The sequence below is a fragment of the Rhinolophus hipposideros genome, assembly GCF_964194185.1.
Source record: "Rhinolophus hipposideros genome assembly, chromosome: 19".
Lineage (NCBI taxonomy): Eukaryota > Metazoa > Chordata > Mammalia > Chiroptera > Rhinolophidae > Rhinolophus > Rhinolophus hipposideros.
In genome coordinates, this window is record NC_138065.1 from 49860020 (window position 1) to 49932108 (window position 72089).

Here is a 72089-nt window from a genome sequence, read left to right on the forward strand (position 1 = left end):
CCCTCCATCGGCGGTGGGTACTTGGCAGCCTTTTTGTAAAATGGGATTCTGTCCTTGCTTATAAGCACATCCTCAGCTATGGTTGCCTGACCAGGTGGACCCGATCAGAATCCCTCCCTTCCATTAGAATCCAGTAGGAGTTCAAGGTTAGGCCCCAGCTACGGAGGGGCCAGAGAAGGTCATCGAGTAAAGAAAGCCACCATGCAGAGGAGAGCAGAAACCAGAGAAGCATGGAAATTCAGGTCTTGGGCGACTTCATAAAGCATGATTACATTTCTGTCTCGGTCTCCAGTCCTGCCCACTCCTTTTCCCAGCACCTGTGTTTTATTTTCAGGGAGAGCTGGGCTACAATGACTTGCTCTCTATTACCTACATCCCAAGGAAACCTATCTAATGCAGAAGGAAGGCTTTGTAAGAAAGAGGACGGGTTGGTCTCCATTTAACAAAGAACGCGAAAAAGAATAGAAATGCTAGTGTAGCAGGATAATATTTTGATGTATTAACAAATGTGTTTTTCCCCCGTGATTTCCTGTTACCCTTGACCCTCCTCCCCCATCTGGGCAGCTAGACCATGAGTCATTCCTTGCCTCCAGGGAGGGTTGTCACAGCAGAACCAGAGAACAAAAGAGACAAATTCTTGGCTTTTGAGTTTAAAAAGCTGAGTTTCAGGCTTCAGACAAAAAAGATTTGGAAGAATATTTGATCAATCTGAGCCAACTTTTCCCTGCCCACGTAAAATAAAAATTCCCCTGGCTGGGAGACAAGAGGCTAGTCTGAGGCAAAGCAAGAGGGTTAGAGCCCACTTGGGGCTCTTGCATTCTCCTCCTACCCCTTCCGCAGGCTGAGTGCTGGCATGAGTGTGGGTCTTTCACATTCTGAGAACAAGGAGAACTGGGTCTTATTTCCAGGTTAGAATCCAAAAGATGGGTTCCCTCTACTCAGCATTGTGCCAGAGAAGCTGCCTGGTACATCTAGAATAAAAGCGTATGCCTTGGAGTTTTTCTCGGTCCCAGAGTGCTAAGGGAGGTGACCCTCCTATTTTTGGTGGCCCTGAGAGAGGTGTAAAAGTGATCAAGAGAGGGCCAGACCTGCGGGAATCCCAGTCTGGTCCAAGGGATGTTGAAGAAGTAACCCATATGAATTGCGGATGATGGACCACATACAGCTTAGAAGATGCCAGCCTAGACAGGTAACAACCAAGCACCAGACCCCGAGGCACCACAGTTCCTCTCATTTCTATCTAAATGTCCCTTTGCAACGTGACTTTCCTACTCCTCCCATGAAGATGTAGAGTCCATTTGCCAGCACTTGAATCTGGGCTAGTCTTGTGACTTGCTTTGATCAGGAGGCAACAGAAGTGAGGTGTGACTGCTGGGCCTGGGTCTCAAGAAGCCTTGCAGCTCTTACCCTTGCCATCTTGGAACCCTGGGACCTCCATGAATAGAAATTCAAGCTAGCCCTCTAAAGGATAAGAGACTAAATGGAGGAAGAGGCCCGGGTGACAGGCATCACCAAATGCCAGAATGTGAGTGGGGCGGTCTTAGACCATCGCGCCCCGGGAAACCCACCAGATTACGGCAACTACCTGTGAGACCCCCGGCAAGGTCAGCGGAACTTCCAGCTGAGCCGAGATCAAATTGCTGACCCGTAGAATCATGAGCGAACAAAAATGGTTTCTGATTTAAGACACCCAGTTATGGAATGGCTTACTATGCAACCATAAATGGTACATGTGGCTAGAATGGCAGACTTGGTTTCACTCTAATGTGTTCCACTAGCCGAGGGGAGGACAGGTCGGGGTCATCTTTCTCAAATGGAGATTAGGGCATGGGCAGGGCTTCAGAGACTCACTTCTCAGCTCAGGCAGTCAGGGATGATTTCAGGATCTCGTCCGGTCCTCTGCAGGCAGCGACACTACCCCCAGTGATCGCACCTGCTCTCTGATGCCCGACATTCCTTTAGCTGGGGGTTAAGATTTCCTCTACACTAATTAAAATACATTTCTTTAAGGATATTCCATTACATTAAAATACAGACATGCTTGGGAAAAGTAGCGTACTGACTGAAAGTTTCCCCAAGATGCAACTATCGTCTCAGTCTGTTCAGGCTCCTGGAACAGACTACTGTAATCTGGGTGACTTATAAACAACTAAAATTTATTCCTGCCAGTTCCAAAGGCTGGGAAATCCCAGGTCAAGGTATTAGCAGATTCGGTGTCTGGTGAGGACGTGCTCCCTGGTTCATAGGTGACTGTCTCACTTCTCTCTGTGTCCTAACATGGTGGAAGGGGTGAGGGAGATTGCTAGGGTCTCTTATTAGAAAAGCACAAATCTCCTTCATGAGGGCTCCACCCTTGTGACCTAAACACTTTCCAAAAGCCCTACCCACCACCTGATACCATCACATCAGGGGTTAGGTTTGACCATAATGCATTTTGGAGGGATGCAAACTTTCAGTCTATGGCAACTGTCTTCAGATCTTCAGAGCAGATTTTGAGAGGGAGAGCACTAGCCACCCGAAAGGGGCTGGGCTGTCTAAGAAAAACCAGTTTGTCCAGAATTCTGTCCAGGATACAACCCTAACCCTATGCCATGGGAGACATTAAGGACCATGAAAACTCTTGTCCTCTGAGTTTGGTCCAGAAGATTTTTAACTATCTTCCGAAGTGCTAAGAATCAGTGGAATCTGGAGATAAGGCACTGCCTCTACCTGCAGGGCTTTGCAGGGCATCTGAGTTTAGAAACGTTCACCCCACTTATTTATGCCTACTGGGGTCTCACTTCCCATCCAGATGGGAGGCCTGCCCCCACCATAGTGTGGGGTTCCGCTGGTTACTAGAATGTTCCCTCTCTTGCACTAGCAGTAAGGATGGGAAAGCTCAGACCAGAAGAAGGCTGGAGGTGTTTCTGGACCTGTGTGACACAGGGGCCGTGAGCAGTGGTAGTTTCCAAGGGAAATGCACATGAGACAAATGAGCCAAATATTGAAAATGACTCCATGTGGTTGCCTCAGCTTTTTCTTTTTCTTTATAAAAGCCAGGTGTAAGCAACTGCAATTATAAGTCTACCAGACTATAGCTCCATATATATGGTTATGGGCTCTCAAGTTGGTTTGTATCTTAATTGCCTGGTGTTAGTTTGGCTAAGCAAAGGAGAAGACGGGCAGTTCTGCAGGGTTTTAAATTAAGTGTAGGTTCTGGAGTAAATACAGTTCAAGATGCTGGACGACGAGTAATGGCCACATGTACTATACACAAGGCAGTATTACCCAATAACTGAAACAACAGCTTATGAGCCGACTCTTCTGACTCCTATTATTCATTTCCCTCTTCTCCCTCTAGCATGAGACTATACATTGCAGTTATTTCACTCGTCCTACAAACCTTTGGCCTAGTGACTTATCCCCGAGCCATGCTATAATCACTGAGAACTGTGCTCCCTGTCACTTCTCATTGCTTAATTATGGTTCTGTTTTAGGCTCCCAGAGCCATTTAGCTTGGAAAGACGTCTCTTATGTGTGACTTTGAACACGCATCCATTTACTTGTCCTTTAGTTCATGCCGCTCTGTTCCGTTTCCATCTTGTTCTGGCTTGGGCAGTAATTATTGCCCCTTGGTTCAGCAACACCGTGAATTATTATAACGAGCCCTTATAATTATGCTCATCTCCACATAAGAAGACGCTATCAACCCTTTGTCAGAAAAGCATGTACTTCAATTTTTCTAATACTGTATGTTTTTTTTTTTTTTTTTTAAATCAGTGACATGCAGAAAACTTCCCGTTTTCTAATTTCCTCTTGCTCTGGTGACTCCAGTGTTGGAGCTCAAAATCTGGACATGGGGTTGTTATTTCCGCGGTGTGCATTGATCCCCAGTGCTCAAAGCAAACTGAAAGACATGGCACGACCTAGACACAGTCTTAAGTTGCAAAACAACTGGATAGGAGATTGAAAATCAGTACTGTTCTTCAAGTTTGGGACTTGGGAGGGATGTATCCATCATCAGTGTTCCCACCACTTATTTTGCCTCCCAGGAATAAGACATGATGTTCTGTATCAGCCTTTGTTTTCTGAGCGTCCATCTTAGTCCTTCAAGCAGACTCTACGTTTCTTAGGGACAAAAGGCACAGATCACATACCCCTTATAATAACTCGGTCCACATACGTAGCCATATACAGTTGTTTGATCGATTGCATAGAGATGATGTTGCATTTTTAAGACAGCTGTTTGGGATTAGCAGCTTGCAAAAAGTAGCCTGACGTTAAGGTAAAGGCAGACTGGAAAGCAGTGTCCTGCTTCTTCCCTCCAGAGAGTAGGTCGAGTCAGGCCTGGGGGAGATCTATGTTGAGAAGGGGTATAATTACCCTGGTCCAGAGTGGCCCCAGGTCTTGTCTGGCAGACTGAGTTATATCTATCAGGGCCTTTTAAAATGCTGACTTGGCTCCTTAGAAACTCAAAACCCGAAACATCATTTATAAAGGTCACTGGGAATGGCTTGGGTCAGAATAACTGGAGTCCGTGGTGTGCCCACGCCTCGGAAGAGGAAGTTGCTGAATACTTAAGGCTCCTGGAGAGTACTGTGTTGCTAAGTTCAAACAAAGAGAGAGACAGGCTGAGAGCCGAGTTTTTACTCTGTAATTCGAATGCCAATCCAGCGGTGAAGTATGTTCTAGGAATTCCAATCAGATTTTTATCATCTGACTTGGAAACCAGCTGTGCTCTCAATGAGTACAAAGATTTACTATCTGCAATTGCTGTAATTCAGTAGAATCATGCAGAGGTGAAAAACTTGTGAAAAATTTTGTCTGTATCTTAAATGCAATGCAAACCATGTTTTAAGAAATTCTGCTTCTTTGAAACCCATAAAAATGTCTCTAATTTAAAGAAAATAGTGGGGAATCCCCAGATATAAGGACTTTTAAATTCAGGAATTCAAATTTACTCTTCAAAGCCGGCTTTTTTAAAGTAACGAGTAAAAACTATTACAATTTGGTAAAGACCATCTTTTAAACAGAACAAGCGAAGACAACACACAGTCAGTAACTCCTACACAGCACCCATTTAGAGCCCTGACAACCTAATGCTCTACCTGAGCAACTACCTGACAAGTGGAAGTAAGAAAAGAGGAACTTAACCTGAAGGAGGGACAGCTCTATAAAGTGCCCCAGTAAACTCATGGCAGTCATTTTGAACCAATAATTTCCTTCACAGAAACTGACAATTACTGTGGATTTGTGAATCCATATATCAGAAGTCTTTTGAACGTATTTTATGATTTTCAAAGCTATCAGGACGATGGTGGAAAAGCCAGTACATATGGTCCTCATACCAGGGAGACCTGCATCTCCTCCATTTGCTGGTGTCCCCCTCACACCTGGGCTACAGCTGCCTTTTACAAAACCAATGCCATAGAACCCTGTCACTTACATCATCACCTGAGCACTCGGACACCACCCTGGGAAAGCCAAGCAAGGTCAGCTTTTCAAAATAATGGTTTCAGTGGACTCTTCATAGACATATTTGAAACCACTTCCCATGCACAAACACAGATTCTAAATGGGCCCCAAAGCAACATTTCCAAGAGAGATGCAGTGAACTTCATGGCCTGCATTGGAAGACACATCAAGGTTGGGAGAGATGCATCCCAAGTTTAGAACTACAACTTTCCTAGGACTTCAAGTTTAAAATGAGCCGGTCAAGTTTAAAATGAGCTGGTCGGCCAACGTGGCATCGTGAAATCTCTGCCTCTCCAACTCCTCATCTGTAAAATAAGATGATTAGAGAAGATGATCTCCGAGGTTCCACCCAATTCATTCATGGTTTCACTTGTTCATGTACCTTCTACGCTAAGTACTGAAAGTCCTCATACTGAGAATTGGAGTGTGCCTATCAGTATTTGGCCAACATTATGGAACCTCATTTATTGATGAATTTTCCCTAACAGAAGTTCATACAAAAGTAGACGATTGTATCCACCACATGGAGACACAGGATGTATGACTGCCACACTCTACTTAAGAATGCAGACTAAACAGTGAACTTTCCTTTACAAGGTAAACAAAAGACCGCATTATAAACATATCAGGCTCGTTTATTCTTTAGAAAAATAGGAATATATAGACAATGAAACTTTCAGTTTTTATGTATGTCATCATACATACATGTAAAAACACAACTAGCTATACAAACGCCTCTGCTTAGAGAAGTTAGTCATGGAAAACTGTAATTTCCACTCAAATTACATAATATAAAAATACAAAGCTTATCTGCGTTACAAGAAAATAATACCTTCAGATTCATTTAAAAATAGGATGTCCCCAACTTTTGCAGAAATTATTATGGATACAGTATTACATTTGTCCTCATCTTCTTTTATTTCTTCTTTTTAACACCTAAAACATATGATTTTACTGTTTGGAATTTCTCATAAATCAGAATTTAATATGATAGTCACAGATTTTTGTGACAAAACTACAATATTTATTTATACATTTACATATAGCACAATGTAGTGATCAAGTATTACTGATGGTAATTAAGAAACTATTAAAGTAATAATAAAATCATTTTAACAATTTAAATGCTTTATGACAACATAATTTATATCCAACATATAAAACTCATATTTACAAGTAACTTTAGAAAGAAAAATGTATTAATTTTTTTGATAATCAAAAGTAGCAATGAGATTTTCTACATTTTCAGCCTCATTGTAGAAATGTTTTCATTGTCTAAATTTAGTCAATGTGTTGATTAAAGAAAACACAATATATTAACAGTACAATTATACATATGGCATATTTATATATACATATCTTTGTGTTTGTATGTATCAACCAACCAAAACTCAGGTTGGAAACTAAAGCCATTTAAAAGGCAAACTGAAGACAAAAGTAGTGTTTTGCAACTCTAGTTAAGATCCAACTAGATAATTCAACCTATTAGTTTTGTTAGTTGTTTCTTCATCTTTTTCGCGTTTAATTTTTTTGTGTCTTTTTAGTGATGACATAAAATAGGATTCTCATTTTCTCATTCTCAGCACTTCTTCCAGAAGTTAAATGAATTTGATGAGGTATTATCATTTTTCATTTCAGTTTTCTATATTTAACTGGTGTAAAAACACTCTTAACCATGTAGTTTTTCTTCTTTTAAGTTACTTGTTTTCACTCCCAAAATAGGGGTACACTAAAGGAACCGGACCAAAATCAGGGTGAAGTATGCCCCCATATAAAATTATCATCATCTGAGACTTGAGAATCATCAAACACATTATAGAAAGAATCACGGATTCAAAAATGAATACTGTTTTAAAGAGGCATTTATCAGAGGTCACGGCATAATCTACAACAGAAAGTGTACTGAATACCCTAACAGGTGAAGAGGACAAACATTGGCACTTCATGTGGTCAGAGAAGCAGAAATATCATTTACAGTAGTTTTCACTTGCTTTGCGTGGTCTGGAGCAAGGGGGGCGCTGCTGCCATTTTCACATTGTGCATCTACTTTTGTGGGGGTGGCTTGTTCTTGAGGCTTCGGGTTCTCTTGAGCAGATCCCAATGGCCTCTCTACATGAACCACCTGTTTCCCAGCTTCTGATTCTTGTTCGTGCAGCAGTCTCTCCACCTCCACTTCAGGATCCATGGTCTCCTCGTCACCTTGGACGTCCAGCTGTAGCATCAGCTCCTCCAGCTTCCTGGCCTTGCGGAGCTCATTCTGCTGTATGATCGTACACAGGTGCTCAGTCAGTTGCTCTTTAGTATCAGTCTTGCGCTGCAGATCGAGCTTTGCCGTGATGTACTCGGCCTCAGCCCTGTCAAACCGCTTCCTGTAGGGACAGGGACAAAGATGGTCCGTTAGTTTTCCACTGAAGAAGAGACTCAGAGGAACGAGAAATAATAATGAAAGTCCAAAACTGCAAACTATGTATAATGGAGATATGGATATTAGTACTTTATGAACTCTCGTATACACGTTAGATAAACTAGGCCATTGTCACTAAAACTTCTGCAATGTCCTCATTTGGACTCTCCTAATATAACAATATTATTCTGCACTCATTTCCTCTTTCCGAGGCTGTGCTTGAAGGAAAGCAGGCTATGAGGGTTAATTCCATGGTGCGTTAATTCCAAAAGGGGGAGAGCCCTGAATGTAGTGTTTGTTGATTTCTGTAAATACTATCACGATGGCCAATTTCAAGCTATCAATGTGACATCACTGAATGCAGAATCGGGAAATGATGAGCAAAATCTGCTCTCATGAACCACTGCAAGTTAGTTCTAGCACACAACTGGCTAAATGTGGGAGGTAAAACTGTAAGAAATGGAGAAAGTAGAAAATCTGTGTCTTTTTTTTCAATTTATTGGGGTGACATTGGTTGATAATACTATTATATAAATTTCAGGTGTACATCTTTACAACATGACATCTGTGTACTCTATTTGTGTGCTCACCACCTGAACTCTAGTCTCCTCCCATAGTCCCTTTTACCCTCTATCCGCCTTTCCCTCTGGCAAACTCCACTTTGCTGTCTGTATCTATAATATAGTTTTTTTTATTTTTTGTTTGTTGCTTTTTGTTTTATGTCCCACATATAAAACATATGTGAGTGAAATTATGCAGTTTATGTCCTTTCTGTCTAACTTATTTCACTTAGCATAATACTCTCAAGATCCATCCATGTTGTCACAAATGACGAAACTTCATCTTTTTTTTATGGCTGATAAGTATTGTATATATGTTCCATTGTACATACGTACATCTTCTTTATCCAATCACCCATTGAAGGACACTTAGGTTGTTTCCATGTCTTGGCTATTGTGAATAATGCAACTATGATCATAGAGGTACATACAGCTTTACGGATAAGTATTTTCAAATTTTGGGAATAGATACCCAGAAAAGGGATTGCTGGGGCATATGGTAGCTCTATTCTTTTCTTAAGTTTTTGAGAAACTCCATACTGTTTTTCACAGTGGCTGCACCAGTTGACATTCCCACTGACAGTGTATGAGGGTTCCTTCTTCTCCATAACCTCTCCAACACTTGTGATTTCTTGTCTTGTTGATAATAACCATTCTAACAGGTGTGAGTTGGTATCTCATGGTGGTGCTGATTTGCATTCCCCTGATGATTAGTGAGGTTGAGTATCTTTTCATATGTTTGTTGGTCATCTGTATGTCTTCCTCAGAAAATTATCTATTCAGATCCTCTGCCCAGTTTTTAATCAGATTGTTTTTGTTGTTGAGAAATCTGTATCTCTTGATTAATGGATTAGAAAAGGAGAAAAATTCAAGTGGAGGATATGGACAGTGGTTGGGAGATGAAGATAAACAGGACAGAGCACACCCAGCAAGTGACGGGAAAGAAGTGAAAATCAAGCAGAACCGAAAATTTCAGGGTCAGGAAGGGTTTCTCCACCTTGGTGCTACCGGAGACTTGTACCGTATAATTCTCTGTTGTGGGGCACTCTCCTGTACATTGTAGGATGTGCAGCATCACTGGCTTTCTCCCACTAGTTGCCAGTAGCACCCTCTACTAGTGAAAACCAAAACTGTCTCCAGGACATTACCAAACGTCTCCAAAGGGGCAAAAACATCCCATTTGAGAATTCCTGGGTGAAGTTGTTCTCACCCTCTCCACTCTGCAACAAGAGACTCCTGTTAGACTTTCATCAGGAAATTTTACATATTTACAGATACATAAACTCCATCGAGAGGCAATGCAGTCTTATTTGAAGTAGGTAATTCTACCGGGAAAGTCACTCCGCAATCTCCCTTTTTTCCCCTTTTGCATTAGATTGACACAAGAAGGAAAATTATCATATATTGGTTTACTGTCTTTTGCCTTTTCTATAGAATTGTTGCTTTTCTTTTTGCCATGAAAAGAGTTTGATCTCCACTTACCAACTAATTATTCCATTTAATTACCACTAACAGCTGTGAAGGCCATGCTGCTTTTACCTGTTGGGACTGCCTACACAACTCAGAGTAAGAAGTAATCTCTAGTACTAGATTTATAGCATGGAAATATAGTGAAAAAATAAAAGGCTTTGATTTTAGAGGACCCAGGGTTCAAAACCTGTCTTTGCCATGTATTATGTGTATACATATTTTGGTCAAGGCTTTTTCTTGGATGGAAAGAACAGATATCCAGTCACACTAGCTTAGGTAAAAGGTGGGTTTTATTGTAGAATACAAAAGGCAATCTCACAGGCATGTCATCAGAATCGAAGGCTATCTATCCTCGTCAATGCTCGGAAACCACAGATTCTCTCATTTTGGCCTTCCTAACCTACTCAGAGCTCAATATGGACACCACCTGTGGCTCTACATGAAATTCACTCTACCCAATCTCTTCGTGTTCCAATTCCAAAATTCTAGAGGCGGACCTGGGTTGGTGTGGCTTGACTCCTATCAGTTTACACAGAGCTCCCAGGGCCAGGCCATGCTATGAACCCGTTTAGCCTGTGAACTAAATGTTCTGAAGTCGGCAGCCTATGTTTGTTGTAAACAGGGGTGCCTTGCGGTCAGCATCCTGAGTACAAAACACAGCCAGGTTCCTGTGGAAGGGGTTGGGGAACAGACATGCAGGGACCGAAACTCAGTGTAGTAACCCCAGGTAGTTTCTTCAATTGAGTCTTGGGTTAGCTGTAAAATGGCGACAGGACAGTACTTCATAGGAGTAAACAGAATGACTAGGACAAGTGTCTAGTCCTAATAGGTCCAGTGCCTGATAGGCACTCAGGGGAAGAGAACTTCCCCTCCAGAGCACCAACATCAAAAAGCATTGTTAGGACACTACTAAACATGTATCTAAAATTAAAACTATGCAAAATTTAAGGACCTGGTATTTATACTTAAAAAAACTCTTACTTACATAATGTTCATTTAACCTATTTCATTTCATTTCCTGTCATCTAGTAAAATATCAGAATGAAAAAACTAGCTGTTTTCCAAGTACTCCTTATGTTAGAAGAGTTCTTCTAAAGGAGCTTTTTTGGATATCTGGATCCTTACTTCCACACTTTGCAACATACCCTATTTATGAATGTTCTTGCATCCATCTTGAAAGGTCTGACAACATTCTCTATGGGTGCCTCCCCCCCACCCCAATCACACCTCCCTTCTCTGCAAGTGTCCCCTCAGCCAGTCAAAGTCAGTCAGTGAAGATTTACTGATTGGGCTCATGAATGATGAATTGAAATTAAACTGTGCCAATGGGATTTATAGATGATGTAATACAGAATTGTACACCTGAAATCTATGTAACTTTACTAACAGATGTCACCCCAATAAACTTTAATTAAAAAAGAAAAAAGAAAGAAATTAAAATGTGCGAATAGGTCCCTAGGTTTCCATTGATCTTTTACCCTGGATAAATCACTGAAGATTCTGCATTTTGTTTATTTATTTAAAGTCCTTCTGGCCAGAAACATGCATATATATTCTAGTACAGAGTGATTTATGGTTAAAATATTGATTAGTTTCACAAACTGCACTACGAGCCTGGGGGTCAGATGGCTGCACCAAATCAGAGTGTGGTGACATCAGACTTCGGGACAGAATAATAAGAGCATTATACATACCACAGGAAGACAAACTGCACTGAAATGCAGTTATAGAATTGTTTTGTTATTTTAAGGGGACATTGATGAATGTGACTTAAAGGATTCTAGAAACTGTCTCTTGGTTTCGGTATGCCTGAAATTTTTTTCAAAGCTCAGTCATTAACCTTTGGCATTCCATTAGGATCCATGAACCCACTTTTAGTTTTTCAGTTCTTTTTCTGAGCAATTGTAACTATTTATTTGTAAGGGTCAATGTATCATGACATTTTTTTAATCCTTTCTTAGCAGTCTTCCAGAGTACAAAGAGAAAATTCACTTACATTTTACAAAACAGAATAATACTAATCATAATTTGCAATTACTAACTATATGGATCCACAGGACCTTTTTATAAATCTAAGCTATATTATGGCATCGCTGAAATATTATTTTTGCTATATATTGAAATATTTTGCCATTTCATCACCTTAGGAATTATTTCCCCATTATTCATCAATTATTCCCATTTATGCTAAATAAATTAAAATAAAAAGAAGAATCATGGAATGACCTAAAAGGACGATGCTATAATGAAATAAATCATCATCATTTAGTTTCCTTACTGCGTTGTCTAAAGTATTACTTCATCTTTCAAGAAGTATAAAAGACTGGAAATACCGTATTTGTAATCTGCTCTCAGCTTTCACTGAATGCAGTTAAGAATTAATACTTTTCGTTTTCTGCCCATAATGGCAATGTAGAGAAAACTAACAGATGAAGACATTTTGCAGTTATTAAATCAAAAGCTAAATGTTGTAGGCTAAAAAATAACCCCCCAAAGATATTCACTTCCTAATCCCCAGAACCTGTGAATATTACCTTATATGGCAAAAGATGTGATTAAGTTAAAGATTTTGACAGCAGTTTATTCTAGGTTTTCCAGTTGGGTCCTAAACGCAATCACATGTATCCTTTTAAGAAAGAGGCAGAGAAGTTTTGAGAGACATGAGCAGGAAGCACTGTGATTATGGAGGCGCAGGGGTGAGTGTGCAGCCAAAAGCTGAGGGACCCCTAAAGCCACCAGAAGCCAGAAGAGGCAAAGAATAAATCCTCCTCTAGAGTTTCTGTAGGAACAGTGACCCTGCTGACACCCTGATTTCAGACTTTTGATTCCAGAAATGTAAGAGATTGAATTTCTGTTGTTTTCAGCCACCCAGTTTGTGGTGATTTGTTATGGCCACCTTAGGAAACCAACACAAACGCTGACACAGACAGTCTGGAGTCTAGGTAGTGAAACTCATCATATACCGTGTTTCCCCGAAAATAAGACCAGGTCTTATGTTAATTTTTGCTCCAAAAGACGCATTAGGGCTTATGTTCAGGGGATGTCATCCTGAACATCATGCTAGGGGTTATTTTCTGATTAGGTCTTATTTTTGGGGAAACACTGTATAAGTGAAATCTCAGAGTACGAAGTCTTCAGAAAAACATATCCTAGATAAATTTCCTCAAACTCAAGAATCAATGAGTGAAAACTATTTCTGAGGATAGAAAGAAAATCTTTTATTTTCACAGCATTAATTTCAATAGGAAGGACTTAATCACATAATGTTTTACAAGTATCTGGACCGTCTGTGTTGCTGAAAGGACGTAACTGCCTTCTTTCAGTGCGTATAGGTTTTAGAGTCAAATACTACTTGATACAAAGAGGTCTGCTATGCTTACTTTCTCATAAAAACTTTTAATAAAGTGGTTTTCCACAATCCCTTTTATTCTTAGTTTTGTAAACTTTTTCATAAAATGACTGAACGTATTTAGGTACATAGGTACGTGTGTACGTGCACGTGTGGGGGGGAGTGTCTATTAAACATAGATGGCAAATGGTGATCGTCTTTTCTTCTGGCATATTGAGGGTTAAAGAAACGTCCTCCATGCAGCCACTCTCAGCTTCACAAGCTGGTCTGCACAGCACATGGCAGAGTCGTCACTGCAGCTGTGAATGGCGGCAGCCGAGGCAGCAGCCGCTCAAGTTGGCACCCTCATAACGCTCGTCTCCTCAGAGGAGTCTGCCCTGACACTGCTCTACAAAAGCCAATTGTGAGGCATACTCTGGCCTGTTCCGTCTCCAAGCACCTTTTGTGGACACGGCACTGCACCAGGCATTACAGAACTAGGATATTATTTTCATTATAAAAAAAAGAACATCAAGGACATTTCCCAAAGATACCGACTTCCCTGGGGATTATTTTCCAGTGGAAATCTAAGACCATAATATTACATCACCAATCTATAATTTGTCAATAGCCACAGATGTAAATTTAGAAAATGTTGTCTTAAACTTATGCATAAATAAGACACAAACCCTGGTTCGAGTCATAGTTGTCTACGTGATTTTTAAAAATAGCCTCACGTATACGATATGGATATTCACATACAATTATGTCAATAACAGTGCCATGAGAAATTATCATTTTTAGCTTGTTAAGAGATATGAAAAAATTACCACGTAAAATTTTTTTACTCTATAAAAATTTGCTAAAATTTCACTAAAAATTTATTAAAATATGTATTTATATATTATGGGATGTTTTCTCCTTTAACCAGTAATCCCACCCTCTTTGTGGTTCTCTGAAGGCTAAAACTATGACATCTTTTCTACAATGTTCACTGTACAAAGACATCCTTCTCCAGCTTCCTCTACGACAAAATTAAAACATCATCAGATAATTTTTCTGTTGAGGTATCCAGAATAATCTTAATTATTCATATAAAGGGCTACAAAGACATAAAAATGCTCCTCTGGCAATCTTCAGTTACAGAGAATAAAATGTGCTAAATATCTAGACTTAGCTTAATCTTAATAAAATCTCAGTCACCTCTTTAATGACCTTATTAGTAGAAACTTGAACCTACAGTTATCAGCTACTGATGGCATTAATTTAGGCAGTTAATTAATAAAGGCAACCCATTAAGTCTAATAGCATCTGGTCAAACAACAATTACAAAACACAAGGACACCACCACAAACCTCTTTCTTAAACAATAAACAGTGAATTAAAAACCACAATCAAGCATTTCCGCTTTATTAAATTGTTATATAAACGTTCTGATGCTGTGGTTTACCCTGGACTAATGAGGCATTCTGATTGATTTCTAGTGTTACAGAGAAAGATGCAAAACTGAGTCATTAACACAGCATACCCTCGTGAAAAAAGACAAACCAGGATGATTAAAGCAATGCTGAAAGGACTGAAAACCCTGAAATTGGACTTAATGTTTTGCCTTTTTATCTGTTTGCAAAGTTCATGTAATTCTTTACATGTGTTAGTTCATTTTAAAAATACTCCATGATGATTTTTTCTCTTAAAAAATGCCAATGGTTCAACCCTAGGAAACACGTGATAGTAACCATTTTATACAGAATATAATCAAAACGAAAACAAACAAAAACAAAAACCACATCACTCTTTTAGGACCGAGTGGTATTTTCCTTAAAATATGCAAAAGCTTAGGAAAAAAAAAAACTAGATCTTTCTTTGCTGAAAACTGAAATGAGAACTAAGGACAATCTCAATCAAAATTTCATAATAGAAAGAGCATAGGCTTGGTGTCAGAACAATAGTTTTAGGGCAAGTCATTCAAATATTTAGAGTCCCAAACATTAAAGACTAAGATGTAAATAAATAATGCAAGAACTACTCTACCAGGACTGTGAACGAGGTTAATGCGTAGCTGGGCAAAGGAAAGGAAGGCATCAAGAAGAGGCGACACACTTGATTCAGTATAAAACAGGAAAAAAACAGTGACTAATGGGGTTGTTAGGAGCCTTAAATGATGACATCCATGAAAGCTCCTGTCCCAGCTAGCAATAATCATTAATTAAATTGGACTCACCGAGCATGTGAATAGTCTAGGCTGGCCTGATCGATCCGGTTCCTGAGAATCCCAATGTCAGCAGACACCATGTCATCTAAAGCCTGCAACTCTTTCTGGATCCGCTTTAGTTTCATGGTCTCTGCCTGAGTTCTTTTAGATCTAGAAAATCAGGAACATGAGTGGGAAAATAAAACCATTTTAAAATCACAGGTCCATATACAATACAAGTGAAAAAAGCAAGCTACTGTACATATGGTTATAATGTGTAGTTTTTAAAAACTAGAAAAAGAAAAACTGAAATACATCAAATGCTGGTAACATTTTGGTATTATCTCTAAGACTGCATTTGTGCTTCTTTCCTTTATTACTCCAAATTTTCTACTAGTATATAAGATTTTCAAATACAAGGGAAAAAGATTTAAAAATATATCAATAAAAAGTCCACTCATTGGTCCATATTCATTCCATAAGGACAAGAGTAAGCAACAAAAGAATGTATCTGTCTTCTCTTTACATTGGAACATTGAACACAACTTTGCAAATCTCTAGCCTTAAATTCTTGCTAAGCCAATTTTCATTTGTCTGATACCTAATGGACACCAAGAACAGATACCTGCATTAAACACTATTTCATTATATGTCTAAAAACATCTATTTGGTTTTAACTTTCTCAGGACTCATTTCCCCAAACTTTATTGCTTTGATTCCTGTTCTTTAGGCAAAACTACAGGTCCTCAAAATTTTTCTTTCTGAGGCTCAAAACCAAGTCCTCATGACTCCCAAGTACATTATACACTTAAGAAACAGAATAAACAAAGACAAAGCCAACCTTTAATCGTGACTTCACTCATTTCAAAATTTCACACACATTCTCACAGAATTAAACTCCCAAGTAAAACAACTATATTGCAACTTACATTTTCCCAATTCCTACTGTATCTATGCATTTATCCTTGTTTTTTGCCTATAGAAGTTAACAGTATGACTTTTTTACTTCAAGTACTGTATTTCAGTGTCTACTTATTAATAATCTAATCAAATTATATTCCCTTACGTTTCTGTCTATATCAGTGGTTTCTTAAATCAAAAGCATGCAGAGCAAGACAAGTACTAAATCTTTTTCTAAAATCTTTTTGTAAAATCCCTAGTAAACAGCCACCCCAACGTCTCCCAAATTGAAGTCAACTAAAGTACTTTTCAATGATCAGTTTTCAATAATCATATTTTTTTCTTCTGGAAACTAAGTTCAGTAAGTTGCATATTTCCTATGCTTCATGAAAGACCAAGGTATATCAGTAATAGGGAAAAAAATCATTTTCAACTGCACACTATATCCCTTTGGCAGATAAAATTTTGTATTACTCTTATACCTACCGGCCTTTCTCTCCATCTCTATTCCTTCCCCTCCCTGACACACACTAGCATCAATCAATAATAGTTTGACCAGACTTTTCCAGATACTTAAAAGAAAATGTCATTGAATACTTGCTTGTATTTAGTGCTCGCTGTTCTCAATCATTGTTTTATTGACTAAACTTGGTTACCTGAGGCCACAGCACATTAGAAACTACAAATAAAAGGGCAGAAAAAAACAGGTGGGGGATGCAAAAAGTGGCTCAAATGTGAATATTGCTGTCTGAGAGCAGGGTAGTGCAGTAAAAGAAAAGGGATCACTGACAAACTGCCACTGGGAAGGGAGAAAAACTGAAGTGCACACAGTATGGGACAATCCTCATCACCGTGGCCTGAGTCATCGATACAAGGGTAGGTTATATCCTGTATCTTCTATCAGGGAGGGCAAGGGAAATTATTTAAGAAAACTGTCCAATTAAGATGTGGGAGTACAAGTCACTTATGTGGGCTCATCTTACTCCTTTACTTCAGATGTTAAAGGCCTCCTTATGTCAAAATTAGAACTTGTATTTGTTGCTAATTTACCTATACTGATAGCTATCTACTGCTCCCTCATGAATGTACAGATGGGTAAAATTGAAAACAATGACGCTGACCCTTAAGTTTTATTCGCTCCTGTATTCATAAATTTGTCATGATCTATGTTTAAAAAGTCATCCTTGATAAATTAACACTGGACTTTCGGTATCATTTATAAAGCATAATTTGCTTAGTTAGCCTTAAAAAATAATGGCTGTTGAGAAAATGTCAGTTTATTGGAACAGACATGGGAAAATAAATGTAAAACACGACAGAGCCGACTGTGGGTTACAAACCTCTCCTGGTTCAGGTGTCTCACCTTTCTGCAATAGCTTTAGCCAAAAGAGCTTTCTTACGTTTATTTTTCTCTTCCATTAGCCGTTGTTCTTGTTGGAGGACTTCCCAACGAGATTTTTCTTGCCTAGGGAAAAAAAAAAAGTATAAAAATGAGTTTCTGAAACCCCACCCATACATTACCAGTCTCAGTCCCCTACATATAAAATTTAATCAGCCAGATTATGTATATATTCTTTCAAACGTCCTCTTAAAAAGAACCCATCTGCAGCTCATTATTTTGTTCTAATAGGAACAAAGACTATGATTTGAAGTAAAGAAGGCTTACATAAATTGGCCCTTTGAAATCCATTATATGTATATAATCTAGGAACCCACAAACTGGAAGCCAGAATAGTGGCATTTTTTAGGAGTACAAAGAAACTTGTGTAAGTTAATTATTATATGCCAATGGAGAGTAAAATAAATAGGTCTGTAGCTAATGTCATGTTATATATTTCAGAGGTTTTGTTTTTTAATCATTTTAATGATTTAATCATTAAATCACTTCACATTCTACATTCTTGGGCACATGGAACATATTTATAATAGCTGTTTAAATATTCTTTGCCTGATAATTCCCATCATTTGTGGGTCTGTTTCTTTTGATAATTTTCTTCCTGGTTATGTATCACAATTTCCTGCTTCTTTCTGTGCCTAGAATTTTTTTGCAGATTGAATGTACGTTTACTTTTAAAATGCTTTCAATTTTTTTTTTCAATTACAGTTGACATGCAATATTATGTTTCAGGTGTAAAACACAGTGATTAGTCATTTATATAACTTACAGTCATCATCCGGATAAGTCTAGTACCCATCTGACATCATAGGTATTACAATATTATTAACTACGTATATTCTCTAGGCTGTGACTATATTTATAACTGCCAATTTGTACTTCTTAATCCCTTCACCTTTTTCACCCTCCTCCCATGTGGTAACCAGCAATTTGTTCTCTGTATATATGAGTTTGTTTCTGTTTTGTTTGTTCATTTATTTTGCTTAGATTCCACATATAAGTGAAATCATATGGTATCTGTCTTTCTCTGTCTGACTTATTTCACTTAGTATAATATCCTCTATGTCTATCCATGTTGTTGCAAATAGCAAGATTTCATTTTTTTGTGGCTAAGTAATAGTCCGTTGTATATATATGTACCACATCTTTTTGATCCATTTGACTATCAATGGACACTTATCTTGCTTCCATATCTTTGCTATTATTGTAAATAACGCTACAATAAACACAGGGTACATATATCTTTTTGAATTAGTGTTTTGGATTTCTTCAGATAAATACCCAGAAGCGGAATTGCTGAGTCATACAGTAGTTCTATTTTTAGTTTTTCGAGGAACCTCAATACTGTTTTCCATAGCGGTGGCACCAATGTGCAATCCCAATAGTGCACAAGGGTTCCCTTTGCTCTACATTCTCGCCAATATGTGTTGTTTGTTGATTTATTGATGGTAACCCTTCTGACAGGTGTGAGGTAATATCTCACTGTGGTTTTAATTTGCATTTCTGATTAGTGATGCTGAGTATCTTTTCATATGTGTGTTGTCCCATCTTTTATGTCCTCTTTGGAGAAATGTCCATTCAGGTTCTCTGCCCATTTTTTAACTTGATTGTTCGTTTTCTGGGTGTTAAGTTGTATGAGTTCCTTATATTTTTTGGATATTAACCCCTTATTGGATGTACCATTGATAAATACCTTCTCCCATTCGGGTTGCCTTTTCATTTTGTTATTTTCCTTAGCTGTCAAAACCTTTTTAGTTTAATGTGGTCCTATTTATTTTTACGAGACATATCCAAAAAAATATTACAAAGAATAATGCAACAGAATTCACGCCCTATGTTTTCTTCTGGGAGTTTTATGGTTTCAGGTCTTACATTTAAGTTTTTAATCCATTTTGAGTTTATTCTTGTTCATGGTGTAAGAAAGTGATCCAGTTTCATTCTTTTGCATGTATCTGTTTTCCCAATACCATTTATTGAAGAGATTTTTTTTCCATTGTATGTTCTTTCCTCCTTTGTCATCATTAATCGACAATATAGGCGTGGGTTTATTTCTGAGCTCTCTATTCTGTTCCATTGATCTACATGCCTGTTTTTACTCCAATACAATGCTGTTTGATTGCTATGGCGTAGTATAATTTGACATCAGGTAGCGTGATACCTCAACTCTGTTCTTCTTTCTCAAGATTGCTGCGGCTATTCAGGGTCTTTTGTGGTTTCATATAAATTTTAGGATGTGCTAGTTCTATGAAAAATAGCTTTGGTATTTTGATAGGGATTGCACTGAATCTGTAGATTGCTTTGTGTAGTATGGACATTTAAACGATGTTAATTCTTCTTATCTATGAGCACAGTATATCCTGCCATTTTTTTGTATCTTCTTCAGTTTCTTTCTTCAATGTCTTAATGTTTTCTGAGTATAGGTCCTTTACCTCCTTGGTTAAATTTATTGCTACTTATTTTATCCTTTTTGAAGCAGTTGCAAATGTGATTGTTTTCTTAATTTCTTTTTCTGATAGTTTGTTATCAGTGTATGGAAATGCAACCAATTTCAGAATATTAATTTTGTATCCTGCTACTTTACTGAATTATTTCTAATAGTGTGTGTGTGTGTGTGTGTGTGTGTGTGAGAGAGAGAGAGAGAGAGAGAGAGAGAGAGAGAGAGAGAGAGAGAGAGAGAGAGAGAGAGAGAGGTGTGTGTGGAGATCTTTAGGGTTCTCTCTATATAGCATCCTGTCATCTCCAAATGACACTTTTACTTCTTCCTTTCCAATTTGGATGCCTTTTCTTTTTCTTGTCTGATTATTGTGGCTTCCCATACTATGTTAAATAAAATTGGCAAAAGTGAACAGCCTTATCTTGTTCCTGATCTTAAAGAAAATGCTTTCAGCTTTTCATCATTTGAGCATGGTTGCAGGATTGTCATATATGGCTTTAACTATGTTGAGGTATGTTTTTTCTATCCACACTTTGCTGACAGTTTTTATTATAAATGGATTTTGGATTGTGTCAAATGCTCTTTCGGCATTTTTATTATCAATGAATTTTATCTTTCATTTTATTTATGTGGTGTATCCTATTAATTGCTTTGCAGATACAGAACCAACCTTGCATCCTAGGAATAAATCCCACTTGATCATGGTGTATAATCTTTTAAAATGCTGAATTATGTTTGCTAATAATTTGTTTAGGATTTTTGCACCTATGTTACCAGGGATAACATATAATTTCCTATATGGCCTATACTTTCCTCTTTTGTAGTGTCTTTGATTTTGATATCAGGGTAATGCTGGCCTCGTAAAATGAGTTTGAGAGCTTTTCCTCCTCTTCAACTTTTTGGAAGAGTTTGAGATAGGTATTAAATCTTTGAATGTCGGTAAAATTCACCTGTGAAGCCATCTGATCCAGGGCTTTTATTTGTTTGGAGTTTTTTGATTACTGATTCAATTTTGTTAGCAGTTATCAATCTGTTCAGGTTGTTTTCCTTCCTGATTTGGCCTTGGAAGATTATATTTCTAGGAATTTATCCATTTCTTCCAGAATGTACAATTTGTTGGCATGTAACTGTGCATAGTATTTCCTTATGAAACTGTATTTCTATGGTGTTGGTTGTTACTTCTCTTTCATTTCTGAATTTATTTATTTGGGCCTTTTCTTTTTTAATTGATGAATCTGGCTAAAGGCCTATCGATTTTATCTTTTCAAAGAACCAGCTCTTGGTTTCATTGATCTTTTCTACTGTGTTTTAGATTCTATTTCATTTCTTTTTTCCTCTGATCTTTCTTATTTCTCTCCCTTCTCACTTTGGACGTTTTTTTTCTTGGTAGTTCCTTTAGGTGTAGAATTAGATTGTAATTTTTCTTGTTTCTTGAAGTAGATTTGTATTGCTATAAATTTCCCTCTTAGAACTGATTTCACTGTGTCCCATAGGTTATGGGTCACTGTGTTTTCATTTGTCTCAAGGTTTCTCAATTTCTCCCTTGATCTGTTAACCCATTCATTGTTTAGTAGCATGTCATTTAGCCTCCATGTGTTTGTGTCTTTTTGTTTTCTTTGTAGTTGATTTCTAGTTTCTTACCATTGTGATCAGGATGCTTGGTGTGATTTCAATCTTAAATCATTGAGACTTGTTTGTTACCTAATATGTGGTCTATCCTGGAAAATGTTCCACATGCATTTGAAAAGAATGTATATTCTACTGCTTTGGGATGAAATGTGCTACAAATATCAATGAAGTCCATTTGGTCTAATGTGTCATTTAAGGCCATTGTTTCCATGGTGATTTTCTGTCTGGATGATCTGTCCATTGCTGTCAATGGGGTGTTGAAGTCCACTATTATTACTAGATTACTGTTGGTATCTCCCTTTATGTATGTCAATGTTTGCTTTATATATTTAGATGCTCCTACACTAGGTGTATAGATCTTTATGAGAGTTATATCCTCTTGTTGGATTGATCCCTTTACCATTATTAAATGTTCTTATCTCTTGTTATAGCCCTAGTCTTAGTATCTATTTCATCTGATACAGTGGTACCTTGGTTTTCCAATGTAATCCGTTCCGGAAGACCATTCGAGTTCTGAAATGTTAAAAAACCAAGGTATAGTTTCCCCATAGAAAGTAATGCAAAATAGATTAATCTGTTCCAGACCTTTAAAATCAACACCTAAAACTGCAAATTTTGCATGACTTTTATGGATCTAATGATACCCTAGATCCATATAATTTACGGCGTTCATAAACTGAAATGCTTGTCAATGGAGACGTTCGAAAACTGAGGTACTACTGTATAAGTATTGCTATCCTAGATTTTGTTTCCATTTGCATTAAATATCTTTTTCCATCCCTTTACTTTCAGTCTATGTGTGTCTTTCTATCTGAAATGGGTCTTTTGTAGGCAGCATATGTATGGGTTTTGTTCTTTTATTGATTCAGCCACTGAATGTCTTTTGAGTGGAATATTCAGTCCATTTACATTTAAAATAATTATTGCTAGGTATATAGTTATTGCCATTTTTATTGTCTTCTGATTGTTTTTGTAGTTCTTTGTTCCTTTCTTATTCTTTCTTCTCTTGCATGTTGGTAACTTTCTATAGTCCTTTCTCTTTATTTCTTGTATATCTCTTGTAGATTTTTGGTGTGTGGTTTCCATCTGCTTCATATATACAGCTATGTTGATAGCAGTCTGTTTAAGTTGATGGTCACTTAAGTTCAAACACATTCTAAAATCACCATTTTTACTACCCCCTCCACATTTCCGTTTCTGTCATTCTGTTTTACTTTTGTGCATCCCTTGATTTATTGTTGTAATTACATGATTTTCCTACCTTTGCCTTTTAATCTCTGTACATGCTTTCCAGTTGGTTCATCCACTGATTTTACTAAGTGGTTACACTTGTCAGTGAGAATTTTGTTCATTCCTATATTTCTTATTCATATTTTTTACCTTTTCTATTTACAGGTCTCATAATACTGGTTTAGTGGTGATAAACTCTTTTAGCGTTTTCTTGTCTGGGAAATTCTTCAATTCTAAACAGTAGCCTTGCTAGGTAATCTTGGTTGTAGGTCTTTAGTGTTCATCACTTTGAATATTTCCTGCCAATCCCTTCTGGCCTGCAAAGTTTCTGTTGAGAAATCAGCTGATAGTATAATGGGAACTGCCTTGTACATAACTGTTTTTCTCTTGCTACTTTTAAGATTCGGTGTTTAACCTCTGGCATTTTAATTATGACGTGTCTTGGTGTGGGACTGTTTGGGTTCATCTTGCTTGAGACTCTCTTATACTTTCTAAACTTGTATGTCTATTTCCTTTGCCAGGTTAGGAAAGTTTTCAGTCATTATTTCTTCAAATAGGTTCTCAAGCCCTTGCTGTCATTCTTCTACTTCTGGTAACCCTATGATGCAAAACTTGGTATACTTCATGTTATCCCAAGAACCCTTAATTTTTTTTTTCTTTTTTGCTGTTGCAGTTTGGTGTTTTCTGCTGCCTTGTTCTCCAGATTGCTGATTCAATCTGCTGCTTCACCTAATCTGCTGTTGATTCCCGCTAATGTATTCTTCATTTCATTTACTGTATTCTTCATTTCTGAATACTTCTTTTTATTTTAGTTTCTATTTCTTTGTTGAGGTTCTCACTGAGTTCATCTACATTTTCTCTAAGTTCACTGTACATCCTTATAAACCAATGTTTTGCACTCTGTATCTGATAGACTGTTTGTCTCCATTTCTAAGTTCTTTTTCTGGAGTTTTTCCTAACCTTTCATTTGGGATATGTTTTTTTTTGTTGTTATTTTTTTGTCTCATTGTGGCTGCCTCCCTGTGTTTGTATGTATTAGGTAGACCTGCTACATTTCCCAGTCTTGGCAAAGTGGTCTTATGTAGTAGGTGTCCTTTGTGGCCCAGTGGTGCAGTGTTCCTGTTTAGCTGAGCCAGGTGCTCCAGAGGTATCCTTTCTAAGAAGGGCAGTGTGCCCTCCTACTGTGACTGAGCCTTGATTACTATTGACACTTCAGGGGATGGGATTGACCCTTAAGCTGTGAGGGCTGGCTGTTCTACAGTACAGATGCTGTTATTATGCGGGGACTGGTCCCCTAGAGCAGGAGTCTCTTTAGTAGGGCTCTGGTGCCAGTTGAGTCCACCATACAGGTGTGTCATTTGTGGAGTTGGTTGGATGGTGCTCCAATGTGGTCTGAAGCTGGTCACCAGGTATGTTGGTTGTGGAGCTTCTTTGTAGGTTTCTGTTGCAGGCTAAGATCAGCTTCCATTTGTGCCTGGGTTGGGGCAATTTAGTGGGAGCTACAAAGCGACCTGCAGTTGGTTGCTGCTTGTGCAGGGATTAAAGGAGCTTGGGCAAGGCCAAGGTCTGAACCGAGGCCAGCTGCCACTAGTGCCAGGCTTGGGACCCTTTCTTTGGTGGGCACCATGCTTTGAGCTGAGGACAGCTACCACTTGTGCTGGGCTTGTGGCTACTTAAAGCTACGTTCTAAGTCAACACTGGCTGCAGCACATCCCAGGCTTGGGGCCTCTTGATAGGACTTACAAGTTGAGATGGGTCACCACCTGAGCCAGGCTTGGTGCCACTTAGCAAGTGGTACAGGGCACACCGAGGCCACCGAAGTCAGTTGCTGCTTGTTTGGGGTTTGTGGACCTTTGAGAGATTTTAGGAAAGTCTGCAGTACAAATTGAAACAGGCCGACTTTGTGAAAAAGCTCCTGGAAGCGGCTTGGCGAGGTGTGAGTTGGGTGCAGTAGGGACTCAGGGGTTTGCCAGGGAGGGGTGAAGGATGTTTGGTTAATGGAGAGTTCATATTTGGTGCCCGCTTGCACCTGCTGGCTGGGTGGAGGTAGGGCGCATCAAAAGAGCAATGGCACCTGCCAGTGCCTCCATTCCAGGAGAAAGCTGCTCCGACCCGTGCCCCTTTAGCCCTCTCTCTGAAGCTAGTCAATTCAGTTCCTCCCCATTTGTCCCTGGTGCTTTTTGAGCTGCTACCCCTGCCAGCTTAGAGCAAGTGAGTCTGTCAGTGAGTCCATGTGTAGACTCCTCAAGAGGAACATCTGGGACTCCAGCAGCCCTGTCTCACTCAGATGCAGTCCCTGCTGGTTTTCACAACCGTAAGTTAGGGGGACGCCTCTTCCTGGCACTGGTGCCCTGGGCTGGGGAGCCGGGTGTGGGGCAGCAGTTCTTGCTCCTCAGGGGGAACCTCTGCAGCTGAGCTATCCCTCCCAGTTCTTAATCACCATGGTGATAAAAACCATGGGCGTCGAACCTGTCCATTCCTTGACTCCAGCCATCCTACCAGTCTCAACGTAGTTTCTTCTTTATATCCTTCGTTACAGGACTTCTGTTTAGCTAGTCTTCAGGTAGTTTTCAATGATGGCTGTTCTATAATTTAGTTGCAATTTTGATGTAGTCATGGTAGGAAACAAGCACAGTGTTTACCTACTGTGTCATCTTGACCTTGGAAGTGACTCCAGAGTTTTCTATGATGAAAGCTTCCACCATGTAACACCCGTAGGACAATAACCAATGTTTAGTTCATTTTCTTCCTATTTGCTCATTTCTTTCCAGCTCTTAAACATTTTTAAACAGAGTGAAACATTAAGACTTGAATGCTGGGTTAAAGAAAAACTTCAAATACATTGTAATGGAAGGAGAACTGACTCTGCGTCATGAACACACTATGGGATTTATAGATGATGTAATACAAAATTGTACACCTGAAATCTATGTAGTTTCACTAACAATTGCCACCCCAATAAATTTTAAATAAATTTAAAAAAAAAGAAAAACTTCAAAGATCTGAAAACATGAATTAGCTTCCAATCTATCCAATTCTGAAAGAAGTACATTAAAATTTCTCATATTTTCACAAACTTGATGTCAACCCAAATTAGACAAGGCAATGACAAAGATATTTGTTCCTATTATTTCTTATAGCCATTATATCAAAAAGATTTATTCTCAGACATAGTAACCAATTCCAGAATTATTCCTTTCTCCCCATTCCTACAGCCTCCAACTTAGTGCTGGCTCTGGTCCTTTCTCATTTTTACTATCGTGGCATCTTCTCACCTGATACCTTAGTTCCAGCTCACCCAGTACCATATCCCAAATGGTAACACTAACAGATGAATTTTCTCTAACCAATATATTCTGATCAGAGCATCTCTCCTTCAGAAGCTTTCGTGGTAATACCACTGCAGCAGGGAACTCACTCGGTAGGAACCCTCTGCTTCCAAGACCTTCTTCACTTTCTTATTTCTTTACTATTCTCTGGCCTACCCTTTGCTCTTCCCGAGAAGTGAGATATCTCTGAGCATTCTCTGGGCTACAGCTTTCCATTCCCATTTTTACAGCCTCAGAATTTCTCCTTTTCAACAACAGTCCTGAGATTACATTTCTTCTATGAAAAATTTCCCCAGTACCTAAAAACAGAGTGATTTTCCTTATGACATTCAATTTAAATTGGCCTGCTTGATTCAAAGCCACCCCCCACTTCTCTCAGGCCTTTGTTGGTAAACTAGACTTAATGACATTTAAATGCACTTGTCCAATGTTGGTCTCGTAATTTATGTGACTTTCTATCTCCTGTCAAAACGATTTGTTGATTAGAAACCCCTGGTGGGTAGGAAACACTTTAAACTCAAAGTACAGAATCTAGATCAGCAGAGATTAGAAAAATATCTGGTTAGAAAAACCTAAGATACTTTGAAAAACAAATACTCAGAAAATGGAAAATAGAAACAAATGCCATCCTTTCTTCCCTATGACCAATACGGTAGGAAACAAATAAGAGTAGATACTAAAACATAAACCACATAGTACAAAAATACTGATTATATGAATTTGTAAGTCATAGAACGGCAATTTCCATAAAAATGTGGCTAACCTAAATTCTGAAGGTGGTTTCAAATACAAATAAAGAATAAAAAGAAATATAAATATGCAACTGAATTATTTAATTAGTCCCTTCAATTTCCTACATTCTTTCCTTTGACCATCCTTACATGTTTCTTCACAAGTACCCATTTCTGAGCCAATGGAGATGCAGTCTAGAAGTTGAGTAACAGATTTAATTTGGGGAGCAGTACTATACATATAAGAAATGCTTCTGGTGGTATAAAGACCACAGACTTTGGATTCAGAGAGACTTTTATATGAACCCCATCTCTGTTACTTATTAGCTGCATATTTGCTTTGGGAATATAATAGCTTTTCTGAATCCAAGATAGCTCACCTGTAAAGTGAAAACAATGGACATGCATTTTAAGGCTGTTGTGAAGACTAAATGACATAAACGTACAAAATGCCTAACACTGACTGGCTTGTAATAATCTAGGTGGTAGTTATTTTTCAATAATTTATGTACCACATTTCTGAGAATATAAAACAGAGAAAATGCTAAAACTATATTTCTTCAAAGCCCAATGGGAATAAAAGGTAAAATGGAAAAAAGTCTCATGGATATATAGACTTACTAACAATTCCACTTTCTTCTTCTCCAATTTGCAATCTGGCTTTGGAGGTGGGACCTCGGCATTTTTGTGACCATCATGGGAATTTTCAAGTTCCAGATCCCTTGGTTGACTTTCAATACCCTCTGTTTTTCCATCACCAATAGGAGAGGTAGGTGTAAGAGAATTAGGAGTAGGGGGAGAGAAATTTGGCTTCTGAGAATTAAATCTCTGTTTTGGTGCAGAAAGCAGCTGCTCTGGAAGTAATGAGGTTGATCCATCTTGAAGTCCAAGTTTTTGGCTTTGCTCTTGAAGGGCTTTTTCTCGCTGAAGTTGTTGTCGACTTTTTTTCATAGGGAGACGCCACTGTGGTTCAAATGGATCTATGTAAAAAAGAAAATGAAGGAAAATTCTTTTGTGTGCACAGGAAATAATTATTTCTCTAAGAAAATAAAGGAGTAACATTAAACTTTGATAATAATCCTACAGGGTTCCCCCTCCCTTCTCTATCTTAAAAGCCTAGGGAAAAACAGCCATCTTCCAGTAGTTTCGATAGTTCTTCAATCACACTATTAATATTCAACAAAAACTGTCCTCGCTCTCAATTTATATTCTAGGAAGTCCATTTGTCTGTGAGTTAGCTCTTAGGATACAAAGCAAGGTTTCTTTTTCGACTTGATTTGATAATTTAAAAAAAATCAATTAATCTGACCAAGCTAGGTAGACAAATGAATTCTCTGCTACATCTTAAATTTGATTTATGGCTGTATCTGCTCTCCTGAAACAAAATGGTTGTTGAGTTTTCAAATGGGCTTCACCTTTTTAAATCTTAACAAATCTTAGGGCAATTTGATACACAGGTAGATGCTATACACAAAGTATAACTGAATGAGGTCTCTTATTTCTAGGAATGTTGATTGATCCTAAATTGTTTTCTTTCATCCCAGAACAGTCCAAGGTTGTGTTCCCCAAAGTCTAGTTAGCCTTTAATCAATGTATGAAAGCTAACTTTAACAGCAGCCTGAGCAAAGCAATAGAGGAAGACAAAACAACTCCGAGCAATTTTTTTAAAAAAGCATCATAAGCTAAATAATAATGTACTAAATAAACTAAATAATAATACTAAATAATAACACACTTTTTATATTGTCCATGCTGTTGTTTACCTTGTAGGACAGACACCTGGAGAATTTAACTCACATTCATACTATATTTAATAAGATCTATAAATGACAGTCTTTACAAAATGCGTGGCAAATGGAATTATGGTAAGTCCTTGTAAATAAACTCAAATAGGGCCTTTAAATCCACATATTGACCTTTGAAACAACAAACGCTTATTATTTAAATTTCCCAAAGAAGAGTTAAAAGCTCTGGAGTCACAGTTCTAGTTGCTTTTGTCCAGCTCAGCAACCTTAGACACGTTAATTAATTATTCCATACCTCAGTTTCCTCACCTGTCAGACTGGTTGAAAATTACCTGCTCTACTTAACTCATGGATTTGGTGTAAAGATTAAATGAGAGATGTAAAGAAAATATTTTAAAAAGATTGATGTACTATCAAAAGTAGAATGTTATTATTGTTGACTTTAGCCAGAAACACAAAGTAGCCTCTTGTATCTTGCAACAGTAACTTATTCTTGGCCACTTATCTTTATTCATACCATCAGTAAATGTCATTGAGCCTGCTTACTTCCCAATTACACTCATTAGCTGACTTATTAATAGTGCCTTTCAAATTCTCTACTGCAGCTTCCATTTTATTTTACTTTCCCAGAACCTATCTATGAGATTTATAATGCTATTTGTTAAACTCCCAAACAACAAACAAATCAGTCCACTTAAAAATAAAACATATGACAAAAAAAAACCCAAAAAACAAAAAAAACATATGACCAAAAAACTCCTGAAGCTAATAAGCCATCATAGCAAGATTGCAAAATGCAATATTAATATACAAAAGTCAATTATTTTCCTATGTTCCAGCAATGAACATGAAAATTAAGAACAATACCATTTACATTAGCAATCAAAAATAAAAAAAGACACTTAGGTATAAACCTTACAAAATATGTGCAAGACTTATATGAGGAAACTACAAAACTCTGATGAATGAAATCAAGGAACTAAATAAATGGTGAGGTATTTCATGTTCACAGATAAATGGAGAGATATTCCATGTTCAATATTGTTAAGATGTCAGTCATCACAACTTGATCTATAGATTCACTGCAATCCTGATCAAAATCCCAGCAAGTCATTTTGTGGATATTGACAAAATGATTCTCAAGTGTATACGGGGAGGCAAAAGACCCAGACTAGCCAACACAATTTTGAAGAAGAACAAATTTGGAGGACTGACAGTACTTGACTTTGAGACTTCTATCTAAAGCTACAGTAATCGAGACAGTAGGTATTAGCGAAAGATTAGACAAATAGACCAGTGGAACAGAACAGAACCCAGAAAGAGACCCACAAAAATATAGTCAACTCATCTTTGACAAAGAAGCAAAGGCAATAAAATGGAGCAAAGTCTTTTCAACAAATAGTCCTGGAACAATTGGACATCACATGCAAAAAAATGAATCCAGACACAGATCTTACGCCCTTCACAAACATCAAATCAAAATAAAGCATAGACCTAAATGCAAAACCCAAACAATAAAACTCCTAGAGAGAAAACCTAGATGGCCTTGGGTATGGGCAATGACTTTTTAGATACAACACCAAAGGCACTCTCCATGAAGGAGATAATTAGTAAGCTAGACTTCATTAAAACCTAAAACTTCTGCTCTGCAAAAGACAATGCCAAGGGCATGAGAAGACAGCTCACAGAGTGGGAGAAAATGATTTGCAATAGATACGTCTGATAAAGGGCTTTTTAATTTTTGTCAATCAAATAGGTATCAAGTAGTATCTCACTGTGCTCTTGGTCTGCAAGTCTCTGCTTATTGATGGTGATAAACATCTCTTCATATTTCTTTTTCTAAGACATATTTATTCTTGTCTTTCATCAATTTTTCTTTTGGCTTGTTTGTATTTTTTTTCATATCAGCAACAACTAGAAAACATAACTGAAGCATCATAGCTGCACTGCTTTTTATTTCAAATTTTTTTCATGATAAAATAAATCATACATCAACTAACACATATGTGTCACACACACCAAACCCATATGGGTCATTAAAAAAAACAAAAGAAAAACAAAAAGCAGTTTAACAAATAAAACATGTATATTAGACATAACTGCTGTTTAAGGATAGAACATGACTCCCTTTTTTTGGGCACACACAAGATAACTTATTTCCTGTCCTCCAAGTCATATGACTTGTTTTTATTAAGTGAGATGGGGAGGCGTGACACCTGTCATTTACTGGTGGAAGCATTTTATTTCTAATTCTCAATCTTCTTGTCCTCCTGCATGGTCTACTCCTCCTACATGACAGCACCAAAGCATGATGTGGAGTAACTATGTGGAGCTAGTCACCTGCCAAACCATGTCAGACATAAAGCTAGAGTGAAAATTAAATCTTTATTAAACAATTGATATTTTAGGGCTATTTGTTACTGCAGCTTAAACTTGGCTTAACCTGATTTCATAATTATGATTTCATAATTATCACTACCTTTGAAATTCTCTGTATTTGCCCCTCCTTGCTCATATTCCCCTCGTTTCCCCCACCAGTCTGAATTTTGTGTTTTATTCTATTCCCCTGATTGTTTTCATAGATTTCCTATATTACTAAAAGAATACACCTGCTTTGTATGGTTTTGACCTTCTATAAATGGTATAGGACTGTATATATTCTTCTGTAATTTGCTGTTTTCATACACTCTATTTATGAAATTTATACATGTGAATGGATATGGCTATAGTTCATATATCCCCACCAGCTGTATGTCAGTCATCTACTGGATGATTATACCACAATTTATCCACTCCTGTGTTAATGAATACTTGGTTTATTTCTAGCTTTTTAATATTATAAATAAGAGTGTTAAGAACATTCTTGGCCTTCACCAATGCAAATATGGGTTTCTCTAGAATATTGCTGGTCTTATTTTTGCTGGTTACCAACTCCATTTTCATAGATTAATGACATTTTTACGGTTGGAGAACAGCTGGAAGGAGCCTTAAAAATTAAAGATCCAGTTCTTCTAGTTTTACGAATGAGGAGTCCAAGGCAGAAAAATTTAGAGGCAGAGCTGGGAGATCTACATGCCAATCACTGCGTGTGGCTATGAGTATACAAGGATGTTTAAGATGTTTTCTCTAAGCAGAGGCTAGTGAGTTGGTGACTATGATCTGACATCTGGGACTGAAACGATAGGCCTTGAAATTAAAGTCCTATCCCACCTCCATCCAAAATTGCAGCTATTTAGAAATGTGCTTCTAGTAGGTTGGTACAAAAGTAATTACGGTTTTTGCAATTATTTTTAACCTTTTAAACTGCAATTACTGTTATAGCAGCCTACTACATAATGAATCGATTGTTTAATTTAGAGTTCTACGTGAAGTCTTCTACCCCCCGCCCCCAAACTCGCCTCTGCTAACACAGCACCTCCGTGGTATCTCCCCAGGCTCCACCCAACCCCAGCACAGTGGGGAATCCTGCCATCTTGGTAGCAAGTTCTTGGGCAACATCCCATTCCATCACAGGGTGCCTCCTCGCTAGGCTAGAAACTCTGAACGCAGGGATGGCGATGCCTCGTTCCTCTTAGCATCCCTCCTGCAAAAGCCCCTACCCGGGACTTCAGGTCAGAACTGAGGCGGGCATACCTGTGCTCTGTCCATCCGAGTAAGGGAATGGATGTTGGAAACAGAGCAAGAGAATTTGAGAACATCAAGCGGGACAGAGTCAGGCAGGCACCGACTGGAGTGTCACTTCTCCGGTACCGTTTTTAAAGGCCTCTGGACCAGTCAAAACTCCCTCGATCTACACAATCTACACGGGCCCTATGTTACTAATTTACTTCCTTTTCCACGTGTCAGCTCTAGAGGACCCTTACATTTATGCTGAAAAGGCAGAGGCCTACTTGAGCGACAGTCCAGTTTTCTCACAAACTCTGATAAAAGGCACGACCGGGCTTATTTCATTTCCTCCCAGGGCACAGTGTGCAGCGTACGGTACCGAGAGTGGTGTGCGCGCAAATTGCAGCCGAAAACAAAGCATGGTTGACACCACCCAGAGCCTCTCCCCCAGTGTCAGCACACTGAAGTCCTTCCCTAAAAGGTGCAATAGCACGAGGCCGTTTCCAGGCTTTGTGAGGCCTGCGAGCGGAGCGCAACACGTGGCCGGCCACCTAAGCGCGGTGTGCGGCTCGCGTGCATGCACGTGTACACACACACACACACACGCACCCCGGTGCACGCAGTTCACACCTAACCTCTTCAAACACCTCTTTCGTTTGCTGGCTCCCAAGAGGTGGAAAGAACCGCAAACGTCACCGGGCCACCAGAAGGGGCTGCACGACGTCCCGGGTATCAGGGAACAGCCCCGACGTGCTGCGTTTCAGAGCCCGGGGCGGCCCTTGCCCCCGACAGCGTGCGCTGCTCTAAAGTCATCGCAATTCTAAGGCGGTGTGTGCCTCTCCTCCCGCCTGGACCCTGACTCCATCCCTCCAGCCATGGATCTATCGACACAGCCACCCGCCTACGGACGACGGCCAGGCTGCGGGTCCACTTCCTCTCTCAGCCCCACTCCTTGCACGGGAAAGAGGCAAATCTTTGAAATGGGTTCCTGAATTCTCCTTCCTGAAAGCAGATTCCTATCCCCGGGGCCCGCGCCCCCCGCCAAGGCTGCAGGGCAGCCACCTCGGGACCCTGAGCCACTCACAGCTCCGACCTAGGACGCGCGCGCGCACGCGCACCCCCGCTTCCCCGCCCCTTGCCCCTCAAGAGCTGCAGCCCCGCCCCCTCCCCGTAAACACACCCCAGAATCAAACCTCCGCAGGCACGTCCCGTTACCTTTCGTCTGCTTTAGTCGCCTCAGCTCCTCCTCAGAGAAGCCAGCCCAACCCCGCGCCATCCGCGCGGGCTGCCAGCACCCCTAGAACGCCCACACCTCAGAAGCCCCGACTGCCACCACGGCTACCCAGGCACATCCGGGTTCTTCCCGGCAGCGGCCGACCAACCAATCAGCGCGACGAGCTTTGACACAAGGCCCCCGTCTCCGGGGCTGCCCCCGGCGGTGCCGGACCAACTACTTAAGGAAATCTTGGCCACGCAGACGATCATTTCCCCTGGCCTGGCTCTGCTCTCTCTCTTGTCTCCCGTGCTCGTTGGGTTAATTGCTTCAAGCGATAAGGGGGGGAAAGAAAGGGGGATAAAGGTGGAGATACACAGGCAGTTTGGAAGTGGCCCCGGGTGGCGGGCGGAAAAGGGCCGATGTAACCGCCTTGGGGGTCCTCCCACCTCCTCCGGGGCGGAGCCCTGTACCTGGTGGTCCCGAGGTGTGTACTCTGGCTCGTGCAGGTTCTTTGCAAAACTGCGCTGGAGTTGAGTTGTCCTGCAGGTGGACTCAAGACAATGTCCAGCTCTGGGTGTTTCATTAGGAAAAAGAAACATGTTGAAGGACTGGGGTGTGATGCATGGGGAGGGAACTGACACGTGGACCAGGGTTTCTCGGCCGCCCCAGGCCGCAGCGTCTCCCCGATTGGTGTTCCTGGTGGGTTGTGTCCATGATGTTTTGTAGGTGATTCTGGCCAATCCAAAACGTTTCTCCAGGGGATGTCTAAACCGTTCTCCTCGAAAAGGGCCTCGTGTTTTCATGGTTCAGGAAGGCAATGAATGGAAAAGGTCGGCCCTGGGAGGTGGGCAAACCCTCCTTGGGCTTCTCCCGCCTGGAGGCCTGATGTTTTCCCCCGGGTGTGGTTCCACCTTGAACACGTAACCTTCTGGGCTTCCCACTGTCTCACTTGTAATACGATTTCGAAAATGAAAACATGCAAGCGTTGTCCAAGACCACGTAGGTCAGGGTGATTGCAGAGAGACCAGTTGTTCCGTTTTATTTTCCCCCCCATATTTCTCTTCTCCCTATTGGGCACTTCAGAAAACGTGTGTTGGGCCTTAACATCCCAGGTGTGGCCTTCGACGTCAGTGTCTCCATATTGTTACAGGAGTGGAAATACAGGAGTGCACTGGACGTCAAAGAACCACACCAAAGAGCTGAAAGGCGGATTTCGGGTGTAAAGAGGGGACCAGACCGGGGAGGATGTTTGGAATTCCCCTTGTGACCTTTGCGCTTTCAGACTTAAAAGTGGTGTCTGGAATGTCGGTGTGCACAAATGCTTCATTTTATTTTATTTTTTATTTATTTAATTTTATTTTATTATTTTATTTTTATTTTTATTTTATTTTTTTATTTTATTTTATTTATTTATTTATTTTTTACAAATGCTTCATTTTAAATGTGGGCTTATGTTCCCTAACATGTAAAAGTTAAAATGCCATCATCCAAAAGGATTGGAGGAGACGGATTCATCCAATTTTTTGAACATAGACCAAATGCGTTAAAGATACAGATTACTCCGAAATAGCAGATGAGGATCAGTGGACGTCTGCTAGTTCCTTCAGTGTTCCGTTTGTAAATGCCAGCCATTTAGTTCCATCTAATAAACGTGAACCACCACGTTGTACACCCCATGTTAAATTTTATACGCACGCTTTTTTTTTTCCACTCCCTGGGTGAATGTCAAGAATTATCAATAATCTTAATAGAGATGGATGTTACGGTATTTTAAAAGGTTTTGTGTTAGTCCTGAAGGAGCACCAGAGCACGAGTGAGATTATAAAAAAGAACGTTTGTATAAAATGGTAATTTCCAGTTTGCAAGGTTCTAAATCTTTGTTTTTTTATTTTTCCCTGGTGGCTCTCCCTCATGGCGACTGGTTTCTTCAAATGATGTGTAATATTTTATTGGGAGCTTATCTTCAAAGTTCTTTGTTCTGTGAGAGTCCGCCGTACCTTGGGTTGAGAGACTGTCTCCACAGATTGATTTTTCTGGGCTTCTAGAAGTTTCAGTTCCTTAAAACCAGATTTAAGGTAATTTTTTCAACTTGTGATAGAAATTTGGACGTCACCCCCATATATGTGTGATACAGGCCTCAGATACTGGTTTCTTGTAGGTGCCTGTTAAATATATATATATAATGTTACTCAGATGGCAGCCTTCCTTAACTGCTTTTTCCAGAGCAATAGACTTTATTTCCTAATCCTTCGTTATCACATGTGCCATCCTTTCCAGGCTCTGAACTTTATTTCGGTGATCTTGTCTTCAAATGTATAGGAATTCCAACTCCCAGTACTTATATTCAGGTAGAGGCCCCCTTGGGTTTGCTTTCTACAACGTTTTGTATTCTCTTAAGTTCCGTGACGTATTTTTTCTTTGAAATAAAAACATGTATTCAGCATTTTTATGTTTGTGGCAAAAGGAACTGTCTGTGACATCTTACACTATTGTATTGCCGCCAGTTGATTCTTCACCATAGCAGCTAGAGTAGTCTTTTAAAACATAAAACTCTAATGTCTGTAGCCTGCTTAAAACTGCGAAATGGCTTCCTGTTGCACTTTGAATAAAACCCCTGTTCCTATAGGAGCCTGCATGATCTGACCTCTGGCCTGCCTCTCTTCTGTGGCCACGAGGCTCGCTTTCCCTTTAACTCCAGCCAAATTGGCTTGCTCTGGGGTTTCAGAGCATGTCAGTCTCTCTCCCCCAGTGCTCTGCAGCCCTCCCCAGGACTTTCCCAAATGCTGTTGAATTTGACTACGGTCATCTTACCCTTGTCGGGCTGATTCTTTCTCCTTCAGGTTTTGACCTGAATGTCCACTTAGACTTTCAATGACCACCCCATCCAAATAGCATTCCTCTCTGCCCCCTGCTCCCATTTCTGTGTTCTTTATTATTTTCATAGCACCAATTACAACTAAATTATTTGTGTGTGTTTGTTTACTTGTTTATTTTCTATTTCCCTCTATTAGGTAATAGCATCACAAGATTAAGGGATGTGGCTTTTCTTCACCCAGTGTATAACAGGATGTTTGATGCCTACTGAGCACTCAAATATTGAAACCTTTCTAAGTATTGAGTTGAAACATTTCCACATTTCATGTATTCTGAGAGTCCTTTCTAGTATGAATTTCTATGATGGTAATAACATTAACCACATTTATTATAGCTGGTTGTACCCATGAACTCATTGGCTAGTAAATGAAAAACATTAAAAATGGGTTGAGGAGAATCAAGATGCCGTTTTGTTTTTCTATAAGGCCTTAAAATAGTATTTCAGCAGTATTCTGTAGTTTTCAGTATGTAGGTCTTTCATCAGATTTAGCCCTCAGTAGTTAATAGCACGATGCTATTGTATATGGCATTTTTATTCAGTTTTCAATATTTTTGCGTCTGTCACATAGAAATAAAATTGATTTATATTTGTTGATCAACTGTGATAAACAGTTATGGCATTGTTTTCTAAGATCCCATTGGATTTACAGTGGGTGATCATGCTGTCTGCAAATGACAGTTTTATTTCTTTCCAATCTGTATGTCTTTTTTCTTTCTTTCTTTTTTTTTTTTTTTTTTTTTTTTTTTTTTTTTTTTTTTTTTGCCTTATTGCACTGGCTAGACCCGCCAGTATAATGCTGAATAGAAGAAGTGAGATTGGATACCCTCTCTTGTTCTGATCTTAGGGGAAAGGCATAGTCTTTCACCATTAAATATGATGTTAGCTTTAGTGTTTTTTTGCATATGACCTTTATCAGTTTGATGAAATTCCTTTGTATTTTTAGTTTGCTGAGAACTTTTATCAGGAATAGATTAGGGATTTTCTTGCATGCTTTTTCTGGGTCTATTGAGACGATAATATGATTTTTCTTTTTTAGAATTGCATTGATCAGTTGGCCAGTATTACACCAATCTTGGATTCCTGGGATAAAAGCTACTTAGACATAATATATTACGCTTTTTATGTATTGTTGGATTTGATTGGCTACAATTTTATTTAGAATTTTTGCATATACTCATGAAGGTTATTGGTCTATAATTTTGTTTGGTGTAATGTCTACCTCGTTTTGGGATCAGGGTAAAACTGGTCTCAACAAATGAGAAATAGTTTCTTCACTTTTCTGAAAGATGTGTAGCATTGATATTAATTGTTCCTTATATACTTGGTAGAATTTATCGGTGAAACCATCTGGCATTTTCTTTATGGGAAATTTTAACAACAAATTGAATTCCTTTGATAAATATAGAACTGTTTGGATTATTTCTTCTTGAGTGACTTTTGGTAGTTTTTCTTTCAAGATATTTGTTTCATCTAAGTTGTTGAATGTATTAATTGGCAAAGTTGTTTATAATATTTTCTTGTGCAGTAAAGGGTTAACTCAGAGGGTTTGTGGTGCTGAAACCCTGCACATTCCAAAGAAATGGCTCCTGGGAGAAAACCTCTAAGCCCTTAGAATATCCGCATAATAAGATTGTCTTTGTATATCTAGGGCCCTTGTGTTCATCAGATAGTTTGTGCTAACAATGTAATTTATGGTGAATGCCTGTTTTTGTTTAGCTGGATTCCTGGGCCACCCTCTATCAGTTTGATCTCTGGAGGGACTGCAGACTGGGTAGCTGAAGTCTGTCATGTGGCTGCAGCATGTAGCCTGACTGATTCCCAATAATAACCCTAGACAACAAGGTTTAGATGAACTTCCTGGTTGGCAATACCTCACGTGTCGTCACATATCGTCGCTGGGAGAATGAAGTGCCATTCATACAACTACACTTGGAGAGGACAACTGAAAGCTCATATCTGATTTCTTCTGGACTCATATGCGTGTTTGGTTTTAAGTATTTAAAGATTTCTGGAGACCTCTTTTATTGATTCCTAATTTAATTCTGTTGTGGTCAGAGTTAGTTTGTATAATTTGAATTGTTTTTTCTTTTTTTATCTATTGAGACTTGTTTTATGGCCCAGAATGTAGATTCTTGGAAAATGTTCGGTGTAAAAATGAAATGAACATATGTTCTGCTGTTGAATGGAGTGTTGTATTAATGCCAGTGAGGTCTATTTTGGTTGATTGTGTTTTTAAATCCCCCACATGCTTACAGGTTTTCTACTTATTCTATTATTTATTGAGAGATGAGAATTGAAATCTGCTGTGTTTGTGGATTTTTCCATTTCTGCTTGCAGTTCTGTCAGTTTTGCATTGTGTGTGTTGAAGCTCTGTTATTAGGTTCATAAATATTTAAGGTTGAATGTCTTCTTGATTATTTGACCCACTTATTATTAAAAATTTGCCCTCCCTTTGCCTGTTAGCCTGAAGTCTACTTACTTTCATATTAAGCCATCACTTTAACTTTCTTTTGGTTAATGTTAGCATGGTGTATCTTTTTCCTTTTTTAAAACTTTTCACTTACTTGTATCTTTCTTTTAGGCAGCATATAGTCAGTCTTGCTTTTCCAGCTAATCTAACAATCTCTGTCTTTTAACTGGTATGTTTGTAACATTTATATTTAATGTAATTATTATGTTTAGGTCTCAAACCTCTAAGCTAAGCTTTAAACCTTTAAACCAAAATATTTCAGTCTTTATTTTCTCTTTTGTCTCATCTGTTGTTTGTTCCCTTTGATAATTTACTGGCTATACTCTTTGTTTTATTTTAATAGTTTATTTAACAGCATAGTAAACATTTTTAACTTCTCACAATCAACTTTCTGGTAATGTTATACCAGTTCATGCATAGTATAAGAAACTAACAAATACGTTTTTGTACTTCTTCCCTCCTAGCCTTTATGGTGTGTTTTTTAAAATATATTTCATTGCTACATGTTATTAACCTCAAAATTCATTGCTATTGTTGTTTAAATAGTTACCTTTTAAAAAGAGTTAAATAAGAAAGTCTTATATATTTATTCATATAGATACAATTTTCTGCGCTTTTTGTTCCTTTGTGTAGATCTGCGTTTCCTTCTTCCTGCAGGACTTCTTTTAACATTTCTTATTGTACGGGTCTACTGTGGATGAGATTCTTTCAGCTTTTTTTGTGTATGAAAAACTCTTCATTTTGTCTTTGTTTTTGAAACATATTTCACTGAGTCTAAAATTCTAATTTGACTTTTTTTTCTTTCAGTACTTTACAGGTGCTGCTCTGTGTCTCCTAGTTAGCATGGTTTCTGATGAGAGCTGTCATCCTCATCTTTGTTTCTTCATAAATAATGTATCTTTTTTTCCTCTGTCTGCTTTTAAGATTTTTACTTTATCACTATTTTTAAAAAATTTGAATATGATGTGCCATGGTGTAATTTTCCTCATAAATCTTGTGTTTGAGTTTACCTGAGGTTTGTGGATGGGTATGTTTATAGTTTTCATCAAATTTGAAAATTTTATAGCCATTATGTCTTCAGATATGTTTTCTGTCTATCCCAGTCTCTCCTTTTGGGGTTTCCATTACACATTTGTTAGCCACTTGAAGTTTTCCTATAGTTCACTGATGCTCTTTTCATTTTTTAACATCTTTTTATTCTTGTTTTGCTTCATTTGGTATAATTTTTATTTGTCCTCAATCACTAATATTTTCTTCTCTAATGTCTAATCTTCAACTAATCCCATCCAGTTTTTTTTTTTTAATCACAAACATTGTAGTTTTTATGTATAGCTATTCAGTTTGGGTCTTTTTTTATATCTTTGATGTTTCTCCTTAACTTTTAAACATATGAAGTACAGTAATAAATATTAATGGCATTGTCTGATTATTCTAACATTGTGTTAGGTCTGGGTCAGTTTCAATTGATTATTTGTTTTCCTCATGATTCAGTTTTTCATGCTGTTTTGCATGCCTAGTAATCTTTGATTTGATTCAAGACATTCTGAATTTTACCTTATTGGGTGCTAACTGGTTTTCTTTTCCTATAAATATTTTTGAGCTTTGTTCTGAGATGCAGTTAAGTTACTTGTATATAGTTTTATCTTTTTGAGAATTGCTTGTAAAATTTGTTAGACATTACCAGAGAAATGTTAAATCAAGACTAATTATTTTCTGGTACTGAGGTAAGAATCTTTTGAATGCTCTGGATTGAGAGGTTTTCCAGTCTGACTGTTGGCAGTCGCCTCGATTCCTGGTTCTGTGTGAGTGCCGTGGACTGTTCTCTCTGAGGCCTTTACATAGTTTATCCCCTGGCTTCATGTAGTTTGCCCACATGCATGTGCTGGTCACTCCTCTGCTAACACTTCAGGGGACCCTTTGCTGCCCTCCGTGGGTTTTTTCTGTGCAGCTCTCTCTTTTCTGGTACTATGTCTTCAGATTTTCAACTTCTTGTTCTCCTCTTACACTGAGCTCCATCTCCTCAACTTAGGGAGTCCTGCAGGCTTTGCCTGGACTCTCTCCTCTCCCCGCTCCGATACTGTGGCTTGGGAACTCTCTCAAGGCAATAAATTGGGACAGTCCTAAGCCTTGCTCAGGGATCACTGGCCCTCATTACCTGATATCCTGTGTCTTGAAAATTATTGTTTCATATATTCTCTTTGGTTTAGGTTGTTTTAAGAGCAAGAATAAGTTCAGCCCTTTTTACTCCGTTTTGGTCAAAAGTGCAAGTCCCAGTACTGTTTTAAGTGCCAAGCTTTTCAACAACTTCATGGAGTTGTTTCAACAATTCCCATTTTACAGGTAGGGAAGCTGATCCCATTTTACAGGTAGGGAAGCTGATCCTACCCTGCCATTCTGATTTTATAGTATTCCCCAGTTTACAAAGAATTGTGGCACACATTTCATTAAATCTTATATAGTTCGTATGAGCAGAGTGAATGACTGAGTCCTGAACCTCACATCCCATGTAGTTTACATTTTCAAAAGAGGATGCTTACTTATCTAGAGGCATATTTTTATGGTGCAATATCATGTTTTCTGAGAAGTATTTGTGACGTGTACTGGAAGCTGCTTTTAGTCTCTAAGCCTCCTAATTGCACTCTGCCTTGGAATTTTCTAGGTTGGTTTCCCTAATTTCTTGGCTTTTGCCAACTTCTCTTACTTCATTCTTTAGACTGTTACAGATGGCCTAAAAGTTTTCTTTTTTGTTTAACTTTTGTATCCATGGCATCAGGTAGTAGGAAAGATGATACTTATTTGTATGCAAGAATCTTTGAAAGATGAAATGCTGTAAGTAATTTAACAACTTGCATTTTCCTTTGGGAAGTATTCAGAGATTTTCCCATGGGCTTTTGGATTCCAATTTGTTACTTTGTATTAGAACTTTTGTCTCTCTCCAAGTGCATAACCATTAGGCATCTAAGAAGCGGTATGTGGGCAAAGTATTTTTCTTTATGGCTGCATTATAGGTAACTAGAACAGTGCCTGAGATGGTAGCTCAGTTTGTTGAATGAATGAATGAATGAATGAATGGGAATCAGGGTATGCTGTTAGCCAATTGGAGGAGCCACATGGAGACTGGACAGGGCAAAAATATGCTGCAGGCAGAAAAATATGTGCATTCACTGTGGCGTGAGTACCTGGCGTACAGGTACTTGAGTCTTGACTATATCAGGTTCTGGCTTTGTGATGTCTTTTCTACTGACATTTGAACACAGTTGTGTTTTGTTTTCAGAATTTATCATACTTAAAATAAGAAATCAACTGACTCTAAGAAGATACGGGACAACTTGAGTTTCTCCTTCCTTTGCCATGCGCTATCTTCACTGGAATATTTTAAATATGTTTCTCGGTGAAGAGGCAGTTACTTTTAATTGCACTAGTATTTCAAGCATTTTTTAAAAATGAAAATGAATTAAAAGCATTAACTAGCACTGCTGAGCAAAATAGCTCTCCTGTTTAACAGTTTCCATCAGTCCTCAGTTTAATTACTACGTTATTCTGCCAGCTTTCTCCAGAAATAATTGACCGAATGAAGTCATTTCATTGGATATTTACAAACACTAGACTTGTAAAGGGGGTTTCTGTCAGTTCCCCTTGGGCTTGGAAATGACTGAGGCTGACCTGGCAGCGTACAGCTGCTATTTTGGGTTCAGCATATTTTCACAGTCCCCAATTCAGGAAGGTGATGGGAAGGAAACAGGGGAAGGCAAAATGTTTGGCCTTTACGCTCACTCCTACTTTTGTAATTTTGGCTGTAAGTTTACTTGAAAAATGAGAGAGTAAAGCATTGATTTGATCTAAGGCACTAAGTGCTTGGATAGTGATTTCTGTGTGTGGCAGTTAGAATATCTTGTTAAGTTATGAATAGTCTGGAAGAAATTTGCAAAGCTTTGAGTATCTGCAGTCAAAGCTTAAACATTGGCTTATCAATCATGGTAAAAATGAATTACCAAGGTCAGCCTGTTAATGTTATTGATTTAATATTCTGTAATAAAGTGTTTTTGTTTTGGATTAAATAAGATTTGATTTTGAAGGCATCATGTCAAACTAGAGAGCAGACACGATGAAGATTCGGCTGGAAATTATTTTATCTTAGGCAGCCCACAGGAAATTCCAAAAGACAAGATCAATATAAATGATGCTTTGAAAGAATTGAAGTGGAATGCCAAATCGCAGTGCTGTAGATTCCAGTTTAAAGATGTGAGTCCCTGCTCATGGAAAAAATTCATGCAGAGGCTTCAGATGGTCTTCAGAAGGAATTCCAACTGTGGTAATATTTACAATGTGATGATTACCGTGTGGCCATGCGTTCTCTTAAAATATTGGGGCGGCGGGTGGGGAGAGTGGAAGGCAGACTCTTGGGGAGGGTGCTTAGTTTTTTCAAACAACAGAAGAGTAGAGGTGATAAATGTCTTAAGAGGAACTCTAAGAAGTGAGATGGTTGAAGCTAACATAATTATGAAGAGCATAGATTTAGTTCTTGTTGGGATCTACATTTTAGCTCCCAGGACGATGAATACCTGTCTCGTAAAAGTGACCTCAGTGTAATCCAGGGTGAATTTTAATCTGCACATCGTCGATAATTTAAGTTCGGCTTTCTCAATGACAGCTTCTAAATTTGATGAAAAGCCATTGACTCATTTTCAGTTTACATGGTGAAAATCAGCAGATTTTGCAGGACGTGAAGGCTGTACCGTGTTGTGGGGATTCCTTAAGAAGAAGGAACACAACGCTATAAATACACATGTTCAGGGATCTGGAAGCCTCTAGCAAGTGGAAGGCCCTCAAACTGGAGCGTCAGCAGCTTCTAGTTAACACATCTCGTTTCATTTATACGGGACAAAGAGACCGTAACTGTGTAGGAGAAGAGAAACTAGAACAGCACGGTTGTGGTGAGAGGAGGGCGTTGGGATTTGAGATCTGTGTTCTAGCCTCCGCTGGGTCTCACATCCCCTCGTCCATTGACTGAGTGCAGCATTGTAACCGCGCATTATGGAAGGGGCTGTGGATACAGAGACCCTGTGCTTAGGGAATAAAGCAGTTCGTGCTCAGCATGAATTTGGGAAACAGTGTGCCCGCTGCCCCTCTTGGTGAGACACAGTGGACGTGAGCACGTTAATGGTTCTGAGAGGTGATGCTGTTAAAAAACAAGCACATCACACACACACGGTTTAACTTCATTTAGTTCCGTTTTTAGCTCTTTTCTTTTTTAATGTGTGTAATACACAGTAACATCACTTGGAAGACGTTTTTGGAAATGCTTCTATGAGGAATGATCTCTTTCAGCCTCCTGAACTGTTCCAGGTACTCTTAGGTTTTCCTCTCTGGCCAAGTCAGAACTGTCATTCTTAAAGGAATCAACATTCCAGCAATGTGTCTTTGACAGACTTGCATATTTGGGTTCAGTCGGAAGCTCTTAGGAAATGGCACCATCCATCACGCAGAGCTTGGTGGTGGGGTGTGGGTAGGTGCTTAACCGGGTTGGAGGGGCGAGCCCCTCAGAACTCAGGCTTCTCAGGATTGCTTAGATTCCCCTTTGAGCATCCTTCAGCCTTCTTAACCGAGCTCTCTACTTTGGTAGTGTCGCCTCCTGTGTTTGTTGGCAGAGGTCATGACGCTGGAGCGTGAATACCACCCAAGCAGCGTGTGCAGTGGACAAACAGGAAGGAGTGAGGGTCTGCCCCCTCCTCAGGATATTTCTGAATGTACAGGCCTGAAAGGAGGCCTCTTTGCCAATTATGGCTTGGAATTCAAACGTAATGCCAGAGCCACTACACCTTTTTTAGGGTAATTACCACTTAACTAAACATTTCTGAGTTCCTTATAAATTGGTCCCTTCAGTCATTTAATCATTTTAGTAGCTCTTCTCTGAACTCGGTCCAAGTTTTCCACAATTTTGGTAACAAGGTGCTCTGTAGGGAATCCGGTGTCCAGGTGCAGCAATCTTGCCAGGGTATTTGGGGTGGTGGGAAGGAGCGAGAGAAAGATGACAGCTATCCAATGTCCCTTAGGCTCTCATAAATGTGTGGCAGCTTTCCAGCAAATGGACTTGAGCTCACAGTCAGTGCATAGGCCAGTCGATTGGAAATTGTCCCTTCCTTCATTCAGGTGGAAGAAAAGCCAGTGAGTGAGTGTGTATGTGAAGTTGATGAAATCCTTCACTTGGTGTAACATTATAGACATTCTTTACAGTAAGAAATCCTTCTAAAGCGGAGGCTGAGACGTTCTTCATGGGGATATTTCAAGGAAAGGCAGTTGCCACTGCTTTATCTTTTTTCAGTGTTTATGCCATATTTATACAAATAAGATTGTTAAAATATTGTTTATTATTTTTGTTTTCTTGTTTTTTGATGGACCTGCAAGGAAATCTGATGAAATCTAGAAGCCACTTGGAATGCTTTACTGAGGGTCAAGCAAATGAGTAAATGGAAGAGTAAGAATTATACCACAAATATGAATGGCTTGAAGTCCTACCTTTCACTTACCTCTGAACAAACAAGCAAACCAAACAAAATACCCATTTCCCACCTATTTCTAAAGCTGGTTCAGGAAGTAAGATGTTACTACTGCTTGGCAAATGTTTCGACCTTTAATTTAGTTACTGTATCATTTGTTTTCATTTTCTTTTTATCTTGAAGTCATTAGTTCACTTTTTTTTTTTAAAAAAAGACTTTTTTATATCAAAAAATGAAATTCCAAAGACATCAGCATGTGGTACTAAGGTAAACGTAAATGATGTCACAGTTTGGGGGGTTCTGGGAGACCCTAACAAGGATACTGGCAAAGATTGTTAAAGTTTTAGTACAAAAGTCAATAATAAATTCCTAAAAAATATAGAGTATTCTTCTTGATATTTGGGACATTTAAGCAAGTATTTAGCAATCTGATTCTAGGGCTAATTAAACATAAGTATAATGGACCACCCTAAGAAATAGATTAATAAGTTACTTATGCATAAAACTACATATCTCTTTGGCAACTAATGTTTGAACCATGTTAAAAATGCAGAAATACTGCTATAAAACAAAACTAGGCAAGGAGAACCGAACCAGAAGGAGCATAGTACTTAAGGGCATATATTATGCATATTACTGTAGCATTTTAAAGATACTTGTTATAATCACGAGAGCTTAAGATTGTAACTGAAATGCTGTTCCTTCTCACAACCTTGAAAGATCGCTTGCTGTTAAGCATTTCAGTTCACCACTGCTGACATGGGCTCACATGCCATCAGTACTGGAATTGGGCTTTTGTTCCAAGCTCCTCACGCGATTGTGGTTTTCTCCTTGACCATTGCAGGATGATTGTTGCATTAAGAAAGAATGATTGTTGCCATTAAGATTTGGCGGGGAGAATTGGGATGCTAATATTGAACCCCGAATTATCCTTCCTTACTCTGGTCTAACGACCCTTTGTATCAGCCCCACCCAACTCTGGAGTCCGGGTTCTGGAGATCTTTGAACACAGCTGGACTCTCAGGTAGTTTGGTCTTTGGGGACTGATAGACCTAAAATAACTTTGAATAGTTAAATCTGACCACGTGTGAAATGGCAGTTGCCTTTTAATTTTAATGGAATATTTTAGAGCATTTTTATGGAAAAGCTCTTAAAGTTCTTTTTTTTTCACTGCCTTAATGAAAGGGGAAAATGTGTTGCTGTTGCTGTTATTTTTTATAATAAATTTAAAGCAGTTCCTGCAAATCTTAACAAGTAGAATCAAATATTTAATGCTTTTGGCAAAATACCTTTATAAAATTTCCAGAACAAAATAAAGTTATTCTGTTTTTAAACTGTTTTGAATAAAACAGACTGAATTTCGAAGCGTACTCACAGTCAGTATCAATATTTCCAAGTTAATTGAGTAGGTGGAATCATCAAGTCACATCATTCCCACATTAGTTACTGTTGCATCTGAAAAGATTTATGCTCAAATTTTTAAACCAGAATTGACAGCTAGATTCACAAATATGAATGTTACAGCTAGAAACTCACTGTTGTTTTTTTTTTAGTACCATATTTCTTTTGTATATCGCATCAGGATGATCTTCTGATACCTGCTCTCGAAATAAGTTGCTTTTTAAAAGATAACATGGGCACTCTAACTCTGGGACTTCACAAGGTTGTTTGTTTTGGACGAGAAGCATGATTTGTTGGTGACGTTTAACGAAAGCTGTCCAGAAAAAAAACCAACAAGCACCTTGATTTGTTGGATTTGTTGAGTCCCATGGTGTAAATATGAAATGTGGAGGAAGAGAGCATAGAGTCCCCTCTTACCAGCTGGTGCCAGCCTGCTCCCGCCAACCCCTGAAGTGGGGTTCTTTTACATTTGCTAAACATGCAACTTGGAAGCCATCAGTTATAAAGGTCTAAGTTTATCGGGAAGAAAATATTGGTTGAACTGGGTCAGATGGACTAGTACTGTTACTTCGGGTATAGACCACCTGGGAAAGTTTTGAAAGGATTTAGTCACCTTATCAGATGGGACATTTTGAGCCAATGACTAGTTAGAAACTTTAGTAGCTATTGGATAAGTGGCTTGACAAAATGAAGGGAAATAGAAAAAGTTGAAGTGTTTATTTGTGTTACTTATTTTTCATAAAGAATCTTTGTTTTGCCCTGAGTGGACTTCGAGCTGGAGCCCTCAAAACAATCATCATTTGTATGATAGAATGTTAATATGGTTCTGGGAAAGATCTTTTCCAGGAAAGTATTTTATGAATATAATTGTAGCTAACATTGCTACAGTTTCTATTCTAAGAGTTTTTCGTGTGTTATTTTATTGAATCCTCACAACAACCTTATTATCCCTCCCATTTTGCAGACGAGGAAACTGAGGAAAGGTTTAAGTAACTTCTCCAAATTGCCACACCTAGTAATTGGGAATAACCCAGGCCCTCTGACACAAGAGTTTGTGCTCTTAATCTGTGGACTCTTTTGCCTCAAGTATTGTTTATTTGTTTCTCTATGAAGCCTACTCATGATTGTAGTTAGCCAATCACTTTGTGAATAGTTTAAAGTTTTTCTTTTAGGTAACTGAGTTGACGTAAGATTCAACATGTGAATGAGATATACAGTGAAGCTGTCACTGATAATCAGAAGAGCAAACAATTTATAAACCATTTTAAGGTTAAGACATTTCTGGGCTAGATAATCTTTCGATTCCATTAATAAAATGGAGTTTAAATAGTTATGTGGCTAAATTATACTGTTGCCTTTAGTTAATCATGTATCATAGAAATCATATATCAAGAAATGATAAATTTGTACTCTCTATCCCTGCCTCGGCCAGAAGGAATTTAAGGTGAGATAAATGGGAAAATAGATCAATAGATAGATCCATCTCACTTCTATACATATATATATATATAAAGTGTTAGACCTGCTAGATCTTGTCATTTTGTGTTACTAAAGAAACAAGTGTGTTTTTATATTATAATTTTAAAAAATATTTTGATAGTTTCATTTCCATCTAATTTGCATCATTTTCAATCCTGTGCCTTATCATACATTTCAGAAAGGGTCCATAGGCTTCACTAGACAGCCATGGGGGTCCGTGTCACAGAGCAGGTTGAGAACCCCAGGCTAGGCTGGTCCCCATTGCTTGTTAGAACGTGTGTCCTCAGGCTGCGTAATGACACTTGTTCCTTGTGGAGTGCATGCACCCTGGCTCAGCTGGGTGTGCAGAGGAGGTAGGACTTCTCCAGGACAGGCTTGGGTGTAGCAGGTCCTTTTTTTTTGTGAGATCTCCCAGCTTTGTGGTAATTCGGGGCACCTATTTCTCCCACAGTCCATGCTAGTCATTCTGAGTTAGAACTCCCATTTTTATGGGAGACCAGTACTTAGGCTTGCTGCTTGGGAAACCCAAAGCAAGTGGCTTTGTGCATGGAGATTTGGCGGGGAGAATGGAGATTGTGCATGGAGATTGGTGGTCGTTTGCTTCCCTTCTTACCTGCCTGCTCCGGGCCCATTCCTCCCCTCTCCTGCTGCCTCTGAGTTACAGGTTTGATCCAGCGTTCTCTTGGGTAAACTCAAATTTTCAGGGTATTTCTTTCATTTTGACGGAATTAAGGTTGTGTGTGTGTGTGTGGCTTTTTTGGAATTTGCAGTCAATCTGATCTCATCTACCAGAAAATTATTTCTGTTTGTGGACACTGATGCTGTTCTTCCCAGCATTCCAGGCTTGTTGTGGATTTATTTTTACTTTTAATGCTTTCTCTGATTTCTGAGAGGTGGAACAGATGAACAGTGATGTTTAGCTGCCTTCTTGAACAAGAAATCTTGTCTTCTTTACATTGGTTTAACTAAGAATTTAGAGTGTATAGCACTGGTCATCAAACTTGCAAACCTTCCCTTTTAAAGAAAAGTCAAAAATTTTGCAGGTTCGTACAGTCTCCTGACAGCCTAGGAAACACTGGTGTACCTAAAATCTCCACTGGGTTTGTACTTCCAGTCCCACCCCCTTAACGAAGGCACATATGATAGGACGGTGGATATCCTACACCTCCCTTTGACCCAGCACACCTCTCCTCCCAAGTTGTCAGTGGCCTGAGTGAGCCTCATCATGTTGTTTTGGAGGGACACCTATCTTTTATCGCGCATTCATAACGGCTTTGTCCGGTTGCCAATTGAAAAGAATTTGTGTCATGTATTGAGTGAAGTGCCATAGGTGCTTTATCTGTCTGCTTACACTCTTGCCTGATACCCAGCTAGTTCCTTGGTTGGAGCCTTATCTGTAGGACCTAGGATGAGTCATGCTTGCAGGGACTGCCCGAAATAGAATTCTGTATGCTAGGAATTGTTTCACTTCTGAAAAGTCCAAAATATTTAGCAATATTTCGGTCGTACTGCCTTAATTAGTCATCATTTATTTGGAGGTTGCAGACATTGGCCCTGCTTATCTTTTTTAGCTGATAAGTTTTGCTTCTTAAACTTATTTTAATTTCATTTTAGAATTAACTTGTAATGGAAATTCTTAATTTGTTTTTTTTAATTATCTCAGAACTTCTTAAGTAATAATGATAATTTTTAGAGAAAGAAGATAGAGAATTGGAAACGCTGTCCAACTTTCTCCAGTGTTAGGCATAAAATTCAAAATCTAAAGCTCTTAATTCCATCTCAGGTTATAATTAAATAAGGGAATGTCAGGAGCTGGCTCCCTAAATATCACCAACGCAGTTTGTTGGTACCGAAGAGCTGAGTATACTGTTTACTGTGGTAATAAGTTCCGCCTCACAAAGTTTTGGCAGTGTCTGGGGGTGGGATGGGGGGGAAGGTCGGGATTTATTGAGGATCTGAAGTTTGCTTTAAATCTGCCCTTTCGATGTAGGGAGTTGGTTAGGATGGGCCGATAAGTCCAGGGTTGGTAGGAAAAGGAAGGGAGAAGACCTTTGAACAAAGAATTCAAAGAATCTGAGGGCACAAACTCTTGCTTTCCAGTGAAGAGTTGGGTCTGGGGAAGGTGTGATTTCTTTTCTCAATGCCCAGGCGGATGCGTCAGTTAATGGTTTTACTTCTCCAGGGTTGTCTGGGTTGTGTAATCCTGCGTTTGCTCTGCTGTCAGCTCTCCCTGGGGTGCTCCTTATGCTCCAGTGCTCCTCACTAGAAAGTGGTAGAAAGGATAAAACGTCACTGGAAGCAGGACTGCTGATGGTGTAACCGCACATTCTGAAGTCCTTGGATCACAGCGTGATTATCTGAAGCTCTCTCTCAGGAGACCTGAGAGCCAGGTGTTCCGCCCCCTGAACAGGCAGGGGCTGCCTCCCTCAGCCCTGTAGCTTCCTAGGCATCCAGGGAGCTGTAGCCAAGGAGAAACAAGGGCCTGGAGGTGATAACATCTAAGCAGTTTGTTCCCAGGGTGACCAGTGAGCTTATCAGGACTGACGTAAAATCTGCAAGAGTAGCTTTCAATTTAGAACCGGCTTTTTAGAGGCCTCCAGCTGGGCCTGAAAACAGCTGTCAGTGCAAGTAAGGTGAGTGTCTCCTCACCGGGATAATGTGCTGCCCACTCTTCTCCCTCCAAATACTGCCACTTTCTCACCTCCGTAAAAAAGGTCCAAGTTTCCGTTTTACTAAAATTTGCACCGAGGCTTCTGCTAATGTACGGATTTTCTATCCTTAAGGTGCTTCAGAAGGGACGTGATACCCAACGTACCAGCACGCATCAAATTGTTCTGTGCCTGTGTGTTGAACTAGGAAAAAAGAAAATTTTAATAGGAAAAAAAAGAGGAAGAGGATGAGTAAGAGAAAAAAAAGAAAACGTTTCAAAGTTTTATTTTGGAGGTGCTCAAAGGATCTCTGGCTCCCAGAAACTTCAGAGCGAGATAGAGAGAGCCCTTCGTTTCTGCAGCTTGGTGCACTTCCCTGTCACCCTCTCATCTCACCTCTGTCACTAGGTAGGTCTGTGCTGGCACGGTGGCCGCCCCAGCCCAAGGTGGGAGAACCCCAGCCAGCGCCCGAGGGTGGGACAGAACCCCGGCGCCAGGCAGTAACCCCTGGCTGCTCGTTTGCTGGACACACACAGCCCTGTTCTGTTACCTTCCTCTAGGTTGTGGGTGAGTGGAACCCATTAACATTTAAAAATATTTGCAGAAATCAGAGGGGGAAGAGGTATTTCTGGAGGGCCAGTACTCAGTGCACTTTCATGTGTGCCAGAGTTTGCTGGCACGACTCTGGCCTTGATAGGGAGCATGTGGGCGGCGGCAGCATAGAGATGGGGCAGAAGGCCGGGAACAAAGGGGGCTTGTGAGAGCCTGCGAGTGGGGGGAGCCACGGAGGCCGAGCTGAAGGCCTCTGCCTTGCTCCGCTGGGGGAGGGGACCAGACAAGGACGGAAGGCTCTCGCTCCCGACGCCGGGGTCATGAATCCTGGGGACTGAGGGAGCACAGCGCAGGCTGCTGCGGCTGCCAGATCTTTGTTTCCACTGCGAGACACACTCGCCCGAAGCGAGAAGATGCAGACACCGCCAGCGGCATCCTAGTGCCTGGTCTTGGAGCCACTTGGCTGGGGGGCAAGGGAGCAGGAGATGGATTGGAAGGAGGCAGGGTTGGTAGAGCACTTTCGGTGAAGACAGATTTGTCATTGTTTCCCCCATTGCCAGTTCCGTCCATATGGAAACGAGATAAAATGAGTTGCATGTCATGAATAGGTATATTTCAAACACAAAAGTGCTTTTATTAACTGCAGGGTAAGGTCAGACTGTTGAAAAATCTGTCATTTATGAGTAGAATTTTGTATTGGGTTCTGATTTATGCATGCTGCACCTTATCCAGCACACACACACACACACACACACACACACATACACACACACAAACATATATATATACATATATATATATATATGTATATATATATATATATGAAAAATCCATGTTTCGGGCACTTATTAAATCACGGAAGTCTTGACTGGGTTGTATATGACAAGAACCACTGTAGTCTTTATAAGACTGAATAAACTACTACCCGCTTTATCAATCAGATACTGGTTGTACGTGTAAGCTGGTCTAGGTGTTTCAGTGAATGTGATGTATATAATTCATTTACAAAGCCTCCTCTCCTCTTCTCTTTGCTCACCAGGTCACTGCCACCTTGTGACTCAGCTCCAAAAAAAACCAGAGTCCTACATTTTAAATATCTCTAAGAGCTCTCTTCCCTGTGAATTCACCTCGGAACCCAGACATTAACACTTGGAAGTGCTACAGGTTTTATGATGGCAGTGGGGGCTAATACCAACTGGCCCAAGAGTGTCAAGTTTCTGGGATCTTCAGACTCCATTCATTTAACATTCATTTATCAAGTGTCTACTCTAGGATTATGATATTCAACAAGATAGACCCTCCTTTCCAAGGCCAGGAGCCCCAAATGATATGCTTCATATTTCAAACAGTGGATTCTGGCTTGCTTGAAAATAGGTAGGCAACCTTTACTTCATTAACTTCCCTTTATGCTAAATTCCCATTGATTGCTTTGATGACTTTTATGTTATATTAGCTCTTACTATTTCAGATTGTTCACGATATTTTCAAACTGAACTTGGCGTCTTTTGCTGTTCAAAAATTGCTAGTAAAATAAGGCTACTCTGTGGCTTTGAATTTTAGGTGATATTCGTGATCAATCAATATCTATCTATCTATCTATCTATCTATCTATCTATCTATCTATCTATCTATCTATCTATAATATATATTTTAGCCCTAAATAGACCAATTAGTGTTTTCAGAGGTTTGGCTTTGGCAAAAAGTAATTTTAAAACTACTGTTAGTTTTAAGTTTGTTTAGAACTTCAGTTCATTTCAATGTTAATGTTAAGAGTTATATTTTGGTGATCGTTTTCACATTTCTAATTGCTTTTTAAGATTTATTTTACTTTTAATTTTTTCTGAGATTTTCCCCTTTTCTTCTTCTCCCTTTCCCAAATAATAAACCAGATCCATCTGAATGGCAGATTTAGGATCAGTTACTACAGGGAAAACAGTTTTTCAAGCTAAAATCACTATACGTCATTTTGGATCCCATCAGTTGTTCTCTCTCTGAAGTCTAATTATAATAAACTATTAGCTCCCTGAGCTTAGAAACGATAGACATCTGATGCTATGTAGAAATAGAGTCTACAGTTCAAACTGCAAAATAGTGGTCTTGACCACCATTTTTTGGTCTGATGAAAACTATGGTCCCCTTTTCCAGGGAAAAAAAAAAGTATATTAAAATCAAAATTTGCCTCCGTACTTGCACAATTGTGTATCTGTTAGTATGAAACTGTACCTCAGGTGACTAGCTCCACTTCCTTTTGAGGTTAACTTACATTATATGTGATTACTACCCCTTGGACAGAGATCATTCCTTATTTATGTGAGTATCAGTGTTTTGGGTATGGCAGATACTCAAATGTTAAGTAGAACTTACACTCTTGAAATCAAGGCATCGTAACGATTGAGAAATGAAATATTATTCTTAGTCATATCTGTGATCTAGAAGCTAATATGAAAATCTGGAAAAAACTCTTTAATTTTATCCAGGTGATATTGATTGAGAGCAAACCGATGTAGAGAATATTTGTTTCTCTCTTCTCCAAGTTGTTGGATCCCTTTTATATTATGGGAAACTCAAATGTCAGAAATGATTCATTACGTTCCAAAGAAAAATCTAGAAATTATAATTAAGCTCAGGAGTGATTCTCTGAATTCACTATCCTGAGGCAAATAATTGAGTCTGGACTAAAATCTTAGGAGATGCTGCCGTTATTTTATTTTCTTCACCAAGCTAAGTATAGTGGGTCCTTTGAGATTAACCCTCCATTCAAAAATGGTGCTAATGGTAGAGGTCCATGTCATGATGTCTTCTTTAATCTGTAGCCAGTCCCCAATGGCATCGAATATTTTATGTGTTATAGAAAAAAAATGGGTTTATCAATGCAAGTATCACTTAAGTCATTTTAAGAAAAGATCATTTAAATGAAAGATCATTTTAAAAAGCGTAACATAGGAAAATTGAATAGCCACATGCAAAAGAATGAAACTAGACTGCCATTTGACACCATACACAAAAAATTAATTCACAATCCATTGAAGACTTAAATAGAAGACTGGAAGCAATACAATACGTAGAGGGAAACAGGTACTAAACTTATGGATCTTGGTGTCAGAGAGGCTTTTGTAAACTTGACCCCAAAGGCAAGGACAGTATAAGCAAAAATAAATGAATGGGATTGCATCAACCTAAAAAGCTTCTGCACAGCAAAAGAAACCATCAAAAAAACAAAAAGGCAACCAAATGGGAGACTATATTTACAAACAATACCTCCTATAAGCGGCTAATGTCCAAAATAGATAAAGAACTCATACCAGTAAACAACAACAAACAATCCAATTAAAAAATGGGCGGAGACTTGAACATGCACTTTTACCAAGAAGACATGCAAATGGCCAACAGGTATATGAAAAGATGCTCAACTTCACTAGCTATAAGGGAAATGCAAATCAAAACCACCATGAGATACCACCTCACACCTGTTAGAAAGGCTACTATCAGTAAAACAAGAAATAACAAGTGTTGGAGACGATGTGGAGAAAAAAATACAAACAAAAAAACCCTCATACACTGCTGGTGGAAATGTAAATTGGTACAGCCACTATGGAAAACAGTGTGGAGGTTCCTCCAAAAAATTAAGAATAGTGCTACTTTATGACCCAGCAATCCCTCTTTTGGGTATCTAACAGAAAAATTTATTCGTAAAGCTATATATACCTCTAGGATCATTACAGCATTATTCACAATAGCCAAGACATGGAACAAAGTGTCCTTCGATGGATGATTGGATAAAGAAGATACAGTACATATATACAATGGAACACTACTCAGCCACAAGAAAGGCTGAAATTCTGCCATCTGCAATGACTTGAATAGCTCTTGAGAGTATATGCTAAGCCAAGTAAGTCAGATGGAAAAGGACAAGAATCATAGGATTTCCCTCATGTGGGATACAAAAGAGAAAGCAACAAACAAACTCATAGACAACAGTATGGTGGTTACCAGAGGGGAAAAAGGATGACGGGAGGATGAACAGGGTAAAGGGGGGTCAAATATATGGTGATGGAAGGAGACTAGACTTTGGGTGGTGAGCACACAGTGCAATATGCAGGTGATGTATTACAGAATTGTACACTTGAAACACATAGTTTTATTAACCAACGTCACCCCAATAAATGTAACTTAAACAAGAGTAACCTGGATTAAATTCCCATAAAACTGACAATTATAAGAATAATATTTATTTTTCCATTTTCCTTTTTAAATACAGGATTAGCAGTGGTGTAAAGAACTCATTCTGGGATCTTGTTCTGACTTAAAGTTCTTCCTTCTACGAGCACTGATAACAGCAAAAGTCTGACACAGTCACTGCAGTAAAATCTTTGGTGGAACCAGTTGAGTTACGATTCCAATGTTTATAATCTGATTTTTTGGGCCCCATGTACCACAGGCGATTAAAGACTTCAGTTCATCTCCTTCCTGAAGCATGCCTCTTGGGGAGAATATGTTTAAGTAGTTCTCCAGCTGGTGGGTTTCTAATGGTGTTTCTCAACCTTTTTATAACCTCTGCCCCTCTTTGATAAAGAAAAGTCTCATGTTTCTCTGGAAATTATTGTATGCCCTGCCTGTGAAAGGGGAAGACCAAGATGGGTGAGGAGATAGGGATGGCTGATCACTCCATTCGTTTTCTGTTTTCTGAGGTTCTTCACCAGCCAAGAAGATTATGTTGAACATTTTTTTGGGGGGGCAGCTTTTGAAAAATCTTTTATTGTTTCTAGATATTAACAAATATAAAATATCGAACATGTTTCATTCAAACTATGTTCCTCTCAGGTTCTATTAGCCTCCTCTAGATAGGCAAGCCTATAGCAGCTGGCCCTGATAAATGGAAATCGCATGTTTCTCAAATGTTTAAAGTGAACTAAATTTGGGGGGCCCAGGACATGGTTTTAGCCTCTTTGTGAATAAAAATATGGATTTGGCTCATGTATACACCTCAAAATTATCATCTAATTTTTAAACTATTGAACAAATGGTTTGGGGACAGGATGGGCAACACTGGACCTCAGAGAACAGTGAGAATGTGGTTATGTCATTTTCCACTTATCTGGCCAGTGTAAGAAATCTTAAGGGGCATTTTGCCACTATTAGTGATCAGTAGCAAGTGCTACATTGAGGACTACTGTGCTTTCAACTCTTTTTTTTTTTTTTTTTTTTTTTTTTTAGTTTTAAATACTTCAATGTATTTTTTTTATTTTTTAGTTTCAGGTGTACAAAGCAATGTAATAGTTTGACATTTACACCCCTCACAAAGTGATAACCCCCCAATCTATTATCTCTGACATCATATATAGCTGTTACAATACCATTTTGTCTTCTTTAGTTGGTAAACTTTGCCATTGTTTAACGATAATACATCTATATTCCCATACTCATGTAGTTTTTCAAATCATCTCCAGTTATTTGAAATCTTTATTCTAACCCTGAATTTAGTTTATACGGTTATTAATAATCATTTTACCTAGATTTAAATTGGGTTTCTGGACTTGTCATGCTCGCTCGCTTGTAACGTAGCACGCTGCTTCTCTGTTTAGTCTACATAACCTTTTTTAAACCTTTTGGTCTCATCTCTGATCACTTGCAGCAGCCAATTTTTCCATCTTGCTGTGTGCCAGGCATTGTTAAGCATTCACACTCATGTGCCCGCCTAATCCTATAGCAGCCTACTGAGGTAGTCAGTCTTACCTCCACTTTACAGATGAAGAAACTGAGGTTCAGAGAGATTAGGTAACTTTTGCAAAGTCAATCAGCTAGCGAGTTATAGAGCCAGAATTCACACCGAGATCTGTGTGACTTCAGAGCCTGTGGTCTGTAGTATGACTCCATAGAGCTCTCAGAAGCAATACCTGACCTTTCTAAGAGCAGCATTTCGTGGCTTCTCACTGAGCTACTGGAGCAAATCCGGTTACTTGATCTGCCTTTTCTGGACTTGATACAGCTCTCAGACCACCTTGGACAATATGCAGGTCACATGTTGATGCTATTTTTCTCCTTTCCTCTTATCACCCTGAACTAGAGACTATTGCTAGCCAAGACCCTGTTGTTACAGTTTCCTCCGGCCAAAGTGTGTGGATATCTTCTTTCATCCTCTAGAGTCCTTTTGTTTTTCCTTGTAGAACTTTTCTGTGAGTGAAATAGGAATAAATTTTTCCGAAACTTGAAAATGCAGAAAGCTATGAATTAGACATTAAAATATCGCTGTCTGTCCTGAGTTAGCGAAGTGCACCGATGACTACATTTTGACACACCAGACTTCTTGTGTGAGAACTTTCCTTGATGGCCATGAAGGCCCTGTATGTTGAAATACACTGTCTGGAATTTCTACGGTGAGGGAAACCAAATTTGAGGCTCAACTCCATTTCTCTTAGGTATCTTATTTCCTTAGCAACAATACTATTTCACTTGGTAGAATTTGGTCCTGGAACTTTCTGATAATGCAGATAGCTCGCATTGCTATGCTCCAGAGCTGGAGGCAAAATCAAGTGTGCCAATTTGGATCAATATTTCTTCCTGACAGAACTGGCAGGGTTTCACAGTCGAACAGTTGAATTTCACAAAATATGCCCATTCATATTCAGCCACTTCTGAAATTAGAGACGGTGTCATTTTTATGTGCTGAACGAAGAATATCCTCTGGAGAAGATGCAAACGGACTTGTTAGCAAAGGTATTTCAGAAAATGCAGGTATAAATAGAAAAAGTAAAAATTTAAGACCAAACATTTTATGAATTCAGATATCTGGTATGTGTTCTTCTACTTAAAACTAGGTAGCAAATGAAACAATGTCACCTGTGTCAGTGGGGTACTTCTATCACTAGAAAATGTACATGCGAACCTTAAACTGAATTATAACTTGACTGAAATAATGAGTTGGTTCATAAATGCTGATAATATTTTTAAGATGTCAGTTGAATTGAATTACCATATGTCTGAGCGGCCCTGTACATCTTTTTAATTTAAATTTATTTAGTTTCCTAATGTAGGAAAGATCAGTTTCAGTAGGATTTTCCCCCTACTGAAACAGAGAAATAAGGCAAATAAGTTGCAGAGTAATTAGAAATTATTGGTTGAGTTCTGAAGTTTGGAAATGTAATCAAAACTGTTTTCCCAACCGTCTCTAAACCTCTAAATTCTTACTAGATCTAAGACTATGTTGCAGAGGGGTATTGCTTATTCCCAAAGAGTACATTGATTGTGTTGAAGCATAATAGCCTTTTTGGAAGTAACCTTACCAGATGGCTTCCCTGTTGTACACAATCTCAGGTTATTTTGAGGTTATTAAATTGGAAGTATTTCAGTTCATTTCATTGCTATTTACATAATATCTATGCTAGAACCTGGGAAAGATGCAAAGTTAATTCCCATTCCTAACGTAGGAAATACCATCTGGTAAGAATCCTTTATTTTTGAACGCGACATACCACATCTTCGTTATATTCTAATAATTCTATGAAACGGCTAAAGAGACTGCTGGGCATACAGCTTGTAGAAGCTTTTAAATATACAATAGCTAGTTGGCATGGGAACAAGTTGTAGATCCAGCGTCTGAAGGATGAGCTCCTGTCCTAGTTGACCAGTTCGTCACTAGCTGTGTGGCCTTGGGTTATTCAGTACGTCTGGGCCCTCAGTTTCCCAGCTGCATGATAATGAGGTTGAGGCAGGTGACCTCTAATATTCCGTCTAGTTATAAAAGTTCCAAGATTACTTTCCCTAGGAAAGTTAAGACGGAAACATGGAAGAAAGAGCAGGCTGTTCAGAGGCATGGTTTCCTCAGCTTTCTCTTCCCAGGTTACTATACCCCTCTGTCTCTCTCTGTGACTCTAGATAGAGCTGAGTTTTTCTAAAGCTGTCTCTTTTCTCCTTTCTTCCTAATTCAGTTCATTATAGGTCGATGCTTCTGGCATCTTTCACACTTCACTGCTGTGGTTCCCATTTCTAGGACCTTTTTCAGAAGTATATTTGGCTCCTTTGAACATGTTTAAAGCTCTTTACACTGAAAAATTCTCTTCAGCAGCAGCAACACTTGCTCTCTAAAGACTCATTGTAAGGATTTAATGTCACTTCCACATTGTCTTCCATGACCTCATTAAGACTATCAGTTGTACAAACCATGAAGCATTGGGAATTTGAGTCATATCAAGTTCAAGACTAAGAAAATCAGGTCCACTTTCCAATTAGATTTCTTTCTACACAGTTTCTATCACTTCCCACCATCACTTTTCAATATTTTTTTTAACCCGGCAGTAGAATTGTGTCCAAATCAGTGACACATGCCCCCACCTCTGGCGTCAGCGTCACTGCTGAGTTGTAACACAGTGTTCCACCCAGCCCACGTTGGATTCGTACTCACTCCCTGCTTCATTGGCTGCTGTGTGGATTTGTGTTGACTGGAAGCAACTTCAAATATAATGTTTGTTGCCAACGACCCAAAGTCTATTGAATGATGAGGGGCATTGATCAGTAGCACTGCTTTCTTCCAAAAGTCATTTTCACAATATCTATCAACAGCTAAGCAATAATCCCAAATCAGCCACTTACCGAACATCTCAAATAACCTTCAAATAACCCCTGTTGTCCTGTTTGAAGAATACCAGCACGTTCGATTTGCTATTGGCCTGTTCGTGTTGGATAATGTTCTGTGTGATGAACACACCGGGATTTGCATTTTAAATTCCCCGTTGAGTCTCCTCCTAAGCAAGAGAGTGAGGTTGTCTGTGTGGCTGCCTTAAAGCCAGACACAGTCTTTTTTTTTTTTTTTTTTAACATGCAATAAACATATAAGAAAGTATCTGTTTCCATGAGAGACTGGTTCCATCTGCATTCAAAGCAAACTGCAGAGAACGTTTGCCAATTTCTGTTACGAACTTGAGAAGTTCAGGAAATTTCTCGACTGCTGCTTAATCTTTACTTACTCCATCCTAAATGATGGTGCCATACAAGTGTTTGTAACATTGAGGTCAGTTAATTTAACCATGTCTGGGATTTAAAACTCCTTCCGTTGTATTCTTATAATCACATAGACTGAGCACCTTGGTTTTTAATGCTCAGAGGCAGTGAGTGTGGTGGGAACGGAGCTCAGGCATCTGTCCAAGCGTGGCAATGGGACGTATGTGGTGTGGTGGTGGTGGAGTGTGTGTGTGTGTACACACAGATGGGGGGATTTAAGTGGGTACTTATTCATCAAGCAAACAAAGCCTTATAACCCCCCCCCCGCCCCGAAGATATTACATATGAACTTGGGTGTGTCCCCAGCCTGGCTGGAATGCATTAAGCCCCAGTGAGAAAGTCTTCTGGCTGCACTGAATTCTTGGACTCCTGGGAGACTCTATTTGATGAGTCAGGTTGATTCTACCTGTCAATCACCTTCACAACCCAAGTCAGAAGCCATCTCTTTGGTGAATTCTTCCCTGCTATTTCCAAACTCCAGGCTGAACTAATAGTTTTTTTTCTCCTTTGTGCTTAGTGCACTTTACATGCTTGTGATAAACGTCATCATAGGGGTTTACCAATCTGCGTCTCCAGCTTTATTGTGACTTATGTCATTATAGCCTTTCTGTTCTATACTTTTAAATAGAGGCCCTGTAGCAAGTCACGAAGAATCTGAGCTTCTAAGACAGACTCGGTTTTAAATCAGTGTCACAACTATGTGTCCTGAGTAAAGTACCCAAAGCTTAGCCTTAGTTACTTTAATGGAAAATACGTGTGGTGATGTCTAATCCCATAAGGCGTTTGGAGAAGTGCAAAGAGGCCCTCATATGTTTCATTTCCTTGTGTCTTACCTAAATGCTAGTGCCTGCCAGAAACATTAGAAGCGTTCAGTATTCTCATGTCCTTTGACCTAGAATATCCTAGTAACCAAAAGTCCATCTCCTTCCAGAAGAAGTTGGCTCCTTTTCAGTAATGGCAGCCTGACAACAGCATGGAATATCTTGCTGATGGCCAGGCTTCATCGTTAAAGATTATTCATAGATCCTCACTCAACAGATAGTTTTAGAGTACTTCCAATATGGCTGCCAACTGTGGCCCGATTCTACAATGATTACTATCTAGTGGATGGCAAAGATTTTTAAATTAAATCAAAAATTACAACTAAATAATGTAAGTTTTATAAAGGAAAGAAGTAAAAGCTGAGGTCCTGAGTTCCTTTCCAAATCTAAACTACAGAATTCAATATCTAAATTTCCAGGAAAGTGGAAAATTGATCCACAAATTGCTGATGGAAATTTCAAGGTCCTTTGTAAATTGGCCCAACCCTACTTATTTAACCTTATGTTCTGTTTCTTTCTCATTGGCCCATCTAGTCAGGGTCTTCTCCCCTTAACATTCTGTGTCTATGCAGATGTAGTTCTCTTTACCTGGAATCTTTTCCATCCCTCTACTTAAAATGCTGTCAATAATCCTGCCCAGTTTCCACAGTTATACAATGAGCTGGTGAGACATTAAATAAACCTTAAATAAACCTAAATAAGTTCGAAACTCTTTCGATTCCTTTAATGCTGCTAGTGAAGGAGGTAGACAGGTAGTGCTTCCTACTTTTTTACTTCTAAATTTTGTTTTTAGTGCTTGGTTATCATGATGAACTGTTTTTAGCGTTTCCTGGTATCAGAGCTCCCAACAGAAGAAGCTGGAATGTAGGGCATGCATTACATGAAAAGTGAAATGTTTTGAAAGGGCTTTGAAGTGTTGAATAGGAATATTGTATTAAGAACATCCCACCAAATGGAAGAAGCCTGGAAACTGGACAAGCTGTGGATGTGCAGATGGTGTTACTAACCATCAGTCAAGTAGAGAACACAGCCTATGTGTACGGGTCGATATGTCATGTGTCTTTATACATTGGGATGTACCAAGAAGTTGTCAGCAGTTGTTATCTCTGTATGTATTGCCTCCGAGGAGAATAGTCAAATTGCTCATGTTACACAGCCTAGAAGTTTCAGTTTAGTCTGTACTAGCATGAATGAATCCATTTAGGATGGCTCGTATGAGAGAGGATACTTCCAGAGATAGAAATTGACATGAAATGGTGGGTTGGTTTGTGGATGAGTTGGGGTGGGGGGGCAGGGGAGGCGCAGCAAGGAAGTTCCCCGAGCTTTATAGTTCTTTTAAAAATCTCCTTGATCCTCCTATAACACAGTCTACATACAAACCAGTAATAAGCCAGTGTGCTACATATCTCCCCACAACATTTTACAATTAAAATGTGAGCAGATCACTCGGCATCCATCAACACTAATGTTAAAGAACACCAGAGGGTCCTTTCCTTAGTGGTACAACCATGAGTCAGCCGGCCACTTGGAGTATTGCAGAGAGGTGTTATTTCTCAGAGATAAGGAACAAAGAGGTCTTAATATCCGGCTCAGCCAGGGCAGGAAATTGCCTACTTCCTGAGCCAGAGTGGTAGAGGCTGTGGGATGGGAGCCAGATATGGGAGGGAGGAGGCAAACAAGCACTGGAGACCTCAGGATTTTATCGTCGGCACATGGACTTGGTATCAGATGTCAAGAACTTACTTTGTCTTCAGCAGAGAAAGATGCTTGGCAAAGAATTAATTACACTAAAGCATTCTTGTAAATGTCATGAATGGACATTCATTTTCACAGATGGATGTTCATTCTCAGATGTGTATGCTTTTCATTCCTGAACCTTTCCAGCCTATGGTATGTGACAACATTTTAATTTTAAAGACTGTCAATTATCCTGTTAATTCTAAATTCTATAAAAGTGTGAAGTACCAGGTTGACCTTACATCCTTACTCCTAATTATGTGCACGTGCTTTTCTAGACCTCCCATCCAACCCCAAAGCCACTAACAAACTAGTTTGCAAAGCACTTAACCTCTCCAGCTTTCTTTTCCTCATTTATAAATCAAGAATGTTGAATTAGATGAACTCAAAACTCTGAGCTCTAAAGAAGAGTGGCAGAACTCCCATAAGTACAAGGCTATCTGGTGGAAAAGGGAAATCTTTGGGATGCAGCTCCAAACCGCTGCACATCCAATTATTAATGTGTGACACTGGGGACATTCTCTCATCTCCTAGTTTCAGCGTCTGTAACTTGAATCATACCTGAGTTATCTGGTGGTTCTGCAGTGAAATGACATAGGGCATTGCAGTGTCTCACGGGCCCGTTTTTAGTAGCTGCTTCTTTTCTCTTCCTGTCTCCTTCCGGCATTGCACAGATTTAATAGACTTTTACCACCCTTTCCTAGAAAAAACCCCAGGTTCAGATGGTAGTATTGAAAAAAAAGAAGAGAAAAGGTTAATTTACAAGAGGATGTATCTAAAGATGGGTTGAATTTTGACAAGCTAAAGGAAGGATGAAGGATATTCTACCTAGGGATGAAGGTAGTCAGCAAAAGCATGCTGGTTCTAAAAGGAGGATGAGGAGAAGGAGGAGTAGTAAGTAGTCCAATGCGATTGAAATGCAGGCTACAGGGGCCAGGGCTGCTATATATTTTATGTTCCTGTCTCTCTTCCAGTGTTTACTTACATGTTTTTTGTAGTATGCACACCATTCTCTATCCTTTTTTTTGTTTGTTTTCTTTTAAAAACTATCTTGGAGATTATCATATATCTGTACATGAACCTTTTTTTCTTTATTTACTATTTATAATAAACCATTATGTCTGTGCATTACAATTTATATAAGCAGTGCTCTACTGAGGAATATTTAGATCATTACCGTAGTTTGCTTTTATAAACAAGATTGCAGTGAATAATCTTGTATATGTATCACTTTACCACATGTGTTAGTAAATCTGTAGGATATAGTCCTACATGTGGAATTGCTGGTTAAAGGGTATTTGTAATTTTGATAAGTATGGTCAAAATGCCCTACAAACAGGTTTTATTGATTTCAGTGCACATACTCTGTGTATGAGAGAGTTTATTTCCTTGAACTCAAGCCAATGCAGTATTATCGTACTTTCTGAATTTTGCCACTCTTCGAGATTTAAAAAAAAAAATGTTACTCTAACATGTTTTAAAGTAGTATTCCTCGAACATCTTTTTATGTATTTAAGAGCTGTATTTCTTTTTCTGTGATCTGTTTGTTCACCATCTCTGCTCATTAGGCTACTGAATTGGTGGGTTTTTTTTCCTTATTGATTAGTAGGAATTCTTTATATATTAGAGAAATTAGCTTTTTCTTCCATATGCAAACATTTTCTATAAATTGTTTGATTTTAACTTTGGTTATTGTGATATTTGCCATGCAAAAATTTTTTTTTTTTTAATTTTATGTAGTCAAGTTTATCAATTTTTTTAATGGCTTCTAGATTTTGTTTATACTTGGAAAAACTTATTTCAATTAAGAGAATAAATTTTTTTACGGTTTCTTCTACTTTTATTATTTTGTTTTATACACTTAAATCTTTCATCAATTTTAAATTTATTCTAGTAAGAGATATGAATCCACATTTATTTTTTTCAGGTGTTTACTCAGTTTTCTCATCACAAATTATTATCAAGTTCATATTTTCAATGCCATTTTGAAATGTTCCCTGTATCTTTACTATATAACTGTATGTTTTTGAATCTATTTATGGTTTTTCTCTTTCATGGGCTTATTTGTCTATTAATGTGCAAGTAGCAAATTTTAAATTTTGATTAGATTTGTAGTTATCAAAACCTGGTAGAACTAGTTTCCTTCTCTTCAGTTTTTCAGAAATTTTCTGGCTAGTTTTACTTATTTTTCTCGATGATCTTTTGAGTCAATTTGTCTCCCCTCGGAAACAAATACATCACATTTACAAATTGAGATGACACTGAGTACTTAAATATTTTTTTGAATATTCCTTTCTAAGCACATACCTTTCTTAATCTTCAAGTGTGTATGAGAGAGAGAGAGAGAAAGAGAGAGAGAGAGAGAGAGAGAGAGAGAGAGAGAGAGAGAGAGAAAATTTTGTAATTCTCAAGAGAATTTAAAAATTTTCTGCATGTTGATCTTACTTATTTCTGGTTAAGTGTATTTCTAAATTTTGTTGCTGTTATTGCTTTTGTAAATGACATCTTTTCTCCTGCAGTTCATACAGTTGGGTGTTGTTTGTATGTATAAGGGCTGTTCTTGTACATTAATTTTTTACCCAAACAACCTTACAGAGTTCTCTTATTGATAGAGTACTTTTTAAAAAACTCGATTCCCTTGTTTTTCACCAGGTATACTGGAAATGTTATCTGCAGATGATGATAATTTTACCTGCTTGCCTTTTTATATCCTAGGTTATTTTTCTTACTGAATTGTGTTAGTTAATACCTTTAGGACAGGGTTAAATGAAAGTAGTGGTAATAAACATTTACATCTCATCCACGACTTTAATATAAGTTTCCCCTGGAACAGTTTAAATATCATGGGAATTATCTTTTTTTTTTTTTTTTTTTTTAAGATTTGGTAAAAGAACCCCATTAAGTCAGATGATGGTTGACATATATACTTCTTTGCATTATAAAATATAAGTATCATTCACATTTGATGAAGAGTTTTTAAAATCAAGAACATATAAACAGAGGACAAAGGGAAGAAAACAGATCATGTAATGTTATGTTTTTTAATAGAAGTAATAAAACAGAAAGCATGATATGAATGACAGAATTAAGACCAAACAAGACTGGCTTCCATAAATATAAGTGGGTAACTCACCTGTTTAAAAAAAAAATCATGCTTCACCATCACAAAAATTCCATTCAATTTTTTATATAAGAATTATGCCCAAAATACATGTCTTGGGAAAGTTGAAATGAAATATATATATACATATACATATACATATATATGTATATGTATATATATATATGTGCCCCTCAGATCTGTTTTAAACAGATAAAAAGATGTCTTGTATTAGTTATTTCCATCAAACCTAAATTGGGTATGTCTTGTTCAATCTACGCTGCTTTCCACCATAAGCATTTACAAGTTTACTTAGAAAACTTTTCTGTTTAACAACTGATGAATCCTGTCTGGCTATTTTTAGATTGACAGAGCCATGTTTTGGTTTTCCTTTTTCCTTAGGCTTGATGTTGGGCATTACTCACAGGTGGGCAGAGAAGACATATGAAAGTACTAGGAGAAACCTAAATGCTAACCAAAAACCTAGTGAAGTTATCACGATCTTATCGAGGCCAGAGATCTGTCTCTCTAAGACTTCAATACCCTTATTAATCTTACTTTATTTACCTCATATTTTTTATTCTAATGAGATTATAAACATTTATCAATGGTCATGTCTTATCTCTCGCATTCTCTTATTTCTTTTACATGATTCATTTGGTGGTGTGGCAGTTTTCAAGTCTAAATTGGAGAGTTAGCTTTTTTCTGGCATTCTAGTTATAGTTACAAATACCAAATTCAAAACATATGATGAGTGAAGTCAAGTCCTATGCACATTTAACTCCTAAAATTCCTCCATACGTGTTGCACCAACTTAAAATAAAGAACACTTTGAGCAAGGTGGAAGATTTCACACACAAGTTCCCTCCGTGGACACAAGAGCCAGGCAGCATGGGAATGGGGAGATGTGGTTCTGATCTTTGTCTAGATGTTTCCGTGGTGTGGAGGTCTCACTGCCTGACCTCAGAGCCTGATCCTCAACAAAGCACAGTGCCCTCATAAAACACATTCATAGTTAGCTAGATGTTCTTTTAAATCCTAACATAAACCCTCCAATTGCCCAGCAGCCTTTGCATGCCTCATCATTTGATTATCACAAATAATTTTCTCAGAAAAGTGGGATTTAATCAGAGGTCATTTGCAAGAGCATGAAATGTATCCCTCAGACTTTCTTAAATGCTTCCAGTAGACACTACCTTTTCTTATGAAGTCAGCTCAAAGTGTAGCCAAGGAGATAGGCACAAAGAACAATGGGCATCATGGGAAGTGCTGTAAGAGAGACGTGGACCAGTGTTCGATGGAGAAGGAGACTTACAGTTAAATGGCAAATAATAGGTCAGGAAGTGAACTGACACAAAGCATTAAAAGCAATAGGAAGAGCGTGGACAAAGTCTCCCAAGTACAAAGTATGCAGCAGGTTTTTAAGAAGCAAGATATTTGCAGCAGTTTAAAACCCAAGTGTATGCTAAGGATAACGGAGGTTGGACAGGAAGGCTGTGTTACAAAGTGAACTAAAATTCTAAGAAATTTGGACTTGATCCTTCTCTTACAAAAGCCATCATCTTATTTTGTTCTGTGATGTTCTTGTGAGAAATTGAGACCCAGGTACTTTTGGACTTCTGCACACATACCAGAGTGAGCGGTATGTCTCCGTTCAAGTTCAATGCTCTTTCAACTCCACCAGACTGCCTTTCATGGCACATTCCAAGTCACTTCGTGTTTCTACAGTTTGGCCAATTGTTGTTTGCTCACTAGTGTACTGGTCATGGTCTACCCTACCTGTCTTTTGGGATAGCCCAAACCTGACAATGACTCTGGGCCTTTCCTTTGTCTGGTGTTTCAAGATGGTGGCAAATCTAAAGAGTTGTCAAAAGCAGACAGTTGGAATGTAGAATAACTGGGCTGTTAAATTTCTGTGGAAAATTCAAAACACCCCGCACTTAACACAATGCCAGAGCTGATTAGTGCAGTTTATTGCTAAGCCCCAAGGGGCACCTGCCGGCTTTTACCTTCAGTCTAGAACCCCTGGCCTGAGGGAAGGTGTAATGCCACGTTAGTTCCGCACTCTTTCTTTTAGAGTTTACTCAAAGCTGCGGACACCAGATGTGTTACAAACCAACGTTAATTCTCCTCCAGCATCTGGTTCGCATGTACAATGAGGGGCAAGATTTATGCCCTGCTGAAGCATTCCCCGGTTTTTAGCACAGAAGTGATTGAACTCCAGATGTTAACAAAATGCAGAGACCTTTTAGTATGATTAAAAACATGATTTCTTGTTTTGCTCATGACAAAAACCATTGGATTAACTTATTAGAAGTGGAGCTGCCGTCCTGCTCATTGGAAGCTGTGTCTACTTTAGCTATTGGAGCTTGTCGTCGAAAATTTTATGAAGAAAGAATGACTTACCAACTCCTAAAATCAACACTTCAAGAGCTCTCTCAAAATCAAGAGTTACCAAGGTAGAAATCATGGAAGGACTGTGATCAGGATTTAGATGAGAATGAAAATCAACAAAAGGGATTGCATGAATTAATCAAATTAAGATCTTTTCCTTTTCAATACCTGTATTATTGAAAAACATGGAACCACTGCCATAGAGCCTCAGGGCTAGCTAGAAGGATGCTTCCAAGGTCATCTCATTTGCTTTTCACTTCCTCAGTCCTTTTCTTCCTTCACCTTTCAGGGAAGAAGAGAATGGTCTTCTTTTAGAGTCAGACAACTGAGAGCTCAGAAGATCCTATGTCTTGATGCAGGTCTCAAAACCAGTAAACAATGAACTTGCTAAATTCAATCTTTTATTTTCAAGGTTCAGTATTCCCTCAATAATAAGATGCATTTTGCCCATAACTGACTTTTTCCGTAAATAGAATGCATCTCATATTCAAGGTGAACATTTAGCAAGGTGGTTGATTTATTTTTGTGTCCATGGTTTTTATTAAATTAATGGCAGTCAATGGCAGCTTAGAATCAAGGAAATATGGTAACTATTGATTCCATTAGACAGAAGCTTGAACTAATAAACAATCATCTGGACCTCTTACTACTACCATAAGCTAGGACTCTGTAAGATGTGTTATTATGCTGATAAGAAAATGCCTTCCTATGGAAGCATTTTCTAGTGTTCTGAGACTTACTTAGTCAGGATAAAGGAGGAACTTAATTGATTTTAATATAAAACTTGAAATAGAAAATATGAATGTGTTGAATAATCTTTATTAATTATGAGGTTAGCCTATTTCCAGTATACTTTTCAAGAGTTTATGGACTTACTATCTGAATAGTTCATGAATTTTAAGACCTTAAGTCATCATTTACCTTCAGTGCCTTTGGTTATTTATTCTGTTCCAGGGTCAGCCATGACAAAATTCATTTTTGTCCTTATAAATTTTCTATGACTTTGAAGAGTATAATAAATATGCCTATAATATGTATAAGTTAAAAAATCGTGTATTCATAATCATGAGTGGTGAACGTTCTTTACAACTTTATGATTAAGAATGGAACAATCAGGAAGTGCTTTTTCTTAAATTTGCTTATAAGTGTTTTACTGTTTGACTGAATTCCACTTGACAAACCTGCTATAGAACTCAGCCCATTTCACTTACCCCCCCCAACTCCACTCATCCATTGTAGATTTTACTGAAGATTTTGTAGGAGAGTGGGAAGTAGATATTGAATTTTCATCCTGAACTTAAAGCAAACAACTTAAATACAACTCTCGGCTAACAACTTAAACATCACAACAGACACTTTGATTCTTCCCCATGAGTTGTTTGTTTGCTTCGTTTGGGTGTAGTTTCCTCTTTGCAAACACAGTTCTGAGCTTTGCATTGTTTTTCGTTTCCTCCAGGATTTTCTGTCAGCAACTTGAGGGCCTACTGTGAGGCAGTTACTCTAACCTACTGTTAGATATTTACCAGGGAATAGGGATATGACAGTGAACGAAACAAAAATCCCGGCTCTCTTGGAGCATACTTTCTCCCAGAGGGTGAAGGTGGTATGTGTGGCAGATACCAGATTATAAGTGCAATGAAGAAAAATGTGTAAGGCTAAGGGGAAGGAAAGTGACTGGTGTGTGGAGAGTGAGCCATAAGGAATCAGTGGAACAAAATGAGCTTCACTCCAGCTCCTACCACCCACGTTCAGAGATCAGTCCTCATAGGACTCCGCAAAGCAGAGTCTACCAGCACCAGAACCGAGCTTCTATGGGCATTATGCAACTATCTTTGGTTTACTGTTCCTTGAGGTCTTGCTTTAATTTCTAAGAAGCTAAATAATCAAAATATGTCTTAAAATAATAATCACAGACCAGGTTTGTCAATGTGGCTAAGCTTTTAAGTAGAATTCTTATAAGTCAAATTCCAGAAAAATAGGAGTGACATAGCAATATCTTCTTCCTTTATCCTTTAACCTAACCTTTTTTAAAAGCTTTTTTAAAAGAAGTCTTTCCCAAAGAAGTGATAAAATGTGGACAAAACTTTAGGTGCAAAGATGATCACCGCAATATTATTTATAAAAATGAAAACTTGAAAATCTAAACCATAAGATAATAAAGTAAGCATCATGAAGCTATTTAATATCTGCAAATAATACTGATACATGATAAATTGATTAGAAGTCGTAGACGTAGAGAAAATGGTATCAAATAGTGTATTATCTCAACTATGAAGAAAGACTTTGGAAAAATTAGAAGTGTAACAAAATTGAGTGGAAGGGATATAGGTGATTATTATATTTTTAAACTTTTCTTTGAAAATCAATATCATTGAAATATATATTACATAGAATGAGTTTTTGTTCACATGTTTTATGTGAACAATAAGTATTGGCAAATAGTAATATATACACCCGCCTAATCATCACCCAAATTAAGATATAAAATAGTCACATCACCCCAAAAGGTTCCCCCATGCCCCTTTGCTTAGTCTCAAGCACCTACTGGCCTGCTTTATATTACTGTAGATTAGTTTTGCCCATTCTAGATTTCATGTTATGGAATGTACAATAGAAAAGGGAATGTACAGGCAATATAAGAGTATATACTCTTTTATCCCTGGCTTTCTTCTGTCAGCATAATGTTATTGAAACTCCATGTTGCATGTGTCAGTCGTTCATTTCTCTTTTCTTTTTTTTGGGTGAGTAGAATTAATAATTTTTCAATCCATTTAACTGTTAATGAACCTGTAGGTTGTTTCTAGTTTGGGGTCATGAATAAAACTGTTATGAACATTTGTATGCAAGACTTTTTGGTGGACATATTTTTTTTCACTTTTTATTGGTAAATACCTAGAAATGAAATCACTGGGTCAAGAGGTAAGTGTACTTTAATACAAATTGGCAAACTGTTTCCCAAAGTGGTGTACCATTTCATCCCGTCATCAATGTATGAGAGTTTCTGTTGCTTTTCATCCACAAACAGACAAAAAAAAAAGAATTTTGATGGTTTAAAATGTTTTGCCTTTCTAAACATGTGTAATAATTTTTCATTGTTGATTTGATTTGTTTTTTCTTGATTATTGATGTTGTAGAACATCTTTTTTTGCTTGTTGACCACTTATGTATTTTCTTTTTAGAAAGGCCAGCTCAAATTTTTTACCCATTTTTTGGAAAATGGGTTGTTTTGTTTTCTCATTACATACTTGTAAGAGCTATATTACTACATATATATACACACAAATGGTCCCCTACTTACAATCCTTTGACTTAAATGATTTTTCTACTTTATAACAGTGTGAAAGCAACATACAGTCAGTGGAAACTGTACTTCAGATTTTGAATGTTGATCTTTTTCCCAGACTAATGTGATGAGTCATATTTCCAAGCTTCTTTGCTTATCTAGTTCTCTTTGATTGGTTGCTGGACACTGTGTTTATGCATTTTGATTAAGAAGTG

The 72089-nt window shown here is 38.6% G+C and overlaps 1 protein-coding gene and 1 long non-coding RNA gene across 4 annotated transcripts; one reads left to right on the top strand and one right to left on the bottom strand.

Annotated features, from left to right (window-relative positions):
• Nucleotides 1–6071: 6071 nt before the first annotated feature.
• Nucleotides 6072–34101, bottom strand: GORAB (golgin, RAB6 interacting). Of its 3 annotated transcripts, none has more exons than XM_081024741.1 (5): nt 34094–34101; nt 27682–28036; nt 17671–17772; nt 15438–15578; nt 6072–7823 (listed from the first exon to the last, which is right to left on the bottom strand). In XM_081024741.1, exons 2-5 carry the CDS (start codon nt 28005–28007, stop codon nt 7397–7399), a joined length of 996 nt encoding a protein of 331 aa, XP_080880867.1. In that variant the 5' UTR covers nt 28008–28036; nt 34094–34101; the 3' UTR covers nt 6072–7396. The 3 variants fall into 3 exon arrangements, with proteins under 3 accessions (XP_080880867.1, XP_080880865.1, XP_080880866.1); XM_081024739.1 differs by lacking the exon at nt 34094–34101 and adding an exon at nt 33623–33782; XM_081024740.1 differs by lacking the exon at nt 34094–34101 and adding an exon at nt 33043–33526.
• LOC308487041 lies at nt 34071–56522 on the top strand. Its single transcript, XR_013991660.1, has 4 exons — nt 34071–34107; nt 51129–51401; nt 52585–52919; nt 55804–56522. It is a non-coding gene; the product is annotated as an uncharacterized lncRNA (long non-coding RNA).
• The last annotated feature ends 15567 nt before the right edge of the window (nt 56523–72089 follow it).

Bases quoted from the DNA above. Each gene is read 5' to 3' on its own strand.
- GORAB (XM_081024739.1), bottom strand. From the start codon at position 33,683: ATGGCGCGGGGTTGGGCTGGCTTCTCTGAGGAGGAGCTGAGGCGACTA. The intron at 28,037-33,622 runs GTAACGGGACGT...TTTTTTACATAG, and splicing joins GCGACTAAAGCAGACGAAAG to ATCCATTTGAACCACAGTGG. The intron at 15,579-17,670 runs GTGAGACACCTG...CTGATTTTCTAG, and splicing joins GCTAAAGCTATTGCAGAAAG to ATCTAAAAGAACTCAGGCAG.